This window comes from Panicum hallii, chromosome 5 (genome assembly GCF_002211085.1).
Source record: "Panicum hallii strain FIL2 chromosome 5, PHallii_v3.1, whole genome shotgun sequence".
In the NCBI taxonomy this organism is placed as follows: domain Eukaryota; kingdom Viridiplantae; phylum Streptophyta; class Magnoliopsida; order Poales; family Poaceae; genus Panicum; species Panicum hallii.
In genome coordinates this window covers 40,040,105-40,109,872 of record NC_038046.1, presented here as the reverse complement: position 1 = coordinate 40,109,872, position 69,768 = coordinate 40,040,105, and the positions used below count along the sequence as shown (strand labels likewise).

The following is a 69,768-nucleotide window of genomic DNA, read 5'->3' as shown; positions in this document are numbered from 1 at the left end:
CGTCGCCCATTGTGATACTTGTCAAAGAATCAAGGCCGAACATCAGAAGCCAGCAGGATTGCTACAACCCTTACCCATCCCGGTTTGGAAATGGGATGAGATAGGAATGGATTTTGTAGTGGGTTTACCCAAGACACAGAAAGGACATGACTCCATATGGGTGATAGTGGACCGGCTCACAAAAGTCGCTCACTTCCTACCTGTACGGACCAATTATGGTGGAGAAAACCTAGCCCGGCTCTATGTGGACAACATAGTGAAGCTGCATGGTGTGCCTAGCAGAATTGTTTCGGATAGAGGAACCCAATTCACCTCTAGGTTTTGGAAAAGTTTGCATAAGGCCATGGGCACCAAGATGGATTTCAGTTCAGCTTATCACCCGCAGACCGATGGTCAAACAGAAAGGGTGAACCAGATTATGGAAGATATGCTAAGAGCATGTGTCCTTACTTATGGCAAGGATTGGGAACAAAGTTTACCGTATACCGAGATTAGAGAAAAACTGAAGGCCGCCCAATCTCGACAGAAGAGTTACTCAGACAAGAAGAGACGAGAAGTAAGCTTCAATCCAGAAGATTTCGTCTATCTCAAGGTTTCACCTATTCGAGGGACTCGAAGATTTCAGGTACATGGGAAACTAGCCACTCGGTACATTGGACCGTACCAAGTACTGAAGAAAATTGAAGCTGTGGCATACCGTCTAGAGCTACCAGAAGGAATGGCTGACATACACCCAATATTCCATGTATCCCAACTGAGAAGATGTCTGAGGGTACCCGAGAGAGAGCGTGTGCCGGAAGAAGAAATAGCGTTACAGACAGATCTTCGGTACCAGGAAGTACCTGTCAAGATTTTGGACACTATCACAAAAAGGACAAGAAACTCTGAAGTACAGATTTGCAGAGTTCAGTGGAGCAGACATGGAGTGGAAGAAGCTACATGGGAACGTGAAGATGCCCTGAAGAAAGAGTTTCCCCATCAATTTAGGAGCCAGCTGAATCTCGAGGACGAGATTCATTTTAAGTTGGGTAGGTTTGTAACGCCCGCGTTTTTATCTTATTTAAATTATATTACCAATCGCTCGTTTAAAAATCTTTTAAACCTTTTCCGCCGCTTGAGCTCCTGAAGCCCACCTCCCAATTTTCTGCCGTTCCGACATCGCGCAGTCTCTTCCTCTTTTTCCGCGGAGCCGCCCGCCCCTTTTCCTTTTGCACCAACCCTGCCGTCCCGTTACATCACCATCGTGTCGCGGTCGGCCGCGTGCGCCTGCCCGGCCGCGACCGTCAGCGCCGCGCGCATGTTCTATCTTTTCTTTTCTCATATTTTGTTTAAATCCATTTTATTTCTCTCTTCTAATTTTTTTCCCAGACTCTTTTTTTTGCGCTGGCTTCCTCTTTCTTTTCTCCCCTGTACTGCCTTCTGCCTGCTCGAGCTGTAGCCCGCTCCTTGCACGCACGCGTGGGCCAGCGCACGACCCGCCGCTGCTGCCCGTGCACGCCAAGCCGGCGTGCGGCCCGCTGCTGCGCCGGCCTGTCCCGTCCCGTCCCCTCACCCTCGCAACTCACGCTTTGACCTCGAGCATCCCGGCCGCCATTAATGGCGAGGCTCCTGTACTGACCGTGACCCCCCCACGCCGGCCATCCCCCCTCTTCCTCTCGGTCTATAAATCAAACCCCAAGCCGCCCCTCACTCCGCCCACACCGTCCCAACACCTCTCCCCCTCTACCTCATGCTGCAGCTCGCCGCCGCTGCTCACCATTGCCGCCCACCACCCATCACCGTGGACAGCCCTCCGTAGACCGTCTCCGCACGAGGTGAGGGCCGGAATCGGACCCCCTCGGCCTCCTCTCTACTTTTTCCCCCTCCCCGGGTGTTGCCATGCTCCAGGGGGTCGGCGCCCATGGCCTGGCCGCCCCCCCTTCTACTATTCCCCTCCCCCTCCTGTTCTATCTCGAGAAAGAAGGAAGGCAGACTTGTGCATAACCCCCTCCACTTTTCCTCCTTATGCAGTCCGCAGCCCCCATTTCATGCGACATTATGTTCTAAATCGATTCCAAACTCCACCACGCATCAAATATTCTCTCCAAGTCCCAAGATCCACATCCAACAAATATAATAGCCTCCTCTATTTTTAATAGAAGCTCTCTATTTCCATTTTTAGCTAGTTGGCGAACTTTGTTTTATTGTGTGATTGTTTGTGTGTTGTAGCCGACGGTGTGACCGAGGAGGAGCAGGACCCGAGCCGGAGCCCAAAGACCCATACCTCGAGGAGGAGCTTCCGGAAGGCTTTGAGGACGGCAAGTCCAATCCTATCCTTTGATGCATATTTATCCCAGTTTTATAAATGCAACCTATTGGACTGTTTTATAAAATGCATTGTTTTATTGCAAGACATGGTTGGATAGCCACCCCTTGATTGCTATGACTATTCCTTGATGACCTAGGTTAATATCTATATAGGATTTGCCCTATTGGACGTTAGCTACTGTTAGAGATGCTTATTACTTTTTATTCTCTTTATTATATTTTAGTCATGACCACAAAGCGCTTTACCGAAAATAAGGGTGTGAGTGTTTTAAAAGATAAAATGGGATTTTGGGAAAATCAAAGAAAGATATAATCCGATGAGATGGACGGTGTTTTCTGTGTGAAATGCCACTGGTGTGCTTGTACCTTTGTGGTTGAGCATGGTTGGGAGATGTCCGTCTCGTCAATGTAAGGATGAACTGAGGTGTCATCTTGCCTAACCCACTTATCGTACAACCACTCGACCGTTGTGTGGGCAACGGCTTAGCATAAACCCCACTAGTTGTCCTGCTAGCCAAAAGGAGAGCGGGTGAGCAACGGGAGATCATGGAGAAGGGATACGATCTGTGTGAGTTATGTCCCGGTTATGACTTTGTTGATAGGTCATTAACCCCATGGTTGCTTCCGTGTTGGCTAGTTAGATTCAACTAAGGTGGGTAATGCTTTGTTAGGATCTGCCGTGATATTAAGGTGTTCGTAGTGCGGTACCCTACTTGTGGGTAAAGTGTACAACCTCTGCAAAGTGTAAAATCTATTCGAATAGCCGTGTCCACGGTATTGGACGAGTTATGGCATGGTCACTTCAATAGACATTTTGGGATGATTGGTTTTGTGGCGTGAGTTGTTTTGAAAGTGCCCGGCAGCTGTGCAGTGAGCTACTGTGGATGAGGAGTCCGGTAGTATTAAAACTTGGATCCTTTGTGTAGGATCAACCCCACTTATTATTCGATTACTATAGAAATATCTTAAGAAAATTCTTTTATTAAATGAACCCTTGCATGTGTAAAACCTCGCTTTATCGCAAATGAACCCTAGCCTCCTCCTTGATATATCCATGCATGATCTTTATTATTCCCCTCCGCGGGTGTGGTTGGACTTGTTGAGTACGTATGTGCTCACTCTTGCCTAATTTTTACAGAGGAGGAACCGAACTTCATCCCTGAAGACGTCGAGTAGGTCGCCGTCCTGCACCCAACCTTGCCTGTGGTTCAGGGTCTCCACAAGAAGCTTACCATGGCGCAAGACTCTGATGTTATCTTAGATTTCGTTGGCACTTTGGTTTGGTTTGTAGTCCTTATATTGTCCCTCTTGATAGTGGCGCTTCAGTGCCCGCTACCTCGACGGTTTGTACGGTAATGAACCATCTGATGTAATAAATGTGTTATCAGCCTCCTGGGACTGATATTTGTATCACATTTAGTCACCTCTGTTGAGGGGACGCTTCACTTAGAGGGGAAGCTACGTCTCCGCCAAAGATGACGTTGATGACATTCTTCGGGTCTTGGAAATCTTGAGCCCCCGACTTATCGCCCTTGTCATCGTCCTCCTGGTCCTTTCGCTTTCCATCTTGAGGAAGGGGTGGAGCATTGAGTGACTTGCAGAGGGAGACGCACTTGAAGAGCGTATGCTGGGACCTCAGGTGCATCGGGCATCGTTTGTGCAGGACTTTTTCAAATTGAGCTTGATTGCTCCTTGGCTTCTTGCAACATGGATTGCGCTCAACAGCTGCGACTTCTTGGTCTGCCTTGCGCTTTCAAGAATTCTTCAAATTGTTCCGCTGTCCCTTATCGAAGTGGTTGTTGCCGTTGCCCTGCTTGTTGTTGTTGCGCTTGGGAAGCGATCGTTCTCCTCATCCTCCTGGTCAGCCCGTCGTGCCATCATGTTGTGCAGTTCCATGGTAGTAGTCGGGCGGTTGCGTCCAAAGTCATGGTACGTGTGCTTCGAGAAGAGGCTGTTCCGGAAGTAGCTGATGACATCCTTGTCGGTGATATTGGCGATGGTGGCTCGTATCTCGAAGAAGCGCCGGGTGTAGGATCTCTAGGTCTCGTTCATCTCCTACTTGATCTAGGACAGATCATGACGAGTACCTGCTCGGATCATGGATCCCTGGAAGTTGTAAATGAAGGCCCGCTTGAGATCCTTCCAGGACTCGATGGAGTTTGGTTTGAGGCTTTCAAGCCAAGTGAGTGGCGCGGATTCCAAGGCCACCAGGAAGTAGAGTGCCTTGGTGGAGTTGGATCCCCCTAAGACCTCGATGGCAACGAAGTAGCATCGAATCCATTGGTGCGAGTCTTGCTTGCCGTCATACTTGGGGATCTCGACTGGTTTAAATTCCTTTGGGTAGCATTTCTCAGTCATTATCGTCGTCGTCGTGGTACCTATCGGGACGGTCCCTTCACCTTGCCTTGATTATGCGTCGCGCGTCGTGGCCAACATTGATCTTCTACCTAAGATCAATCGTGGGAGCATCCTGGAGGCTGGCCTCGAGTGGAGCTTCGCCTTGAGGCCTTGCATCGTGCCGGCTGTGAGTTGGGCGGGTGGATTGCTGCCCCTCTTGTTCGACGTTGCCATGCGCGGACTGCTAGCCCTGGGGATTGCCATGGCCGACTGGATTGTCCTGGTTGCCCTGGCGATTGTCGTACCATCGGTATCCGGGGCCTCCTCCAGGGGTACGACTAATTTGCGCAGTGTCACCATGGCGCTCAGATCTAGAGGGCATGTTCCGAGTAAAGGACATTGGGTGTTGCCCATCGAGTTGCACGAGCACACGCTGGGTTAGATACTGCAGCCTTTGTATTTAGGGGTTGGGTGGTAATTGTTGAGCTAGGAGCGCTGCTTCTGCAATGGCGCCAAATTGGTGTGCGATACTCCCGATCTGTGGCTGCTGCGAAAGTGCTGTTAAGGTTCCTTTGGTGCATCGGGTTGCATGCGCAGTTTGCCGCGTTTTGCCTGCGCTGGGCGTGCTTGGCATTCTTCAACCGCCGGATCCTTTTGTGCTCCTTGTTCTCGTCCTTGGGGGCGTCCATCGTGCGCTCATCGGTAGACATGTCCACGAGTCGTTCAGTGTCGTACTCGGGACCCGGCTCGTCATCATCCGCATTGCGAAGGGAAGCCATGTAGACTTGATGATCTGGTGAGTTGTCAACCGTATGGCCGTACTCGAGTAGCTCTATGCTGCACTTTCCCTCTTCAAAGATGGGAGAAAGGGGTTTGCCCTTCTGAAAGGGCAGTTCCTGCATGAAGGCCACGAGGCGGGAGTCATACTCGAGTAGTTCAGAGAGCTCTAAGCCCTTCCAGTACACGAAACGGCCTTGAGGCGTGATATTGTGGTCAAACCCAGGTGACTACCCGAAAAGGATTCGGGGTGGTCATAAGGTTGCGAGTGGTTGTCGAGAGCGGAGGCCTCCCGACAAGCGGTGGCTCCCTCATCCTCGAGTCCTCCTCGGCTATGGCTTGAAGGTGTAGTACTAGTCGATGAGTACTCTTCGTTGGAGTCCAAGTAGTTGTCGAAGACGGGACCTCCCGACAGGCGGTGGCTCCCATGTCCTCGAGTTTGGGCAAACAATCTAAGTCCTCCTCCAAGTCGGAGAGGGACTCGGATTGTGTAGTCTCCTCAGATCGGTTTGAGTCTGATCTGACATGAGTTAAAGTTGCGTCAAAAACGGACATCCTCTCGATCTGCTGGGCTAGATCAGGGAGCAACAACTCATCGAGGTTGTCAATGAACTCGTCGAGATCACTGTGTCGAGTTGATGTAGAGGCCTCCATATTCCTGGAGTCGGCTAGGTGGTTGTTGAAGCCACCCGAGCTGTTGGCAATGCAGATCCAGGAGCCGAAGATGAAAGTTGTGCCCTCATCGAGCATGGTGCTGGTGAAGCGGAAAGATGCCATCGAGTTCTTCGGTGGATGCTCGATGAACACCCCTACCTGGCGCACCAGCTATCGGTGTTTTACCACCACGCCCACAGAGGGATACCCCCGAGGTGGTGAGTTTGTAGATAGGGTGTCGCCGAGATCAGGAACTCAAAGATGTAAGGAACATAAAATTTAGATAGGTTCGGACCATCGAGAGCGTAATACCCTACATTCTATGTGGTTTATGCTTAGGTGCTGATCGGGTGATCTGATGTTTCGAGGGGGTCCTTGCCCGCCTTTATATAGTTTGGGGGGACAGAGTTACATGAAAGTTCTAATTGGATACGAGCCTAAGAGTCCTACCCGAGTACTTTTCGGGTAGTTTCCTTCTGTTCCAACTAGTTTTACTACTGTATGAGTAGTTCAACTACGCTACGAGTAGTTACAACTGGTGTAGGGCGTGGGCCATCTCCTATAAGATGTAGGCTATGTGCCCAGTCCCTCCAACCCCATGTCGCTCCTCCCCGCCGGCCCTCCATCCCGCGGTGGCCTCCTTCGCGGTGCTCGTCCCTCGCGGATCCGGCGGCCGCGGCCCTCCCTGTCGGCGCCTCCCTCCTCGCCAGCCTCCTCGTGCCGCGCCCCCTCCTCCTCCTCCTCATCCTCCTCTCAGCGGATCTACGGCCGCTGGCCTCAGTGCCTCCTCCACGCATAGCCTCCTCCTCCGGCACCTCCTCCTCCGGGGAAGCCTCCTCCTCCTCCCACGTGGTGCCTCCCATCCTAGACCACCCGCACGGACAGCGCTTCGTCCTCCTCCCCGCCGCCGCGTGCCTCCCCACCGCCGCCCGGCCCGTGCCGCTTCCGGACAATGCCACCCCTCCCCGCGCACCCGTGCTCTCCCCACACCGCCCTACCCGTGCCTCCTACTCCCTGTCGGCCCGAACCAAGGTTCTTGATTTTTTTTATTTTTTTCCATTGTAATTATTGAATAGTTATTGAAATGTTTGGGTTTTAGGTTTAGTTATATCCATTTTCAGTTTATTTGATAAGTCAGTAGTTAGTGAAAAAAATAAATGTGACATTTGAATAGTTAGTGAATTATTGAATAGTTATTGAAAAAAGTGAAATGCTAGTGAATTAGTGAATTCATTTGAATGATGGTTAGTTCTTTTCTTTTGAATGTGAATTCATTTGAATGCTCTTAAAAGAATTAGGGTTTGGGAATAGTGAATGTGAATTCATTTGAATATAAGGGATTATAGTTCTTTTTTTATTTATTTAATTCATTTGACACTCTAATAATGTATATAAGGATATGTTTCTGAAACAAATTGCGTGGCCTCCCCCGAACCCTTTTGAGAAAGAAGAGAGGCACCAAATCTTATAACTGATTTGGTGTTCTCCCTTCTTTCTGAGCGAGGGTCCAAGAAAATTCAATTTGTTTTGGAATCAGTCAATTTGTTGAGATGCATATTGAAAATAAACAGAAGAGTATCAAACTCATTCTGTCGACTTGTGCATTCAATTATGTTTCTATTTATAGATGTGCATTCAATTTAGGGAACATTATTTAGAAAAAATGCAGATATTAAAATGAGTATATACAATGGGAGTATGAAAACATATAGATATGAAAATGAGTATAAAGAAAAATAGATATTAGTTGAATATAGTAGAAATTTTTTATTTTTAGAATGGGAGTATATATATATCACTTTGAGTATATTCATATACTAATTCTAAGATACTTCAAAGGGATATGTATGATTTCAAAAGCATCCCTATTTTTTAAATATATCATGATTATACATTAATACATTAATACTAGTATATAAAAATAAGTATATCCATATAGTCCATGTATGGTCACATACTTAAAATATATACCATCACAGATGGTCTAGTATGATCACATACACCTCGTACGTACCTTTCGTTGGGTCATATATGCCCTACATCACGAGATACACATGTAGGAGTAGCTACAAGCGCGTGTACAATGGATACACACACACGTATGGAGGGATGTATGGAGGAATTATTAACGGTTAATGAGTAATCAATTAATATTTATTATTCTTGATATTAGTTGATGTCGTTAGTCATTGATTTAGTTTATTATTATTTTATACACGTGATAATTTTTCTAGGTGCAGGTAGCTATTAATTTAGTTTATAATTGTTGTAGTGTATTGAATTTTATGTTGTAATTACGTATTTTGAAATGAATTATTTTGACACAACTAATGTTTAATCTATATAAAAAGCTTTGCAACATGATGCATTAGAGCGCCGTGCGTCTGCTCGGATGTCGGCACCAATCATTTGAAGCGCACCGGATATTCTCTTGAGTTCTGTGGGAAGAGCGTCTTCAAGACTTGTTCGGGGTTGTATTCATCGTTGGATTAAGAAAGCATTTAATTGCCTCGCGCTACGTAGTACAAGATGCAAATTTGAGCGTGAATTCGATGTCGAGTTGCATGATATGGATGATGATATAGAGTTGATGGTTCGACACAATGCGAGGCGCGAAGCGTTAGGGATGGCAGAAATTGACCGTTCGGTGTCCAGATTTTGTGAGGTGGTTCACGAGGCATCGGTCAACAGGTCTCATGAGTAGTTTGTACTAGCATGTAGATTATTTGGTATTTTAGATATTTTAATTAATCATGTCATGTAATGGATAATTTAGACCTTTTAATTAATCATGGTGTGTGATGGATATTCGGACCTTTTAATTCTGAAGACTGTTGAATAATGTTGTATTTTGGACCTCTTAATTTATTATTCATATTGTGTGATGGATTTTTTTAAATACCATATCATGCAATGCAGATGGACCGGCAGTGGATGACATTCGATCGCGCACTAGCTTGACATGTTAAAATTGGTGGGAAATATTTAAAATGTATCATGAAACAGGTTTGGAAAATTTAAATTCTAATTAGTGAAATTTTAGGTGGGAATGATGTTTCCAGGGGTGCCCCTGAAAATACTATTTTCAGAGGCGGACCATGGGCTCACCCGTCCATTGATTTCCAGGAGCGGATTAGGCCGTGGCCCGCCCCTACAAATGCAGTTTTATACGCCTCTAAAAATATTTTCGGTAATAGTGAAAATTTATGCCTACTGAACCTGAACCTTATGTTTAGTATAAACAGATTTTCTATAGATCAAACGGAACTTCCAGAGCAACCCCCCTCTTGTAATACGTTTTCTACTACTTCTTGGATTCATAGCTCTGCCCCTACATACTAGGCCGGTGAGCACCACATCCACAAGCATGATGATTGATTGCATAATTGAAGATCCCAAGTGTACTTTGTGTGGCATGTCCACCAAACGGATTGCTGAGAAAAAAGAGAATTACCTTTCAAAAAAAAAGAATCTGTAACCTCCGGTAATTTTGTCTTACCTTGTTCCACGTTATATATAGGTCCTTTGAAACCACTTTTCAACAACAAAAAAGGATTTACCCTTTCTTTTGTGTTTGAGTTAAGAGGCCGTTGAACGACTTATATTAATAATTGCTCCATTCTTTTTCTTTGACCGTTTTGGTCTTTAATACTCTTAGATGCAACTCTGACTATTTCTTTTATTACTTTATTACATCACTCAAAATTATTGGAACATTATAAAGTATCTTAATTACAAATCTAGATTGATCTCCCCTTTTTTTCTCATAGCCTTGTTTGGCTGCTCACCCCTCCGAGTCAATCCAAAAATACCAAAATTTGGGCGGTGCTGAAATCAAGGCAGCCAAAAATACATTTGTTTTGTCGCCAAGCAAACTTTTTGGCCACCCAAATTTGGGGCAGACATTTTGGTCGACCAAGTTATGCTAGAACTTTTCCAAAGGCATTATGGTTTTTTTTGTCTCGAACCAAATAAAGCCTTTGTGGGCGGGGCCAAAAAATTTGCTTGCCTCACCAGATCATGAATAGGGATGCTAGTAGTGGCTTCACCAATAGCTGCTCATGAATTTTTATCCCTCTTTTATTGCAGGGCTAATAATTTTTCATGGCTCACAAGGTCATGCATAGGGATACAATTGATGACGCCAAACATGTGGGTCATCAACTAGCTTTATTTTCATATGTCGTCTTCCTTTGTTTTAAAATTCGGATTAACATAACTAGACGAGTTTTAGGTGAATCCAACACTATTAGTACCGGGTCAAAAGGTCCATTAGTAGCTGTTCTATAACTGGTACTAAGCAACCGAGACTACCAAACGTAAAACATCAAAAATAAATATTTGAAATCTGGAAGGAGGTCCACACACGCACACGTCAAGAACCAAATAACTCCGTATGTATAATTTTAAACGTAATGATATGCGACATTTGAAACCCTTGCCCTTGAGGACTCTAAAGTATACCCTTGATGCTTTCAATTTAAGTGTCATTCAAGTTCACATAGGTCACATGCAGTTCAAATTCCTAGGTATGTCTTCAATTTGCCATGTGATTTTGCTGCTGGGTTCTATTTTATAGTATGTAGTTGCAAGTGTTTAAGTCAAAATGGGCATCGCCTACAGGGCGGTGAACACACACACACACACACACAAAAAAAAGGCTTACGTGCGTGGCCTTGCAGAGAGCATCTCCTGGACTTATTCTTATTTAGCAGGACACAGAGATGCAAATGTATCTCCTAAGGCCATATGCAGCGTAACAAAATCTTGATACTAATTCAACCTATTCAAAAGTACATGAGCTTTTTCTTTAATATCAGAATGTGATGATTTCACATGAATCATGAATGCTTCGAAATTTGTCAGGGCACCTTTGAAATGCTCGCGTTCCAAACGGAGGATTGTATACTTGTACGAAAGAGAGAGGAAAATACATCTTAGTACTTGGCTGCTTTTTTTGCGAAACATTTTACAAACAGACGCTCACATGCTACTAAAAGAACAGCATTGGTTATATTAAATTCTAGAATAATAAATAAAGGAACATGTGAGCAAATGTGTCGAGTCGAATGGCTGAACTTGAATTGGTAACTTCCACCAGCTGTGTTACCTTCGTTCACGCATGTAATTGGCTAATTTATTGATGCCCGGTAAATGTCTGCGGAACCAGGGGTGAGAATTCAATTCAATCGCTAATATCAGACTTTAGTTCGAGTGATGCATGATAAATAAATTTGATCTCAAATTGCTAATGAAAAAAGAAAGAAGGAAAAATAAGGTTCCTTCAGATATTTTAGAACATCAACGTGGTACGAGCGAGGGTGTTTCTTATCACCATTACAGTGTCGGTACTGGTGGAGGAAGGAGGACCGGAGGAGCTTCCGTACGTAACGCCGCCCCGCGCGCGATTGGCGATCGAGTTGACTAATTACCACACTAGTAATTATTTTACCAATCCAGGTCCCGCTCGGGGGTCTCCCCAATCTCCATGTATGCGTGCGACACGCGCGCATGTGCGGATGATGCGGACCAGGATCAATGGATCACCATGGTGCGAGGATAAGCACACCCGGCATGCATCGCGATTTACGCCCACGAGAATGGAGATTAGGTTAAGTGCTTTTGACGTAATAAGAACTGCAACTGAAGTGAGTCCAGGAGATGGAATCGTCGTCGGAGATCAAAGTCGATTCCCTGCATAGTGGGAATTATAAATGTCACTTTCATCTCGATCGTGGATATAAATATAGGCCTCGATCGCACCGACGGCATCATCAGGAAGGATTTTCTTGTATTTCGAGCCTTTTTTACAGCACTTGAGATGTATCAAGAGACACCGTCCAGTTATAATTATTGATTTACCAAATTTTAGCATCGGTAATAAATTTTGGTATCTCATTATTAATAAATTTTGGTATCTCATTATTATAATTTTGATGACTTTCAACGACTGTAAAATCAGGTTCATCTACTGAAGTTCGTCTCTTCTTGTATTTGCGTGGTGCAACTTAAAACTGAAAAACTTAACACTACTCATGCTTCCCTATTTGATATTTGGTTGAAATTTTATTTCCTATTTGACACTTCTGCCGGTTAACTTGCGTGAACAATAGCCCATGAACTCTCCGCTCTATTTGTCTTGACTAAAATGACCATCAAATCATCTTCAAAATTCACGAAACTTTAAGTAGTTGTAAAACAGATGGAGATGATCCCATTTTGCATAAAAACACGTGTAGCATTTAAATCTTAAAATTAAAATTAACCAAAATAGCTACTTTTGAAGATTATCTAACTTTTTAGACCACGACTTTCCTTACCCAAAATTATGAAAAAGTACCTAATATTCATATCATGGCATGAAATAATTTGTAAAATTATCTTTGATCATACATTACTTAGAGAATATTAAAGTTACCTCAAAAAAATTGCGAAAGAACTTCAACTTTTGTTTTTGTTAAAGAACTAAATTTTTCTTTGTTACTTATAATGTAAAGTAAATTTTTTTCATCCCACCAGATAAATATTACTTATTTTTTCATAATTTTTGAAAAGTATTTTTGTGCCCTAAAAATTTAGATAATTTTTAAAAGTAGCCATAAATTTAATTTTAGTAATTTAAATTCTATAGATGTGTTTTTATGCAAAATAGGTTGGTCTCCATCTATTATATCACTACAAAAGGTTTTATGAATTTTGGAGGTAGTTTTATAGTTGTTTTAACCAAGAAAAGATAGGGAAGAGTCCATGGGTCACGGACAGAATAGATGGAAGTGTTAAAATAGGGAATGAAAATTCAACCTAGTGTGAAATAGATAACTTAAAAAAATTTAGTATCAAATATGGAATTTTTAACTTTACTAATATCAAATAAGGAAATTTTTCATAGTAACATACATACAAGCTACAGTATGAAGGATTGCGACCCACTCTAGCCCATGGTATATGAAAACTATATATTTGTCATTATCAAGAGGACATATAACATCCAAGATATAGTGCACAAATAAAAAAAATCAACACACCCCACAAATCCACTTCCTATGTTGACACCTGCAACCATCTCGGTATCCCTTGATTCCTAGAAAAAAGAACAATTAGGTGTTTCTACCTCTAACATGTATTATACTAAGTTTAGCTATACCAAGTTTTCCAATATTTCCACAAGTCAATCTTGAGTTGAGGGGCTTCACCTCTGGCACTGTACTAGATTCCACGTCGGTTTCAAACTCGATAGAATTTATTTGTTTAACGTTTGTAATTTGTCCACACATATCTCTATACCTCCAAAATAAAATAGTATGAGCATATTTGTAGGCTGTAGCTCCAGCTCGATCACATCCACAGTATGAGAAGGACGCAAATAAAGCAGCAATTATCCTCTAGTAGCCTAGGGTTCCCATGCATTGGACATGTGGTTCATCATCACCAGCCTACTATTACTCTAGAAACTTCAAACCTTCTTTGGGACCAGCTAGATAATAAACTACTGTAGTGGCCTAGTTACAATCCTACAGCCTACAGGTTGTTGTGTCACAAACACGCAACTACAGGCACATGGATGCAGCTTTCAGATGTTACAGTGATTTGAGGAAGAAAAGTGCCAACAAGAAATTGTCGGTTCCGAAAATTGTGGGCATCTAAATCTACTTTATGTATCGCGCGTCATGACGTATGTGATCTAGTACACAATGACTCAAGATTTATACTGGTTCAGATAATCGAGCTCTACGTCCAGTTAGGGTCAGTCGGATGTATTACCTGAGCCCAGGTGCTCGTGAGAGTTGGGAGTTATAAGATTTCAAGCGAAAGCTATGAGATTCGAGAGTCCGGATGACCCTCCCTTTTATGTAGTCCAATGGGGGCTCATTTACAGGGGAAGTAAGAGTGTAAGGATAGAAAGAGAGGACTTCCGATCCCGCTGGTCGGGTCGTCAGCTTCGTCAGTCGGGTCTTCCCATCCTGTCAGTCGAAGTCTTCTGGTGACCACCGTTCAAGTCCTGTATCGTGGGGCAAACGTCTTGTCTTGTCAATACGCATCATGCTCTATCGGTCGTTGGTCGTGAGGACGTTGATAGGTACGGTACGGCTATCACGCCCCATCACTGGCACCTTGCCTGGCCACTCCATCGTGACGGGGGGTGTTCTGGTTGTATCATGATAATGCTTTGCCCCATCTTTTCACGAGGAGGAGTAGGTAGAATAATGGCGCCCTGCTACCATAGCAGAGGGGACTGTAACCCCCGTGGAGGGAGTGATTGGCCGTGTACAACGGATTGACCCCGAGGCTCATCTTTATCCTTAGTACCTACTTTTAGGGCCCACAAGCTGAGCCCTACCGGTCGGGGAGGCGGGAATGTGTAAGGCGGAGCCTAGTCGGAGTCCCCAGTTGGAGTCTTGGTATGGACCCGACCTTTGACCATTCCCACAGTCAGGGATACGAGCCTTGGTCATCCCAACCAAGTTGTCAGTCGGGCGGGTGCGTGTTCCAGTCGCGGTCTTAGACTGGTCAACGAGAAGTGAGCCCGCTGAGGACCCGGTCCCTGAACCCGTCAGAAACACAAAATAGCTGTGTTTCTGTATGAATATTGAGTTATTCACACATTGGAAATTGGATAACGGTTTTTCCTTTATTTCTTTTCATTTTCTTGTTTACGAAAAACATAATTTCTAGAGTTCCTAGCTAGGGACCAAGGAACAATGTGAAACTTGGCAAATATATGGCGATCGATTTAAGTGAACTGAACGTAGCTTAGTTGATTAGATTTTTTTTGGACTATTCCACCTAGGTTCGAGTCTCTTATTCATCATAGGTGCTTGCATTCACGATTAATTATTCTTGTACGATAGACGACGTGCACATCGATTTTACGCCTGTGGTGACTCACAGAACTCTAGATATGCGATCTAGTCTCATAAAAACATTCATAAGGTTCGGATGTGCATGCGTGCTTTATTAGGATGGGCATCTGCGTTTACATTTGTTTAATTTTTTTGGCAGTTTAAGTACATGAAAAATCACCGCAACTTGACTATACTAAAAGTCGTTGTAACGGAATCATTGACCATACTTTTCTTAATCCGCGGCGTAAGTTAGGGCTTGTGTTATTAATTGGAACGTTGGGTGAATAAACAAACCGTTAGTTTATATGTCCCTAATGTGGGACACGAGCATACCGTTGAACAAAGTTTAAAAGATTTCTGCATATTTGAATTCCCACAAAAGAATCCAGGTATTGATTGGGCTTTAGATATTTTAAGAATACCGACAACTCAAGGGTTGCGTGTGATTCAGTTTGAAACATCACAAGTGCACAATTTTCTGTGCTGGTCCTTCTTTTCCCAGCACATGGTCTAACCATTAATTTTGTAGTGCTTCTCATTTATTTTGGGCATAGAAAGATGGAAGATTTTCATTGCACTTCCTGGTGGTATTTCTGGGTCCCAAATAGTTAATCATCTGACCTTTTGATGAGTTATAAAACTGTGTTATTCGGAGCCTATGAAATCACACCATGAAATTGTACACAGAAGAGAGAGTTTCAATCACCATTTCATTTCCTGCCTGTTGCTAATGTGGCTACCTTCGAAAAGTCAATATAAAACCCCATTAGGATTGGCCTAACATGAACAATTGTTACTAAGGGCGTGTTTGGTTTTAGAGAGCTAAACTTCAGACCTATCGCATAAAAGATAATCTTATCATTTAAAAGTATTAAATAAAGTCTAATTATAAAATTAATTGCAGAATCCCTGGGCTAATTCACGAGATGAATCTAATGAGGTATATTAATTCATGATTAGCTTATGGTTATTATAGCATTGTTGTAGCAAATCATAGATTAATTAGTAGACTCATTAAATTCATCTCACGAATTAATACTCATCTGTAAAAAAAATTTATAAACAGATTTTATTTAATACTCTAAATAGAAAGATTCTCTTTGATTTAACAGGAACCAAATGGAGCCTAAGAACTGGTACGTGTCAACATGACATCATAAAAGAGTCGGAACAATCAAGCCGTGTCGGGAACGCATGAATCGAAAGCAGAGAAACATGAAAGAATGCATGAAGGGGAAAACATTAGTGGCAAAATAATGTCATTTTTTCACATCATGCATTCTTATCTCTATATATCTAGGACAAGTGTTCATATTTTCAGATGTGATATGGCCTTCAACAACGAGGGATGTGCTGGGTCTAGTTTCTTGGAGGCTTCATGGCGGGTCTGCGTGTATGAGTGTGTTTCGTAAAAAAATAATGTAGACCAAGTCCAAAAAACCACCTTGATACTTCCGAATACCATAACTCAACAAATTAACCCCCATGTTCAATAATGGCTACAGCCCTGCCCAACACGCACCCAAAATTTGGACCATTGATGTATACAATCCAACGGTCATGATCCATCTTCATCTCACCATGAAAGCTTTCTTCTCCTTCGATGAGCCTCATCTTTTCACCGGTGCGCCCTGCTTGCCCATGGGGTGTTCCGGGGCACCAGCGATGAAAGTGAGTATTTTGTTTCATCTAAAACTGTTAGACAACTAAAGGATGCATTTAAAATATCTTACTCTTATCAGAGAATCCTATTTATACTGCGCTGAAAGAGATTGGAGTTTCACCTTGTTAACGCATCCATACTTTAATGTGAATGCTTGTCAGCCCTAACATCACCCTGTGTGTTAAATAGCCTTTACAATTCTGAACTCTTTCTCTAATTTACTGTGGCGCATTCGCGTAGGAATATTTAGCTTTTTCTTGTGAGGTGATTTCAACTGAATTAGCAGAACCTCCCTGAATCCCAAGGTCCAAAGCCAATAGCTTTTTTTTTTGAAATAAAAAAAGCCAAACAGCCGCAGCGCCAACCCACCACCTAGACACCTTAGAAAAAAAAACTACCACTCGCAATGCCACCAAAAGCACATGCGTTTTGCAGGTAACACTGCTAAGGTGCCAAGCTGTCCAGCCTTACATATACTGTACAAATACAGCTCGCCACAAACTGACAGAAACAGCAACGCCACCCTGCTTGCTCCTACAGTCCTCCCGCACGCACCACGCCACCGCTCGCTCCTCCTTTGTTGTTTTCTCAAGACTACTTAATTGTTCATCGCATTGAGGGGAGGGGGTGGTTCTGCTTTCTAGTACCCGACCATCTGCACACTGCACTTGCATCTGCCTCCCTGAAAGCCTCCCGGCTGCTGCGAACCCACCTGCATTTGCTGAAGCCCGGTGGCCTGTGTACCTGTGACTCGCCGTACGCCGCGTGCTGTGTGGTAATACCTTGTCCTCTTGCCCATATAGACCCTGAAATTACTCTCGTTTTTTCCTTTTGGGTTCTACCTGCAATCCCACTGTGTGCTGAAGACTGAAGTCTTGGGATTTTCTCTGTTCTCCAGTGGGGTATTCAAGAAAGGCTCGGAGTTCCATTCCCCGGCTGAAATTTCTGGAAGGGTTTAAGGTAGAGTTCTTCTCCATGATCCCAGTTTCCCAAATTTCTCACTTTTTATCTTCTTCTGTTCTTGATTTTCTTCTCCACTTGGTTTCAGTTTTTCCCCCGCTCTTCTTAGCTGCTAAGCCCTCCTAAACGTTTCTCTATTTCTTTTCCATTTAAAATTTGCCGTTTCTAGGAGCAACAAATGAATACGCGGTTCAGCGGAAGGTTGGCGCTTTACGTTTTCGAATTAATTGAGAGTTGCAGCTGCTAGATCTGAGCGGAAGGAGGCATTTTGGTGTGGGTGGTGTGAACCTATTTCAAACCCGGGGGCAGTTTCTTTCGGTCTGGGAGTGTTCCCTGATTCTTTCTGAAAAAGTTTTGAATTTGTCCCTTTTGTTCCTTACCTTGCTGGCGTTGTCGAGGTTGCAAATCGTTGGGGTTGCTATCCCTATCATCTTGGTAGTGAAGTAACATCTTCGTCTTTTTTTTTTCTATGCAAATTTCTATTTTTTGATGCGAGCTCTGGATCTGATTGAACCATAGACGACCAGTCTTACTTCCCTTTGACTTCCCTGTCTGCTTGCCAGTACTTTTAGAAATTTTTCTGTACCTAGAGTCCTAGACCGCAAATGGTTTCAATCTTATTGAACAATTTTTTTCCATCAAAAATGAACTTTTCGTTGACATTTTACTCTAGCAGGATGTATAATTGACTGATTATGGCTAGAACAAGAAAAGGACATTCTGTAGCTTCCATAAATAATATTTAAGTGTTGCAAGTTTGCACTTACTAAAGTTCTTCCCCCATTTTCCTGCTAGTTACTAACTTATCCATTGACCAGAGCATAAGCAGAATTCTGGCCTGAGAGATAGAGAAGATGGCAGGCACTGAAGCTGCCACGGACCTGGGCAGTTCACGGAGATCACAAGATGACACAGCAACATTAATCCCACACAGTGGCAACTTGGAAGAATCAAGCAGGAGGGGCGTGAAGACAACCAGGTTCAAAGATGATGATGAGGTTGTGGAGATAACTCTTGATGTACAGCGTGATTCAGTGGCAATAGAAGATGTCAGAGCAGTTGATGATGGTGGCTCTGGGCATAGTGGTGGGTTTGACGGCCTGTCACTAGTGTCACCTTCCTCATCAAGGAGCGGCAAACTCGCATCAAAGCTAAGGCAGGTAACAAATGGGCTAAAGCTGAAGAACTCAAGCAATAAGGCACAACAGACACAGTTGGGAAAGAACATGAGGAAGAGATTGGACAGAAGCAAGAGTGGTGCTGCTGTGGCGTTGAAGGGCCTGCAGTTTGTAACTGCAAAAGTTGGCCATGATGGTTGGGCTGCAGTGGAGAAGCGCTTCAATCAGCTACAGGTCGATGGCGTCCTGCTACGTTCAAGATTTGGGAAATGCATTGGTAATTTCAGCAGCTGTAGTTAATTTGTATTCTCCTTACAGCTATTTGTAGACTACCAATATAAGCATTGCTTTGGATTGTGCAGGGATGGAAGGATCTGATGAGTTTGCAGTGCAAGTGTTCGACTCATTGGCAAGGAAGAGAGGGATAGTGAAACAGGTGCTGACTAAGGATGAGCTGAAAGATTTCTGGGAGCAACTCAGTGATCAGGGTTTTGACAACCGTCTCCGGACATTCTTTGACATGTTAGTAATTTTAATGAAAACCTTTCAGTCTTGGCATGGTTTCCTTATTTATACATATAATACCGAATATGGTAATTTTCCAAATCCAATTCCACATGAAAATACTTTCTCTTCTAAAAATAAAATCAAACAAAGCTATTGTACGTAACTTGTAGCAATTGTTTGTTCAACAGTTCCACAATTAGCATGTGTTGTTTCCTCTGTTCAGGGTTGACAAGAATGCTGATGGAAGGATCACAGCAGAGGAGGTTAAGGAGGTCAGTCAGTCCAAGAGTTATGTGATCCTGTTTGTACATTTGTTAGATTTTAAGAAAGCGCTAATATGCCTTTTGCCCTTCTCAGATTATTACCCTTAGTGCATCAGCAAACAAACTTTCCAAGCTGAAGGAACGAGCCGATGAGTACACAGCACTCATCATGGAAGAACTTGACCCTACTAACCTCGGATACATAGAGGTCTGTCCAATATTACTCATAAACATAACAATTCTGGCACATTTCATGTACTAACGTTAAACAATTAACAGCTTGAGGATCTGGAGGCACTTTTGCTGCAGTCACCATCTCAAGCTGCTGCAAGATCAACAACACATAGCTCAAAGCTTAGCAAAGCTCTTAGCATGAAGCTTGCTACAAACAAGGACACGAGTCAATTTTACCACTACTGGCAAGAGTTCTTGTACTTCCTTGAGGAGAACTGGAAGCGTATTTGGGTTATGACTCTCTGGCTCTCAATCTGCATTGCCCTCTTCATTTGGAAGTTTATCCAATACCGTAATCGAGCTGTATTCGACATTATGGGTTATTGTGTGACAACTGCAAAAGGTGCTGCAGAGACTCTCAAATTCAATATGGCCCTGGTTCTTTTTCCTGTTTGCCGAAACACAATAACTTGGATTCGGTCCAAGACAAAGATCGGAGCTGTTGTTCCCTTCAATGACAACATAAACTTTCATAAGGTAAAACATGTGGACTCAACTAGTTTTGACCACAACGATGAATCTTTCCAGTGGAGCTATCCATTACCTTCCAACATAGCCCTTTTTTATCCTAGAGGACCAACAAAAATGAACTGAAACCTGCCAATCCGATAGATAATTCTGCATTAAACATAAGTAAGATGGAAATTACATGATGCAATATTTGTGCAGGTAATAGCAGCAGGTGTTGCAGTAGGCGTTGCTTTGCATGCAGGTGCTCACCTGACATGTGATTTTCCTCGGCTGCTCCATGCAAGTGATGCTGCTTATGAACCTATGAAGCCTTTCTTTGGGGACAAAAGACCGCCAAATTACTGGTGGTTTGTAAAGGGAACTGAAGGGTGGACAGGTGTGGTCATGGTTGTACTTATGACTGTAGCTTTTGTATTGGCCCAACCATGGTTTAGACGTAACAGGCTCAAGGATTCTAATCCCCTCAAGAAAATGACTGGCTTCAATGCCTTCTGGTTTACCCACCACTTGTTCGTTATTGTATATGCACTGCTCGTTGTCCATGGAATCTGCTTATATCTAAGCAGGAAATGGTACAAGAAAACGGTAAACATCTGTATCCTGTTGGCAATATAACACCTATTTTCTGAAAGTTAATGCTTACAGAGCATTTCTATGATTGACAGACTTGGATGTACCTTGCTGTTCCTGTGCTCTTGTATGTAAGTGAGCGCATTCTTCGGCTATTTAGGAGCCATGATGCAGTTAGGATTCAGAAGGTACCTTAAATTATGACCCTTTAGTTTTGCCTTGTTCGTCTTTTTCAACTTGAATATGACCACAACTAAGCATCGTTCATTCTTCATTTGGTGTGAGGTGTTGTTGTACACCCCTACCATCAGTGTTCACTCCTCAAACAGAATTTGAGTGCCTATTTTGTTCATGCTACAAAAAACTACTTCCTCCATAGTATTTTCATTTTCTTTATTATGAGAACTCATTTACTAAGTGTTGTTTTTTTTTCCTTTGTATCTTTTAACTTTGCTCCATTCAATAGGTTGCTGTATATCCAGGGAATGTCTTGGCTCTCTATATGTCCAAACCACCTGGTTTCAGATATCGGAGTGGGCAGTATATCTTCATAAACTGCCGTGCCGTGTCTCCATATGAATGGTAGACACATTACACCCTTTCTTTATGAAAAAGTTCCTTGACTATACGATCAGCAGAAGAGAGAAGATTAAAAGTGCATAATCTGTTTCTCTTGCAGGCACCCATTTTCTATCACTTCAGCACCAGGTGACGATTATCTTAGTGTTCACATTCGCACAAGGGGCGATTGGACTTCACGCCTTAGGACTGTCTTCTCTGAGGTAAATTGGCTCCTTAATTTTTGTATGGACTCAATAAGCTACTGCTGCAACAAGATTTAATCTCCTAGATATTTGTAAAAAAAAAAAATCTACTGGCTCAATGAGCTACTGGAACAAGGCAAACTCCTAAATATGGGAAAAGCTGTGACTTGTGAAGTCTGTTCTTGTTATACCAATGCAATTCTTTTATATCATGGAACTGATAATTACCGTAAATTTCAACCAGGCATGCCGACCTCCAACTGACGGAGAAAGTGGACTCCTTCGAGCTGACCTTTCCAAGGGAATTTCTGAAAGCAATGCCAGGTGGAATTTCTTTGAATTGTTTCCAAAATGTTGTACAGTACAATATATGTTTCTTACATTCATCTGATCATGAATTTTGACATGCTTTAGATTCCCAAAACTTCTTATTGATGGACCATATGGCGCTCCGGCACAAGATTACCGGGAATATGATGTGCTACTGCTCATTGGACTAGGCATTGGAGCCACTCCGCTGATTAGCATTGTGAAGGATGTGCTTAACCACATTCAGCAGGGGGGATCTGTTGCAGGCACAGAGCCTGAAGGCAGTGGCAGGACAAAGAAGAGACCATTCATGACAAAGAGGGCCTACTTCTACTGGGTGACGAGAGAAGAGGGATCCTTTGAATGGTTCCGAGGGGTCATGAACGAGGTGGCTGAGAAGGACAAGGATGGAGTGATTGAGCTCCACAACCACTGCTCGAGTGTCTACGAGGAAGGGGATGCACGTTCTGCACTCATTGTCATGCTGCAAGAGCTCCAACATGCAAAGAAGGGAGTGGATATCTTGTCTGGAACTAGCGTCAAGACGCATTTTGCACGGCCTAACTGGCGAAGTGTCTTCAAACATGTCGCAGTGAACCATGAGAACCAACATGTCGGTATGTCATCTTCCCATCTTGTCAAAGCAGGTGTACAAAATGTCAATTGACTTCATCGCCTAGACGCCTACTAACATTAAGACTTTATGTTCAGGAGTTTTCTACTGTGGGGAGCCTGTGCTGGTGCCGCAGCTACGGCAGCTGTCAGCAGATTTCACCCACAAGACAAATACAAAGTTTGAGTTTCACAAGGAGAACTTCTAGTGGTGTGATCCCAGAAGCATGTGGGTATGGTCTCCTAGTTCTTCGCTCTTCAGGATGTGAATTATAAGGGTTGTAATGTGTATACAGGTAGATAAATAAAATGACAGGAGTTATCCTGTAGATGTCAAAAGTGGAGGATGTACCTTTCTTTTGTTTTTTGTTTTTTTTGGCAGGAATGCTGTGTTCATCCATGTTTACTTCCACTGGAAGAAGCCATGGAGTGAATATTAATGTTGTAGCATAAATAGATAAAGTACCTTTATATTTAAAAGTTGTGAGCATGTATGCCAGCATGTAACATTAAACTTAAGATACACAATGACATGATAGCGCATTCTGTTTTGCATCTATTGCTTCTGTATTTCGATGCATTTGCCTTGATGGCTCTTTGTGCATTTGTGTTGCGTGCATTTCTTATGCTATGTAAAAATGGAAGATGTGGTAGCACAGATTGTTCCCTCTCTTGGCACTCTCAGATCCTGTGATATATGAATTTTCTGTACTAGTTATAAATAACAAATCTGAAAAGGTTGATCCTTGTATTGACATTAAGCAGGAGCAAATCTGCCGGTTAGGTCGTCAGGAAAACAGAAAGCTGGAAGGTCGGGAAGGGCCTTTCATCAGTGTACCTGGACACCTGGTGCTTTGGGTTTGTTGTAGAGGTCCTTTTTCGTGGCTCAACGAGAGGGTTGCTCGCAAACTGACAGCGACGCAGTGCCAAATGAAGCTGTCCCTTTTGAAAAACAAACTGAAGCTGTTCCTGATGTTGCAGAGTCTGAATCGCCAATAGAGGAGACCGCGTTAGCAGATAAGCAGGTCAACTGGTCAAGCAACGTCGTCACTCCTTACTCAGGCGTAGCAATCGGGGCCGAACAAAAAGTATTCTTGGGCCGGATTGGGCCGACTAGAGAGAGAGAGAGAGAGAGAGAGTGTGTGTGTGTGTGTGTGTGTGTAGTCTGTACAGGCCGAGCCTGCTGTATCTTCCTCGTAGTTATCTTTTTCCATCGCGGGCGAGCCCGAATTTCATTACTTATAGCAACCAAATTACAAAAGGTGTTCAGCAAGGTCCAAAGCCTAGGTTTGAGAGAGAAAACAGGACACAGACAACTACTCCGGATGAAATTTCTGCACATAGGGCATCAGATCCATCTAGGAAGCAGTTTAAGACGCTGAAAAGACAGTCATGCCCCACAAGCATGGAGTACTACGCCTACTACAAGGCTAACACAGGTGTTGCCTGGCAGTGACCAACTGGTAGAACACCAGAAAACGCCATGGGTAGGAGAAACGCAGGAGGTAGCCGCGTCAGTCTTCAGTGCAGCAGAACTATGCCATTGTCTGGTGTAGTAGCGTCGCCAGGATGGAAAAACAGCGCCGCGTTCTTCAGAGCTTCTGCTCCTGCTTCCAGCGCCTCCTTGTCCCCATCCTTCTGCAGTCCTGCCCAGAAAGAAAGAAAGGAAACAGCCATGCAAACTATTTCAGTGGGCGATTTTATCATTTTCTTCTCAAAACACACGTTTCTAGTTTTCCAAAGCGCCCAGCATACAGCCGCCAGCCCGACCATATATGGAACTGTTTGCCATGGGGCAAATACAGTTTAGCCCAGATCATAAATTGCTCGAAGGAGCTTGGTCTGCAGGGTGCTCCCACCACCAAAGCAATAAGACCCCATACATATTTTGCAATGGAGCATTCAAAGAACAGGTGGGCAACCGCTTCCTCAGTATCGCAGAAGGCACATTTTCATCACCTTGCCACTTCCTCTTAATGAGGTTATCTTTTGTAAGAATAGCATTCTCATGGCTTAGCCATAGAAAGATTTTAATCTTTAGGGGAATTTTTACTTTCCATATGTGTTTGTATGGTTTTTCTACATTTCCAGCCCCAAACTGGGCATACATTGATTTGACAGAGAAAGAGCCAGCTTTCTCCAAAAATCCATTTTGGAAAGTCTTTTCCATCAGATAGGGCGAATGAGGAGATTATGTCTCTCATCCTTCTTAGTCTGTCTTGCAAAGGTTCATCAAGCCATCTCCTAAAAGTCATCCTCCAATTCCTCTGAGCCATCATGGCTACAGTCACTTTTTGGTCATTGCATATTTCATATAAATCAGGGTATTTTTCTTTCAGTGGTAAACTCCCACACCAAGCATCATGACAGAAATCAGTTGTATCTCCTCTACCTACCATCATCACCCTCCCATTCATGTATAGATCCTTGACCTTCAAAAGGTCATTCCATACAGGGGAGTTGGAGGGATTTCTCCTAAGCTGGGCAATGGTTGAGTTTTTCACATATTTTTGTTTCGCAATGGTTTGCCAAATCCCATCATCTTTCTCAAGTTTCCACCACCATCTACATAGTAGACTCAGATTCATGTGCCTGAGGTCTTTTACTCCCAAACCACCTTTCTTTTTGGTCCTGCAGATCTTAATCCATCTTACCAAATAGTATTTTTTTCTTTGTCCCATTCCCCTGCCAAAAGAACCTTTTTCTGGTTCTGTCCAATCTTTTTATTATTTTTTTGGCAACAAATACATCGACATACAGTAAACAAAGATGCTACTCAGACAAGCATTCAGCAGGGTCAGCCGTAATATTGAACAATAAGGGGGTTAGTGGATCCTCTTGCCTCACTCCCTTCCCACTTTTGGAATAGGGACCTATCATATCATTGGCTTTGACACTCAAAGTTCCACTTGTCACAACTTATTTAATCCACTTACACCAGTCGTCGCAAAAACCTCTTTGCACTAGGCAGTCAAATAAAACTCCCAATTAATTTTTTATACGCCTTTTCAAAATCCAGCTTCAAAACCACCCCTTCTTTATGCTTACTCCTTGTATCATGCAAAATCTCATGGAGTGTCATAACACCATCCATAATGTTTCGGCCCTTGAGGAAAGCTGTTTGGCTTCTATTTATTATTCTCTCCATCACATTCTCCAATCTCAGCATCAGCACTTTGGTAAATATCTTGAAAATCACATTTAAGAGATAGATCGACCTATATTGTTGAATTTTGTTAGCCTCCTTGATTTTGGGAATTAATGTAATAACCCCATAGTTCAACCTTTCCACATCCAACTTATGTTCCTTAATTTTCTGAAACATCTCTATTATCTCCTTTTTTATTATCTCCCAGCATTCTTGGTAAAATTCCACCGGCATGTGGTCGGGCCCTAGGTCCGTATTCTGCTCCATTGAAAAGATGGCATTTTTTATTTCCAATTTAGAAAAATCTGCAGATAGTTTCTCATTGTCCTCCTGTGATAACTTTTCATCCTCACCCCAGCTCTGGGGGTCCATTTTTCATCTTTGGGTTGTCAGAGGGCCCAAACAAATCTTTGTAATAGTTGGTTGCATGAACCAAAATCTCTTTCTCCCCTTCTATTGTAATTTCACCATGCTGCAGGCTAAAGATAGCATTCTTCCTCTTCTTGCCATTGGCTATTCTATGGAAATAGTCAGTATTGTTGTCGCCCTTCAAGAGCCAAGTGGAGTTAGAACGTTTGTGCCAATATAATTCCTCCTCCACAGCTGATCTAAGAATCTCAGCTTGGATGAAGGTTTTTCTTTCAAGTAGCTGAGCAGGGAGGGCACCCTTCTCTTCCAGCTCCTCCAGAGTCATTAGCTCCTCCTGGAGAATCCTTCTATATCTTTTATTATGACCTCTTAAACTAAGCCCCCAACCCTTTAAAAAAAATTTCACTCTATTTGTTTTGATGTACCAAACGTCCACAGCACTTATCCCTCTGACTTGTCTATCCCAAATCTCTCTAATCTTAGGGAAGAAATCTGGATGCTTGAGCCTGAAAGTTTCAAAGCTGAAGGCTTTGGTTGTCTTCAATTTTTCATTGTCAGTGGATAAGAGTAGGGATTATGGTCAGACATTTGCATAGGAATTTTCCTCAGGCTGGTAAGGGGAAACTCTTTCTCCCAACTGCTACTTATTAGAATTCTGTCCAACCTTTCTAAAGATGGATCAGCATGATTATTACTCCATGTAAAAGTCCCACCATTAAGAGTCACGTCTCTCATTTCATTTGTGTTAATGATCCAATTGAATAGATCAGTGAATTTGTTCCCCACAAAATTTTTATTTTTCTCAGAACTATACCTGAGAATGTTGAAATCACTTCCTACAATCATAGGGTCTTTATTTTTAGCACAGATTTGGGAGAGTTCAACGAGGAACCGCTCCTTTTTGTCATCATGAGCAGGCCCATAAACTATAATCAGGGTGAGATTTTTTTGAGCTTCTTATCAAAAACATGGTCTGTGATGGAGCTGCTCCCTTCTTCTACTTTAACCACATCCAGCTTCTCAGATCTAAGCCCACAAAGGATCCCCCCGCCCCCGATCTGCTCGTACAGGGCAACCAGTGCCAAGAAAAGTCTTTTCTAGGATCAATCAAGTTAAAAAATCTATCAGAATATTTTTTCCTCATGGTTGAAAGTGCATCTAGACCTTATGATCTATTTTGGTGATTAATAACAACCTAAATGAGTATCTAATGTTTCAATTGAGTATAATGAGCAGCGGTCAAAGAAACCAAAAAGGAGAAAAGAAAAGGAGTGAATCTTGACGACTATTCAAAGTTGGACAATGGTACCGGATCAAGAAAAGAGTTGCAAGCAGAGAAATTTATTTGTTTTATGTTTTCTTGAGTCTAGCTATACCGTACTATCAAGGGGGATGTGGAAAGTGTGTGGAAGATCACCAATAAATCAAATCCGGAGAGTAAGCCTTGTAGCAATTTATGCAAATCCGAGAGCTCCTGACGGACTGTCCACCAGGTCACTTAAACTGCCCAAACCCGAGTGCTCCTGGCGGACAGTCCGCCAGGTCACTGGAAATCAGCCTAACGGCTAGTTTCCAGTGAGGTGATATTTATACCCCACGACCCCCAAACGAAAAAACACTCTTGCCTAACCTGTGAAACTGAGTCTCAAGCACATTCTAATCACTCCAAAGCTCACCAAAGTGAAACCCTAGCTTCCCCACTCCAAATCTTTGGTCTAGTGTTGAGTTTGAGCAAGATCCAAGCAAGATTTAAGTTCTTTCCAAGAGATTCACCTCTCTTGGGCATCTCTTGGCACTCTCCGTCGCTTTCCACATCTATTACTCTTGGAGCTTGGCTCCTAGACGGTTAGAGGTGCTCAAGAACCACCAACTCGTGGTGTGGTTGGATTGAGAAGTTTGTATTACCCTTGTTGCTAGTGAAAAGCTCAAGTTTGACCTTTGTGGTTGCTTGAGAGAGGAAAGGGTTGAGAGGAACCCGGTCCTTTGTGGACTCCTCAATGGGGACGTAGAATCCGTGAGTGGATTCGAACCTCGGGTGAAAATCTTGTGTCTCTTGTACTTGATTATCTTACTTTATTCTAGTATTTTTGTTATTCCTACCTTCGTCTAGTATTCTTGCCCGATCTACTTGTGTACTTACTTTGAGCTAGATTGCTTCCGCATTTAGTGTTCCTCACTTATATTAGAGTCTTTCTATTCAAGTGGATTTTGGTATACAAGTTTTATTCTTCGAAAGATTGCATTCCATTCCCGAGACTTCCCAACGGACGTTGGAAGTGCCCAGCGGACACTCCCAGCGGACAGTCCGCCAGGCAGCCTCGGGCTGAGATTTTTGTGTGCAGATTTTAAGCGACGATCGCCTATTCACCCCCCCTCTAGGCGTACTTTCAAGTGGTATCAGAGCCAGGTTCCTCAAATTTGAGTCTAACAACTTGAGGAGATCATGGCCGGAGAAGATTCACACAAAAGTCTTGAGAAGAACAAGAGCAAAGAAGGTGAGATGCACAAGGAAGATGACAACGCCAAGTTCGATGTATCCGATTGCTCCAAGAAGAGTGGAGATCACAAGAAAAAGAGTAAGAGTAAGAGCAAAAGTAAGAGAATAGTGATTGAGTCATCCTCATCCTCAACATCAAGTAGTGATGAAGGGTCCATCTACATCAAGAAAAGAAAGAAGAAGAAATCGGTTACTTTTAACTACTCTCGCACTCCTTTTAAATATGATAACATGAGTTCCAACAACAATTTTCTTTCCGTTTTTCTTGGAAAACCTCCACACTTTGATGGAACTAACTACTCTCAATGGAGGACTAACATGAGATGACACTTGTTTTCTCTTCACCCTAGTCTTTGGGAGATTGTTTGTGTAGGTATTGAGCAGCCGGATAGTGACGATGAAAGCTTTGGACCAACTATGCAACAATTGTTCCATCGCAATGCTCAAGCCGCAACCATCCTCCTTTCATCCTTGAGTAGAGAGGAATTTGATAAAGTGGATGGATTGCAAAGTGCAAAGGAGATATGGGATACTCTCAAAGTGGCACATGAAGGCACCAAGACCATTCGAAAAGCAAAAATTGAGATGATTGAAGGAGAACTTGGGAGGTTTGCCATGTTGGATGATGAAACACCCCAAGAGATGTACACAAGGCTCAAAAAAATAATCAATCAAGTGAGGAGTCTTGGAAGCAAGAAGTGGACCAACCATGAAGTGGTCAAGAGGATGATTAGGGCGTTTTCGGTAAGGAACATAACCTTATGTACCTTGATAAGGGAGAGTCCCAACTACAAGAAGATGACACCGGAAGAAGTACTTGGCAAGATTATCAACCATGAGATGATGGAAAGTGAAGCCAAGTATGTGAAGAGCTTGTCCAAGGGAATCTCAACCTCAAGAGAGCAAGACATTGCTCTCAAGGCAAATAAGAAGGAGAAGAGCAAGAAAGTAGTGCAAGAATCCTCATCAAGTGATAATGATAGCGATAGTTCAAGTCTTGATGATGATGACATGGCTCTTCTTATGAAGAACTTCAGCAAATTGATAAGAAACCGCAACTACAAGGGCAACAAGAGGCATGAGAGCTCCAAAAGGAGGACAAAAAGAAATTGCTATAATTGTGGCAAGCGTGGGCACTTCATTGCAAATTGCCCATATGAGAAGAAAGAGGACAAGGAAGAGAAGAGGAAGGACAACAAGGAGAAGAAGTACTTCACCAAGGACAAGAAGTTCTTCAAGAAGAAACAAAGTGGTGAAGCACATCTTGCGCGAGGAGTGGGACTCCGATGATGAGAGCTCTAACTCGGATGAAGAAGAAGTGGTCACACTTGCCTTTAACAAGACTTCTCTCTTCCCCAACCTCAAGGATGGGAAAAACATCACTCACACTTGTCTTATGGCAAGGGGAGGTAAAAGAAAGGTAAAAACCATCCCATGTTCTTCTCCTAAGTACACCACTAGTGATGATGAAAGTTCATCTAGTAGCTCCAGTGGAAATGATAATGATATTGATATGATTGCCATGCTCAAGAATCTAGATAAAAATGCCATTGCTAAGTTTAACGAACTCATGGAAGAGTTAAATGAGAAGAATGACCTCCTTGAGAAATAAGAGGACTTGCTCATTCTTGAAAAGAAGAGAAAGCTTGAACTCAAGGAGCTCATAACTAAGCAAGAAGAAAAATGTAAGGCCTTGAACAAGAAACTTGTGGAAAGTAAGGAGACTAACACTAGTCTCAAAAGTGCAAATGTTGCACTTCAAGATAAACTTATTTGCTTAAACAAAAGTCTTGAATTGCAATTTGACACTCTCTTGTCCAATGCCTCAACATCTCAACATGACCCGTCAATTAGTCTCTCCATAGCACAATCATGCATTAGATGCAAGGATATTGATGTTGATTCTTGTGCTACTAATGTAAAGTTGATTGAAAGCTTGAAAGTTAAGATCACATCCTTAGAAGGTGAGGCACAATAAAAGAAGAAGGATCTTGAGGAGGAAAAACTCAAATATGCAAGAGGTGCATACTTGAACTCAAGACGTCCCAACATCAAGGATGGTATTGGTTTTCAACATTTTGAAAAGCATAATGCAAGAGTCAAGATCAATGGGCATGAGTTCCCTAAGTTTGTGAGGGAAGCAACAAGTAGAAAAATTGCTTCCGGTACTGGGCACCCGAGAGTGCCTGGCGGACAGTCCGCCAGGAACCCTCGGGTGGCAGATTTCCGGCCTCCCATCCCACTTTCTCCACTGCATCAAAACTTCCTATTATGCATTTTCATGAGTTTAATGCATCATATGTGATTATGAGGAACAAGTTTGGTAGAGTCTTTGCTAAATATGTTGGGACACACCGCAAGAGTCCAAAGACTTGTGTGTGGGTGCCCAAATCACTTGTGACTAATGTGAGAGGACCCAAGCAAATTTGGGTACCTAAAAACAAAGCCTAAATTTGTTTTGCAGGGCTATGCCTCCGGTGGATTGAAGTGGATCATTGATAGTGGATGCACTAACCACATAACCAGAGAGAGAAACATGTTCTCAACTTATGAAGAGAACGATGATCCAACCGACTTAATCTCCTTTGGCGACAATAGCCAAGGAAGAGTATTGGGTGTCGGTAACATTGCTATATCTTCCGAACACTTCATTTCAAAAGTTTTTCTTGTTGAAACCTTGGGCTACAACTTATTATCCGTATCACAACTTTGTAACATGGGCTATAATTGTATTTTTACTGATGAGGGTGTGATCGTCTCTAGGAGAAGTGATGGTTCATTTGCGTTTAAGGGTGTATTAAAAGGAAAGCTTTATGTAGTGAACTTCACTAAAGATAAAGCTCAACTTGATACATGCTTAATCACAAAGTCCAACATGGGTTGGTTGTGGCACCGCCGCCTAGCCCATGTTGGTATGAAAAATCTTCACAAGCTCCTAAAAGGTGATCATGTCATTGGACTAACCAACATTGTGTTTGAGAAAGATAGGCCTTGTGGAGCATGTCAAGCGGGAAAGCAAGTTGGGTCAAGCCATCCCTCCAAGAACATCATGACAACAAGTAGACTATTGGAACTACTTCATATGGACTTGTTTGGTCCTATTGCCTACATAAGCATCGGCGGTAACAAATATGGTTTAGTCATTGTTGATGATTATACACGTTTCACTTGGGTATTCTTTTTGCATGATAAAAGTGAAACTCAAGGGATTCTCAAGAAGTTCTTAAGGAGAGCTCAAAATGAGTTCAACTTAAGAATCAAGAAGATTAGAAGCGACAACGGGAGCGAGTTCAAGAACACTCAAGTAGATGACTACTTGGATGAAGAAGGGATCAAGCATGAGTTCTTCGCTCCCTATGCACCTCAACAAAATGGGGTGGCGGAGAGGAAGAACCGCACGCTCATTGAGATGGCAAGGACAATGCTTGATGAGTACAAGACTTCCGACCGGTTTTGGGCGGAAGCGGTCAACACCGCTTGTCACGCCATCAACCGGCTATATCTTCATCGTCTACTAAAGAAAACTCCCTATAAGCTTCTCACCGGTAACAAACCTAATGTTTCATACTTTAGAGTTTTTGGAAGCAAATGTTATATTTTTAACAAGAAAGCTAAGAGTTCTATGTTTTCCCCTAAATCTATGGAAGATTTTTTACTTGGTTATGATTCAAACTCACGTGCATATCGAGTATTCAACAAAATCTCCGGATGTATTGAAATCTCATGTGATGTGGTGTTTGATGAGACTAATGGCTCTCAAGGAGAGCAAGTTGATCTTGATGAATTAGATGATGAAGAAGCTCCAAGTGCAGCCTTAAGGAACATGTCAATTGGAGATGTACGTCCTCAAGAATCAAGCAATGATCAAGGCCAACAATCTTCAAACAAGGCATCTCCTCCAACTCAAGATAACGATCATCAAGAAGATGGCAATGATCAAGGGGGAGGTGTCGAACAAGATGAAGAAGAAAAGGATGACGAACAAGAGGAGTCAAGAAATCAAGTGCCACATCCTAGGGTGCACCAAAGTGTTCAACGGGATCACCCTGTGGACAACATCCTTGATGACATTGCAAAGGGAGTAACTACTCGTTCTCGTGTTGCTACTTTTTGTAAACATTACTCCTTTGTTTCTTTTCTTGAACCTCTTAAGGTGGAAGATGCTCTAAAAGATGCGGATTGGGTAATGGCCATGCAAGAGGAACTCAACAACTTCAAAAGAAATGAAGTCTGGTCATTGGTGGAGCGACCCAAGCAAAATATTGTTGGAACCAAGTGGGTGTTCCGCAACAAACAAGATGAACATGGTGTGGTGACAAGAAACAAAGCACGGCTTGTGGCAAAAGGTTATTCACAAGTTGAAGGTTTGGATTTTGATCAAACTTTTACACCCGTAGCTAGGCTTGAGTCAATTCGCATTCTTGTTGCTCATGCTACTCACCATAACTTTAAGCTCTATCAAATGGATGTCAAAAGTGCATTTTTGAATGGCCCAATCAAGGAAGAGGTATATGTAGAGCAACCACCGGGGTTTGAGGAAGAAGCATATCCTAACCATGTTTACAAACTCCATAAGGCGCTCTATGGGCTTAAGCAAGCTCCTAGAGCATGGTACGAATGCTTTAGTAATTTTCTCATTGAAAATGGTTTTAAATTGGAAAAGCCGACTCCACTTTATTCACTAGAAGAGCCGGTGATGATTTATTTGTTTGCCAAATATATGTCGATAATATTATATTTGGTTCTACTAACAAAGATTGTTGTGATGAGTTTAGTCAAACAATGATCAAGCGATTTGAGATGTCTATGATGGGAGAGTTGAACCTTTTCCTAGGATTTCAAGTCAAGCAACTCAAGGAAGGGATATTCCTATGCCAAATCAAGTACACACATGACATACTCAAGAAGTTTAACATGGAGTATGCAAAGCCAATCAAGACCCCCATGGGCACAAATGGACACCTTGATCTTGACATTGGAGGTAAATCCGTGGATCAAAAGGTATATCGATCCATGATTGGCTCACTGCTTTACCTTTGTGCATCTAGACCCGATATTATGCTTAGCGTTTGTTTATGTGCAAGATTTCAATCAAACCCTAAGGAATGCCATTTAAGAGCTATTAAAAGAATCATGAGATATTTAGTTCATACATCTCACCTAGGTCTTTGGTATCCAAAAGGTTCAAATTTCAAACTAGTTGGCTATTCCGATGCGGATTATGCCAGATGCAAAATTGATAGGAAAAGCACATTCGGGACTTGCCAATTTTTGGGTAAGTCCCTTGTATCATGGGCATCCAAGAAATAAAATTCCGTAGCTCTTTCCACGGCCGAAGCGGAGTATGTTGCAGCCGCACATTGTTGTGCTCAACTCTTGTGGATGCGACAAACTCTAAAGGATTACGGTTATACTTTTAACCGTGTTCCTCTCCTATGTGACAATGAGAGTGCCATTAAAATAGCCGAAAATCCATGTGAGCATTCTAGAACCAAACACATAGATATCCGGCATCATTTCTTGAGAGATCATAATCTTAAATGTGACATAGAGATCTCTCATGTGAGAACAAACGACCAAGTTGCCGATATCTTCACCAAACCCTTAGATGAGAAAAGATTTTGTGCATTAAGGAATGAGCTAAACATCATTGATTCTAGAAATTTGGAATGAAGTGTTGCACACCTGCTTGTCTAAAGGTAAGCCTTTTAACAACAAAATGATTTTCAAAATATTGTATGCCTTGTTTGTGAAAATCTTGGATTCTCTTGAGCGTTTGGATTGAATTGGTTAACATGGTCATTTTTATATGATGTTCTCTTGAAAAACCATGTATTATATCCCAAATATCCTACATCATATACATCCAATACACTCTCTAAGTTATTTAAATAATTGGATGGGTTACGTGAGGGAGGAGAGTGCTGCTGGCTGAGAGCTCCTGGCGGATAGTCCGCCATGCCTGGCGGACAGTCCGCCAGGAGGTCTCGGGGTCAGCCAGCAGAACAGGCCCATTTCTTATCTCTAACACGTCTTCTTGTGGCCCCACTGCCTCATGTCCGTGGGTGTGTGTCCTAGAGGCCCTCCTCCTTCTTTGTGGCTGCTCCTTCTCTCCCCATTCTCACTCAAACACACAACACAACATCAACTTCTCTCACTCACTCTCCCTTCCTCCCCACGGACACCACCTCCATTGTCCGTGAAATCAAGGCCTCCACCCATCCACGGCAAGGGAAGCTTCTCTTCGTGCTGCAAGGACCTTCCCCCCTTGGATTTCCATCCATTGGAATCTCTCTCTCGTCCAACCTAGGGCAAGAACAAGGTATATGCAATCTTCCATCGATCTCTCTACTCGATGCATATCTTGAGGAATGCTTTTAGCTATGGACTCCTGCTAGGTAGAGCATGCTATTCCTTGAAAATCTTGAAGAATGGATGGCTAGGTTTAAAGTTCACTTGTTCATGCACATTTCATGCCTAAAACTTTGATTTCACCCGATCTCCAAATCTATCCATCCCAAGTTGTTCAAAATTTGTTTCTAGCCTTCCATTATCATCTAGAACATCCCTACAAATTTTGAGCCTCAACAAACTATTGCTTAACATCGCGTGATTTCATGGGAAGGTTCAAAACCGAACCCTCCTGGCGGACAGTCCGCCAGGAAGGGTCTGTTCTATTTTTTTCCCGCCTACTCCCATGGTTGTTAACATTCATTCTTTCATTTCTTCTAATCAAGCACTATACTTCCTATACATGTCCAGATGGTGCATGAGAGGCGGACCAAATTCATGCATGATCCCGCTTCCGACTCAAATTCGGATGAAATTGAAGAAGTGGAAGTCGTTCCTCCACCCAAGCGCCCCAAGAAGCCAACTCGCAAAATTCCGCTTAGTCGTGCTAGCCAAATGGGTGGTTCTATCCATGAGGCATCGAGCCGTAGAGGTCAAAGGGATGCTCCTCCACATGAAGCTGGACCTCAAGAATCGGTTCCTCTTTTTGATGACTATCCCCCACTTCAACCCTACCAAAAGTACATTATGCACAGACCGGAGTATACTAGGATCAACTTTGGTGAGGTTGGAGTGAAGAGAATTGATTACACCACAAAGCACGCAGGTGCAGTCTTCAAAGAAAGAAGGGAAAATCCTTATGATTATGAGAAGTACATCACGGATAGGAGATTTTGGAGCAAATTCCAAGCTGATTGGTACATATCCGTCTTTATTAAGAAGAAGAATGCTATCACCGTATCCAAGTACATCAATTGGGTTGAAATGGGTGAGAAAAATAATCCAACTTTTGACTTGGTCATAAGAGAATGTGAGAAGAAACGCCTCTATGAATTCTTGGCCCTCAATCAAAATTGGAACAATGAGCTAGTTGCTCAATTTTGCTCCACTGCTTGGTTTGAAGGTGAGGGCAAGAATTCCTTTATTCACTTCAATCTTCAAGGGCGTGCTTTCTGGGTTTCATACAAGCAATTTTTCACTATCCTCAAACTTGATGACACTCTAGATGAAATGGAGATTCACGATGAAATCAATCCAACGGATGAAGCTCTTATAACTCTCTATCGGGATGAGGATCCGGATTTAGCGATGACTCATGGACTACGTCCATATATGGAGATCATGAACAGGATATTCCGGGAGACCTTGACTCCCAAAAGGGGTGATCGCACCAAGATTCATGTAATCCCGTTATCTATGCTCCATATATCCAAAGAATGATAAATGCCGTGACGGGAATGGAGTTTGGATACGACACTGTTCATGCACCATATTGTCCACAGCCTCCCAAGGAGCAAGAGTTTCCACCAGAAGGCGAGTCTCCTCCATCAGCTCATTCTCCACCCCAGCCCACTATGGATATGCCCTCCACTTCGGCGATACCTTCCTCTTCCAGGACTCATCCTCGAAAGAAAGGCAATGCCTTTATTTCTGGCTTGAAAGCTCTCTTCAAGGTATGCCGCAACATCAATGATGTAGTTCGCTCTCACGCTCGGGCCAATCAGCAGAGCATCAACAGGATTGAGCGCCACCTTGGCATTGAGGAGACGGATTGGCCCGCATTTCCACCTTCTCCTCCTAGGGACTTTCCAGCTGAATGGGAGCATTATGATGTAGGTGATGATGATGATGATGATGATGATGATGATGAGTGATTGCTGCTCCTAACTTCCATTTGTCTTTTCTCTTTTTGGTGCTTGATGCCAAAGGGGGAGAAAAGATTGTATCGCATGTGTTCTTAGAGTCGGTGTGAGCTTGAGTGTCGTCAAAGAGCTTGAGTGTCGTCAAAAACTTATTTGGATATTTGGATGTATGTGAGACTATATGTTTATTGCTTATCTCGTATTTGAACTAAGTTGGTTTGTAATAATTTATTTATGGATGATGCTATGCTATGATTGTGAACTTATTGCTTATCCTTGTTTATCTAATCTTGGTTATATCTCATCATGGTGCTATAACTTTATTTGGTATGCTCATTATGAAATGGAGTTCATGAATATCTTGTGGATGCATGGATTTAGGGGGAGCTCATCAACTATATATTTCCTCAAGCTCTATTGAATTCATTGTTTTTATTGGTTCATTTGGGTTGTCATCAATCACCAAAAAGGGGAAGATTGAAAGTGCATCTAGGCCTAATGACCTATTTTGGTGATTAATAACAACCTAAATGAGTATCTAATGTTTCAATTGAGTATAATGAGCAGCGGTCAAAGAAACCAAAAAGGAGAAAAGAAAAGGAGTGAATCTTGACGACTATTCAAAGTTGGAGAACGGTACCGGATCAAGAAAAGAGTTGCAAGCAGAGAAATTTATTTGTTTTATGTTTTCTTGAGTCTAGCTATACCGTACTATCAAGGGGGATGTGGAAAGTGTGTGGAAGATCACCAATAAATCAAATCCGGAGAGTAAGCCTTGTAGCAATTTATGCAAATCCGAGAGCTCCTGGCGGACAGTCCGCCAGGTCACTTAAACTGCCCAAACCCGAGTGCTCCTGGCGGACAGTCCGCCAGGTCACTGGAAATCAGCCTAACGGCTAGTTTCCAGTGAGGTGATATTTATACCCCACGACCCCCAAACGAAAAAACACTCTTGCCTAACCTGTGAAACTGAGTCTCAAGCACATTCTAAGCACTCCAAATCTCACCAAAGTGAAACCCTAGCTTCCCCACTCCAAATCTTTGGTCTAGGGTTGAGTTTGAGCAAGATCCAAGCAAGATCCAAGTTCTTCCCAAAAGATTCACCTCTCTTGGGCATCTCTTGGCACTCTCCGTCGCTTTCCACATCTATTACTCTTGGAGCTTGGCTCCTAGACGGTTAGAGGTGCTCAAGAACAACCAACTCGTGGTGTGGTTGGATTGAGAAGTTTGTATTACCCTTGTTGCTAGTGAAAAGCTCAAGTTTAACCTTTGTGGTTGCTTGAGAGAGGAAAGGGTTGAGAGGAACCCTGTCCTTTGTGGACTCCTCAACGGGGACGTAGAATCCGTGAGTGGATTCGAACCTCGGGTGAAAATCTTATGTCTCTTGTACTTGATTATCTTACTTTATTCTAGTGTTTTTGTTATTCCTACCTTCGTCTAGCATTCTTGCCCGATCTACTTGTGTACTTACTTTGAGCTAGATTGCTTCCGCATTTAGTGTTCCTCACTTATATTAGAGTCTTTCTATTCAAGTGGATTTTGGTATACAAGTTTTATTCTTCGAAAGATTGCATTCCATTCCCGAGACTTCCCAGCGGACGTTGGAAGTGCCCAGCGGACACTCCCAGCGGACAGTCCGCCAGGCAGCCTCGGGCTGAGATTTTTGTGTGCAGATTTTAAGTGACGATCGCCTATTCACCCCCCTCTAGGCGTACTTTCAATGATCTCCTATAGCCCAACAAAGTCTGCATGATGATCATTCAATATGTCTTTCACAATAGTTCCCATCCCTTTCTTGGACACACCTCTACAATTCCAAATGATTCCTATCATTAATTATTTTTTCCTTTTCCCCTCTCCCAGTTTCCTGAGATTATACCTAGAGCTAATCATAGGTACATCTCCTTCAGGTGGTGCCCTATCATCAGAAGGATGAAAGGGTTTTACCCCTGAGCTTTTGACCCAAAATAATGGAATTTCTTTTTTTTCTTTCTCTCTTTTTCTTTGTTGGAAACCAACTTGAATCCTTCATCATCCGAAGAATCAGATTAAACTTCATGTCCTCCAAGGGGATAGAAGAATTATCAGTATCACCCACCAACACATTATTATTTTTCTCCAGTAAATTAGATTTGGCTTTTTCCAGATCCTTAAGAATATAAAAAGATTCCAACTCAATGCCACTTACCTCAACTCCCATCAAATGAGATCTAATCATTAACTCATTATTACTAAGTACAGCAAAAGAATTCTTAGAGCTGGGAATATGACCTTCCAGATTTTTCTTCATGGTAAGAGCTTCAACTTTATCTGTGGTTTTGACATGATTCAAGCCTTGCTGTTTCAACCTCTCACTTTGCCTCTGATGGCCTCCTCTAGGTTTCTCTGCAGGATTCTCTATTTTTGGCTGCACTCCCTGACTTTCCCCCTCCTCTTCCACCAGAACAGTAGTCTCTTTGAATATCTCCACCTCTGGACTTTTCTGAGAGATGTTATCATTTTTTTCCTCATCCACATCACTTGGGTAGGTATCAAAGCTCTTGCCCTAATCCTTCTCAACATCCCCCTTCTCCATTTTAGGCTCACAAGGCTCGATTCTCATACCACCTTTATTTGTGAGGATATCTTCTTGACTCGACTAGTCCATCATGGGGGTTCCTGTGTCCCTTTTTTCTGGGCTCATAGAGACAGCTCTGTTTGTTTCGCCATCTTCCACATTTAGCATCACCTTATCCAGCTCTTTCAGACTTTCCTCCTTAAAGTCAGATTCTTCAGTAATTGTGTCCAGGTTTACTCCTTGCTTCTTGCCACTGCAAATAGCACTTTTGGCTTCAATTGCAGCTAAAGGATCAAACTTTGACTTAAACATGTTGGTCCCATATTCATTAATAACAGCAGCCATGTTATCATTCAACTGAAAGCTCCATATACTCCTTGTTTCTCCCACTTGGAAGGATCCAAACTGGAGAGATTCACATCCTGGTGAAATGAGATGTCCAAAAGTCAACCCCCTGTCTTCACTTGTTCTCTTGAGTTGTGACAGATAAGCTATTCTCAGGTTTTTGAAGCTATGCATTTTTCTTTGATGGGCCCATAGCAACACTTCTAGGGTAAATACTTGAGTTACTAGATCCACTAGCACCATAACCTCCCTGGATGGATGCTCACCAAATCTTGGTTTTTTCGGTGATGGATGCTCATCCCCAGGTTTATCAACTCTAACCCACTTGTTGCCAGCAGGATTAGTAATTCCTTCTTGAGGCACTTCTCTTTGGAATTCAAAGTCATAAAAGAAGAAATCAAGCATCCCTTCCACCACAGCAAGTACCTTGGTGATATGCTTGTTGCCAATCTTAACTCTCACATAATCAAACTTCTTGAGACAGCTTTTGTCCACTTCCGGGGGTAACCCCACCAGGGAGGCTATATGAATATGAAAAACATTTTGCTCCGATCTTTTTTCAAATGGGATACCGCTGATTCTGAACCAGGCAGTGCTCATTGCAACTTTAGCTCCTGAGTTGGAGTTCCACTTTTCCACTTTGATAAAGACATCTGGCATTATTCTCAATTGCATACCAGTGAAGAAGGATAATTCCTCTACTTTTCTTGCTGTAGGAAACCTTAGTTGAAATGTTGTCAGCAATTCTTTTTGCAAACCATCTCCACGTGGAATGTGTCCAACTGTTTAGCAGAAACTTCACCTCTGACTATAGTAATCAAGGCACAATTAGCCATGTCCTTAATCCCTTCATCAGAACCAGCACTCTGGATGAAGTAAAACCGGTGTCCTGGGGGCTACAAACCCACAAAAAGGAGCTAGGTGATCCCAAGGCATAGGTTCAGAGCAGGCTCTAGGCACATGCCCTTCCTTCCCACATCTAGAGCAGGTAATTGGCTTGAAACACTCTTCTGATTTGTGACCAAAACGTCCACATCTTGCACATCCTCTTGAGCTATTAGGCTTTTCCTCATTCTTCTTGCTGGCTTCAGTTTTTTCAATTGGGGAGCTCTTGTTGGAAGTTTCAGCCGCATCTACCTCATTACTTTCCTTCATGTTATCAGATTGCAGTGTCCTCAGGAATCGACTCTGTCCCAGCTTCTTCCTGTGTTTTCTTATCAGCATGCCCCTAATTCAAGTTGTTCCTGAGGTTGAATTGTTCTCCATTATTCTAATTGTACCGGTTCTCCCTTTCCCTGTAGTTCCATTTGTGTCTCTGGAAGCAACCTCCACAAAAACTACCTCTACGCCCAATGCAAGTTTGGCAAAACCTTCCACCCTGTCTGCCCCCCAAATCCTGCCTCCCATGGAACCCTCCATTGTGCTCCATCTCGGTCCGTGGCTGTGAGCGGAGAACCTGCGCAAAGGATCTTGTGTCTCCCCCGTGAGTCGACCACTTCTTCACCGTCGCACAATCAGAGGGTGCGGAAATGTCAGCACGAGGATCCACATGAATTCTCGGCACTTGAATCACCCCACACTGCCCAACCAATCTGCTCCTCCCCCAGATGTGCTCAAGTCTCTCCCCAAGCTTCGGATCTAGCACCTCTCCTCATAGTCATCTGCCGCCTCCTTCTCTGTTCCTCTCCACTGCGATCCCGATTGCTTGCTATATCGAGATCTCCCTTTCCCTGAAGATGGTTAACAATCATGGAATGCCATTATGCCAATGCAAAATTCCCAGATGAACGGCGTCGCGCGTCGCACTTCTACTTCCCAACCATATGGCGACATCACTCCACGGATGCAAATTTTTGTGCTCCGATGGGGTTTCCCCTGCAGTGCGATCTGATGATATCCTTCTGAATTGGAGTTAAATTTAGAGTTTCTAAGGACTTAAAAAAAGTTAGAAAACTTGTTAAAGAGAGGGTATCAAAACACTCTCCAAATCTTAACTCTCTATATTCAAATAAGTCCACGTCGGTATCCCGGTGATTGTTCTTTTTTCGCTTGTTCCGTCCGGAGCTGCCACGCCATCGCTTGGACGCCACCGCGAGGTTGACCTGGTGCCTGCAGCCTATCCTACGCCGCGACGTAACGCCTGGAGGGTCAACGCTCGGACACGCGCGACGGTAACAGAGCTCCAGCAACTCACTATCGCCGGCCAAATCCGCTCGATTCCCTCCATGGATTTCAAATCCCTCACACCCCAGGTTCACTCACCTCCCTAGCTTCCTCTCCAACCCCTCCAACACCAGCCCCGACCCCCACCTCACCGGGAATCGAAGGTTTCCCAGCCGCCGGCCTCCAGTACCGCCCGACCTCCACCTCACCGTCGAACTCCTAGCTCCGGCCACCGTTTTCTTCATCCAGCGGCTCAAATCGAACCTAGGTGATGCACGGATGCTCCTGCTCTCATCGTTCTTGCATGTTCTGCGAGTTTCCACGCTCGTTTTGGACGCTGCCACCGCCGCCACGCTGCCGCCCGCCGCAAGCTGCCCCACGCTGCGCCGCCATGCGCCGCCGCCTCCTTGGGGCGTGTTGGCCGCAGTGATGGCACCGGCGCGAGGGCTAGTGGGAGCGGTAGGGGTAGGGTAAGCGAGGACGCGAGGACTCGCGAACAGGAGGGAATGTAGGGTCGCGACGGTGCGCGAGACCGGAAAATGGCGTGGAAATGGGCGCGTGCGGAAGGACAGGTATGGCGAGGAGAGGGCGTTCGGGAAAAAAGGCGAGTGGAGGGGGGAAGATGTCGAGCGGGATAGTGAGGAGAGGAAGAAGCAGAGGCTGTTGGATGAGATTTTTTCTAGAGTTTTTCCAAATTTTATCCAGCCAAATAGATTTACCTAAACTGTTGGAGTTGCTTAAGAGGACCGCCCCCGAGGTGCTCTGTGGAATGGCAACATGCACAGTTGACCAAGAGGCATGAGCAGCTCGAGGATCAGTCATAACATGCAGGGAGAATAAAATGAATTGATTTATGATGGAGTCGTCGCCTCTTCGATACGCTGAACCAAAACAGGTAACTTTGCTCCTACCGTTGTTTCACTTTCCTCTATTCAGTGGCTGTTAGTTCGTAATCAGCAATTTATTTCTAAAGGACCCTGCATTGTGTTTATTTCCCAAACTTAATGAAATAGGCAGAGTTCCATTCACTCTTTAAATCAAAAAGGAAGATAAGTTTCCTTCCCTTCTCTTGGTTCTTCCCTTCGCTTCCAAACTAGCCCTTAGAAGTTACCTGAAGCCTACTACTTCTCTGTAGGATTATAACAGCCACAAATAAAAATGGAGCATGTTGCTTTCTCCACAATGAACAATTGACTGTCAGATATGTCTTTATCATCCAGTCTTAAAAAGAGATAACCATCTACGAGTTTCTCTACACAATATTTCCAAAGTCATAGATCTTGTTAGATTTATTGTAGCATTAACAGGAGTAGGCGTTTAAAATCCAATTGGGATGATCCAACTGAATGTCTAAATATATAAGCATTTATGGTCTCATCACTACAGCCAGCTATGAAACCCAGTCATCAGGCTTGTAACCTAATCACTCATGTGCTTATCCATAGGGATACAGACCCTATACATTTGAAGTTACACGGATAAGATTGCTGTGGCCCCGGAAATCTTTTATTGGCTCTGAAGTAACCTTCGAAGGGTATCTGACGGATGATTATATGAATCATGAATATTCTGTTTGACTTGAGATCAACACAAACACCTCAATATAGGCACTTTTTTAAAATACTCAGCTGGGACCTTTTGTTTATGAATGCATGTCTTCTAACACAAATGATAATTTGATAGGGAAAAGTGTTCCGCTAAGTAGGGCCTTCTGGCAAAAGTTTTTAACTGCAAGTTTCTTTATATTAATTAAAAGATGAGCAATTCACTTGCTTTCCCCTAATACAGCCTGAATAGTCTGTCTATTTTCACACTGCAGGCATTAGGGAAGGGACCACAACGAGAAGTTATATGCGGCGCTAGGGTTTTCGTTTAATTGTTTTATGATTATGTCCCTGGTTGCGCTGAAGCCAAGGTTGAGGTTTTGGGCTGGCACGTAAGGTTACTTCGTAGACATGGGCATTGCCTAGCAAGTTCTTGCGTGGCTGAAGCCCAAACTAACCATTTTTCTACTTGATCTTTTGTAGGATTTGAAGTGAAGTTTGCTAAGAATGAGAAATTTTAGATGTATTTAGAATTTTTTTAAACACAGTACAAATATAGACCATGTTCATTGTACACACGTATATTGCACCCATGTAAATCCACCCATAACCTATGAATATCAACTTCTCTGAGAGACTGGACCAAACACATCTTGAGATTGACAGAGTCAGTCACCATATGTGTGTCAAGTAGACAAACAATTTATCTACTGGAAAAATTAGTCAAAGATGTAAATACCCGCACTAAATAGTTTCCTTCTGCTGAGTGTTCAGTTTGTTTGCTTAGAATTGTAAAGTTTGCACTTTGAACACCATGATCCCAACCAATGCAAATGATTTCAGATGCAACTTAAAAGTTTTAAAAATATGCAATAATAAGGATTTAGTTGACGGTCACAAGGAATGGAGCCGCTCACTCGGCCCCGCATCGCCCCCAAGGGATGACTCAGGTGAAAACGTGTCGCCGCGGCCTCCAGCCTCCCCGACCCCTTCCCTGCCCCTCGCTGCCGCTAGAGCACCACGCCAGAAGTCTGTGCGGGTGCCAACGATGACAGGGTCTCTCCTCCACACCATCTTCCTCATCGACTCCCATCCTCGAAATCTCACCGATCTCCGCCCGGAGCTGCTTCCGTCCATGGAGCTTGGCAGCGCCCAGATCCGGCCTCTTCTGGGCCGCATCTCATGCCGCCCGGGCTGCTCCCTCCTAGATCTGCCGAGGGGAGGTCATCTGCGTCTTGGCTTTCCAGTGCCCTCGCGCTGACGGATCTTGCGCGGTGGGCTGCGGCGGCGCTTGGTGGTATGCACCAGGCCCTGGTTTGGCCATGGTGGCTCGCCCTGGCCTCCCCGCAGTCAGAGCGGGCGTCTCCGCGGTGGGGGCGATGGGAGGGGCGCCGCCACTGCCGTGCAGAGCCCTCCTGACGCCCTGCTCCGATCACCACCGACGTGCGGCGACCCTCCCTTTCGTGCGGTCCTCTATGGTCAGTTCCGGCCTCCGAGGGTCCTGATCTACCACTTGCAGGGACGGCGGCGGCAGCCAGCCTTTCCATTTCTCCTTCATGGTGGTGCTGGGTGGTGTGTGCTTTGGCCGTTGCGGTTCGTGGTGGTGCAGGGTCTCGTCTTTGCTCCGCCGGAACCCTTGCAGCGGATGACTTGGTGGCAGCTTGGGCGTGTCCCTAGTGGCAGCGGGGAACGCCACTTCGTCTCTGCTCTTCTCGGCTTGAGCTAGGCATGTTGAGCTTTGGCCGAGTAGCGAAAGTGTCACGCTCGGTGCGCGGGGAGGAGTTTCACATCCACTCGGCGCTAGTGCCATTGTTGGCTGATGTGCAGCGAAAGCATCGCGCTAGGTGCACGAGGAGGTGTTTCACCTTCACACAAGTTATGGCTCTTGCTGAGTTCACCCAATGGTGCTTTTCTCTGGAGCCTCTTGCCTTCTTCTGTGCTTGTACACTTTTATAGACCTGCTTGCTATTGGTCGGTGGCTATTATCGTGGTTGGGCGAGTGTTCTTCTCCGGCGCCTCTACTCCGTCGGCTCTCTCCTTGTTGGTGGCATCATTAAATTAAATGCCGGGTGCTGTTTCTATCCACCTCTTCTGTTATTCCCTTCGAGGTTTCCCCCCTTTGGATAATAGTAAGTGGAGCTTGGATGTACTACAAATGGTGCTGCCCCCAGCTTCAAGGGAGATGGTCGTGTCCGGTGGGCTACAACCCTTAGTCCCCACTTTATTGGTTGGTCCTTCAGACGGAGGGTGACAGTGGAGCGGCTTAGCTACAAGGGGTGATGCGGATATGTAATATATGTAATGGTCATGGTTTGCTTGGCGAGCATGTTGTTCGGTGGCTACTCTTTTCAGCGATGGATGGTCGTCCTTTAGCCCATAACATGTATTGTCTTTTGAATTGTACAAATTGTGTTTTCATGTTGCTGTTTTTTATGTTAAGTTGTACCTCTCTGCTTTATAATCTATGGTTTGTCATATTTGTTAATGACAAATTCAGGTTGGCTTCTTGCCCGCCGTAATCTTAAAAAAAGATTTAGTTCTTTCTAAGATATATAATATATATAATAATAATAATAGATAACGTTCGTGTTCTATTACACAAATTGTATGTTTGTTATTCCATTTAGTTGTTTAATGGCTCGATACCAAATACTTCTTCCTTTTATATTAATTAGCATTAATGGATAAACAGAAATGGCCCGCAGGATTGCCATGTGGCCAGTAAAGATTGCCAATGGAAAGGGCTGGCAGCATGGAAACAAAGAGTGATTAGCATGGTGTTCAATGGTAGGAGGGGATCCGATGGTGAAAATTCCGCAGCTACCTACTGAAGGTAAAGGTAGACACATGGATTTTTTCTATTCAGGAGTTTAAAACTATGTAATAATAGTAATAAAAATAACAGGATTAACAACAAAAACTATGACATAAAATGCTGACACCGACATCAGCATTATACAAACACCACCATCCTTACAGCGCATCTGCACATAACTGCAGAAGTTTAACGCTATGTAATACTCTCTCCGTCCTAAATTATTGGTCATTTTACGTTTCTGGATACATAGATTTTGCTATACGCCTGTACATAGATATAAATTAGGTACATAGCAAATATTATGCATCTAGAAAAACTAAAATAATTAATAATTTAGGACGGAGGGAGTAATAGAGATAGTAAATACTAAAGCTAAAACAACTAATTTAGGACGGATGGAGTAATAGAGAATGAGAAACAAATAATATGAAAAAAAAAGAATCCGTCCTAATAACAAAAACTGTGACTTAAAATACTGACAACGACACCAACACTACACAAAACACCACCATCCTAACAGTGCATCTGCATATACCTAATTGTTGTTGTGCTGTGACAACTTAACTGCTGAGTATGGGAAGGGGGGCTCTTCAGCACAGGCTCTCCAAGAGGGAGCGATATCCGCAGTCCGTAGATGCCATCGTCAATCCAGTGCAAGTTTTTCCAAGTGAAGAAAACTGAACGGACGATGCAGGGTTCATGGCAAAGGCTCCAGTAATGAACGTGGTACTGGTAGCATCACTATTATCGGTATCAAGGCGATGTAAAGCAGATCGAAACACCAAATGGCACCAATGAGAGGCAGGCGGATGGGTAGGAGAGACGCGGCACAATAGAAAACATGAATTTCGAACACTGAGCAGAACAGATCCTCTTCAGGTCGAAGATAAACTTTAAGCCATTGGATTAGAATCCAGTGGCTCGGAGCGACGCACTGAACTTTCCTTTTTTTTCCCCATTGACGAACAAATTACCCATTAGACAGATACGGAGAAAAAAAAGGAGAGAGGGAAAAAAAAAGGCTTCCTTCAGAAACGAAAAAAGGCTTTCCTTCAGGATAACAGGAAAAACGACCACCTCACCTCAGCTTCTCTCTCCCCGCAATGGCAGCCGCGGCCGCAGCTCTCAGGCCCCATACCACCCTCCTCTCCGGCGGCAGCGGCCCAATCCCCAGCACAACCCTTCAAGTCCTGCCCTTCCTTTCCACCCTTACCTTTCGCCGCCGTGGCCGCAGCGTACTCGTCTCCAACGCCTCGTCGTCCCCGTCTTCGCCACCGACGCCGGAGAAGGAGGCGGTGGCCGAGGCGGTTCCGGTGCCTACCGCGGAATCCTGCGTCAACCTCGGCCTCGAGCTTTTCTCCAAGGGCAGGGTAACCCCGAGGCGCCTTGTTGCTGTTTTCGAGTGACACGCGACTCTAAACATTGGATTGAAACATTCTAATTATGTCAAGCTTAATTGAGTTTGGGACTGATTTTAGCTGGGTTTATCAATTCTGAGTGCTTAAATAGGAGTGCCTGCTTTATCTCATCGAACAATTGTTTTACCACGTATCTTGAAGGAAATAGCGGAAGTAATGGAGGTGTTTTTAAGCAAGAAAGTTAGTGATCATTGGTTGTTTGATCAATTGCCTTAGGATAAAATGTTTGGCCAGATTATGGTAGTCTCCAACTTGAAAGCTATCAGTAATCAGTGCCTTGGTGTTAGGCTGGCATGAAACTGGAATTAGTACTCTGCTAAAAAAAGAATCAGCAATCTGGTAAAGATAAATGCCAGTAATGTTGCTGTTATACTGCCTAGGTTTGTTTACAATTCCATAGTACATTTCTGAGATGGGCTCACTCAAGAGACTGCATGTTTGAGCAAACTCTTCTGTAGATTCACTTTTTATCATTTTGTTGGAGAGACGTTGTAATCATATGATTCATACCTGCATTCTGTTGTCATTTTATTTGCACCTGTATAGGTGAGGGATGCTCTTGAGCAATTTGAGAATGCCTTGGAGCTGAATCCAACACCTATTGAAGCCCAGGCAGCCTTGTATAACAAGGCATGCTGCCATGCATATAGGTGAGGATACTTTCCTGGGTCCACTGGACGTTTGCACTCTTGCACCATGCTTGTTTAGGCTACTCATCAGAATTTTCATCTATGAATCAGTGATATCATGTGTAGTAATGCTTCGCATTAATGTATGTACGTGGCAAAAAATAGTAAAATACTAGAACCCATTGTTAAACAAAACTACAATAGCAAGAAATCAAGGTCTTCAGGAATTTTTGGTAGAATAAATGCATGCCTCATTTGGATTCTCATAGTGCCACCATAAACATATTCATAATTTTTTTATTGGTCATTTTAATTTCTGGATCTGTTTGGACCAGAGAAGAAAGCAAAAAGGCCGCAGAATGTTTAAGGACAGCTTTGCGGGACTACAATCTCAAATTTGGCACCATACTTAATGATCCAGACTTGGCGCCATTCAGAGCATCACCAGAATTTAAGGAACTTCAAGAAGAGGTTTGTAACTTCCATCTTTACTGCATTACTACATGGCAATAAAGAAAGTAATCTTTGGATTGTAGTTGAAGACTTAAAGTCTGATTCATTGACCAGTTTAATATCAGTAATATGATCTTCTAATTTTATTTCAGGCTTTGCGTGGTGGAGAAGATATTGGTTCTGGGTTCCGAAGAGACCTGAAACTCATTAGTGAAGTACAAGCACCATTCCGTGGTGTCCGAAGATTCTTCTATGTAGCTTTAACAGCAGCAGCTGGAATTTCAACATTCTTTACCATTCCCCGACTTATACTAGCAGTTCAAGGAGGTGATGGTGCTCCTGATCTTCTGGAAACTTCTGGGAATGCTGCCATCAATATTGGAGGTAAATTGGTGTGCACTAAAAGATATATCTTGCATATAGTTAACAGTGTTCTGAGGTTGAAGAGTCTTGAGCGTTTGTCCTTTTGTTAATCTATTTACTATTTCAAATTTCTTTTTCAAAAATACGAATAACAACTTTTTTATATCTCTTTTACTATTAATTACACTAAAATGATCAAAATTTTAAATCAGTATACTGCAGGTATTGTTGTGCTTGTGGCTTTGTACTTCTGGGAAAACAAGAAAGAAGAGAAGCAAATCACACAAATTTCTCGTAATGAAACCCTTTCAAGATTACCTGTACGCCTGTCAACCAATCGCATTATTGAGCTTGTTCAACTCCGGGACATTACTAGGCCAGTTAGTATAATTTTATTTTTCATCTTTCATGTCCACCAAACATTTTCTGTAATAACTTTTTTCATTATTTCCAAATTTTTCACTCAGTGACTTGTTGTTTGAGGTGTGTTACAGGTTATATTGGCAGGTTCGAAAGCATCTGTTACTCGGGCCCTACAAAGAGCTGAGAGGTACCGGACTGAACTGCTCAAACGAGGTGTTCTTCTAATTCCAGTGATATTTGGTGCTTCTCAGAAAGACCAAACCAAACCAAGGGGTTTTGGTACAAGAAGAGCTGCTGCATCAGCTCCTTCAGTTGGGGTTAGACCAGCCTTGGATATTGGCTAAATACTAAAAACTTCACTTCACTTGCCTCTTTAGTTTGTGTATATTGTACGAAAAGCTTTTCCCCTTTCTTTGATAGGTTATTGCAAATTTTCTTTTGACAGGGTGACTTTGAAAAGCGTACTGAATCTATTGCGGCAAAGTCACGTTTGAAAGCTGAGGTTCGGTTTAAGGCAGATGTTGTCTCTCCTGAACAATGGGAAAGGTGCATTTAGTTTCTCCTTTTACATGTATGCATTTCATCCTAGACTGTTCATTGAACTGCAAAAAGTAATTAGACTGTGTTTCATGATTTTTTTTTTTGTTTCTAAATTCTAACATAGCACCACAACATAAATAGGTATATATACGGCATAGCAGGAAAAAATAAAAACTATTAGACAAATATATAAACTAAAGATCCACCCTACAAGTAGAAGATTCTGATCTTCCTGTAAATCACATGCCATAAGCATTGAAACTTGAAACTCATGTTGAGTTTTTCACTGTAAAAGGTACCTTAGCTTTTCTAAATTTCATGATAACTTGCTAGTTTAACTAAATTTAGTAGTTTCTATCTCTATATCACTTCTATTTCTAAAGACAGCTACGGCAATACTTAAAGTTCTGTCCTGTTCCTTTTCTGTTATTGTTAGTATATTTGGTTGCATCAATTTGTTGTGTTAGAGGTTTCCCCCAGTTTGACCTCTACTTGCTTATGGTTCAGTTGGATACGTGACCAGGAAGAGTCTGAAGGCGTCACTCCTGGTGAAGATGTCTACATAATCCTTCGTCTGGATGGCCGTGTCAGAAGATCTGGAATAGTAATTTTTTCCATTTTTTTCACTTTGTTACAAACAAATCTGTTATTTGACTTGATTATGTAATACATCTAGAGGCATAGAATTCCATAATCTAACTACACCAATAGGGATTAAACAACATTGAATCTAATCTACCCTAATAAGAGAAAATAATAATAACTGACCATGCGCATGTGATTTGTTGTTATAGGGTATGCCAAACTGGAACGACATACTGCAAGAACTGCCACGACTTGAAGATCTTATGAGCAAACTTGAACGGTGAAAAAGGTGTGTGTACAGCTGAAATTTGACCATTTATTCTTTTCTCCATTTCATTCTTCATGCCCTTATCTGTGAAAACTGGACCAGTGTAATTCTTCTTTGTTGTGAAAATTGGACCTGTCAAAGCTCTTGCTTCATTCGTGGACACCAAATAGAGGAATGATCTCTTTAAGAAGTGTCTTTATGTGTATAGATGAAATAATAACCGAAATATTAACAATAGAAGAAATCAACAACACAAGAATTCTTTTACTTGAGGTTTCATGGAATGTGAAGCTATGTCTGTTAGAAGTGAGTAGCCTAAAAGATGCTATAAACAAGTAAAATTCACAGTGGAAAGCACTGTGGTTGGCATGGTAATTTCAACCCCAGGTTTTGATTACAAGACCATCAAAACAGTACGAAGGTGATGCGAAGTAATTTAATATATAGATGACTCAAGCCATGTTTAGAAACTACCGCCATGGCCCATTAAACTACTGTTTTCATGACTTGAGGACCACTGATGCTTTCTATAAACTTCCTCAACTCTGAAATGTACTCCTAATGTAACATCCAGAGTATGCTATATGACTTCTCAAACTACATCTGTCAAACTAAACTCAATTGGAATATTAACCCATCAAATTTTAAATACTCGATATGTGCTTTGGTTAAGCAGTGGAAGTTTGGCAATCATGTCAGCTTTCAAGCAAAGGAATTGTTCCTAAAAAAAGAAACATTTATAGACAATTGAGTGGACATCATTCTAGCAACCTAGAACAGAATGCAGGTAATATACTAGTAAATCCAAGTAAATTGTTGGAATAGTTAGAGAAGTCAAGCTTTTATGTGTGTTTTTCTTTGTTATATTATTCTGAAGATTTTGCAATAATAACATGTTCCGCAAATTAACAGGTATTTGATTTCGCCTTTCAGGTTTTAACCTCCGTTGTCAGTAACAAACAGTTTATTGGTAGAGAAACAGGAATATGGTTTATGGTAAACCGATCGGAGGTGCGGTCGCCAATGGGTTGAATATATTCTGTTCCTGGAACTTCAGTGCTGATGGTCGCTTCTCACAAACCAACTAATCTAAGTAGAGAGGAACCAATCCAATCTATCCAAATTATAAAATTCACGGATTGCTCATGATGCCCAATTTGTGTGCCTCTGCGTCCGTTATGCGAGGTCCATGTGCCGGTGCGCGTGCAGCACATTTGCATGGGTGCTCAAGAATTCGTGTGATCCGATTCCTTTGCACAAAGCAGGCCGTTTAATATGATCATTTTTTGTAAAATGACCAGTTATTAGGAAAAAACAGAATATAAAACTCATTCGGAACAACTTGCACACAAGATTTGATTTAAAGACAAATTTAACCGTCCTGAGCACACCACTTTTGTGGCTTCTGCTGTTGTCTCGAAACAAATACTTCTAGATTGCAGGGAGCCATGCGTGAAAGGAAACATTTAACACCCTCTTTCACTCACTCTCTGCGTGTGTTAACGGCCTTTGCCCCCAAAATCTCTGAGAAGGTTCATTTTCACCGTGTCCAAACTCCAATGTTCCTTGGCGAGAACTTAACGCTGCGCGAACACGACTTTAGGAATCGGTGTGAAAATTTGGCTCCGCATTGGCTTCCGAAACACTTGTATAGGTGGTCCCTGTAATTACACTCTCTCTTCTCGTCTGGAACTGAATTATCCTAGTGCAAGACGACCGGATTATCTTAGTGCGGTTGGTTATTGGAGATTTGGTTCTGAATGTGATAAGTGCTTATACCCCTCAGATAGGTCTTAGTGAGAGCTCTAAGAGTCAGTTTTAGGAAGACCTTGATAGAATGGTTGGTACCGTGCCTATCAGTGAGAAGCTCTTCATAGGAGGAGACCTCAATGGCCATGTGGGTGCGACTAATGTAGGATATGAGTGAGTACACGGGGGTTTCGGGTATGATAGTAGGAACGAGAGGGAGGATGTTTTGAATTTTGCGTTGGCCTACGACCTGCTGTTAGCGAATACCCTCTTTAGAAAGAGAGAGTCCCATCTAGTGACCTTCCATAGTGGACAATACTCGAGCCAAATCGACTTTATCCTTGCTAGGAGAGTGGATAGACGTGCCTGCTTAGATTGTAAGGTGATACCTGGGGAGTGTGTTGTCCCCCAACACAAGCTTGTGGTGGCGGATTTTCGTTTTCGGGTACATGCTCACCGGGACAAACGTGCCAAGATTGCGAGAACGAAGTGGTGGAAGCTTAGAGGGGAAGAGGCACAAACATTTAAGGAGAGGATGCTAGGCGAGGGGCCTTAGAAAGAAGGAGCAGATGTAGATGATATGTGGCTAAAGATGGGGATATGTGTTCGGAAGGTGGCCTCAGAAGTGTTTGGTGTGAGTAGGGGAGGCAAGCAGGAAGTGAAAAGAGACTTGGTGGTGGAATAACGAGGTGTAAAGGGCTCTTAAGGAGAAGAAGGAGTGTTTTAAACGTCTTCACCTTGACAAGAGCGCAACCAACATCGAGGGCTATAGATTAGCGAAGAGGTCTGCAAAGCGAGCTGTAAGTGTAGCGAAAGGTCAGACTTTTGATGACCTTTATCAACGGATAGGTACGAAGGAAGGAGAGAAGGACATTTATAGGATTGGTAGGACCCGCGAGAGGAAGACAAGGGACATAAACCAAATCAAATGCATCAAGGATGGGACAGATCGATTTCTGGTGAAGGATGAGGAGATCAAGGACAGATGGCGAGAATACTTCGATAAGTTGTTTAATGGGGAAAATGAGAGTCCTACCTTTGAGTTGGATGACTCATTTGATGATACCAACAGACGCTTTGTGAGGAGGATTCAGGAGGTAGAGATCGGGGAGGCTTTGAAGAGGATGAAGGGAGGTAAAGCGATGGGTCCTGATGGCATCCCCATTGAGGTGTGGAGATGCCTGGGCGAGAGGGCGGTAGTATGGTTAACTAAGCTTTTTAACCTAATTTTTCGGTCAAACAAGATGCCGGAGGAATGGAGGAGAAGTATATTAGTACCGATCTTCAAGAACAAGGGAGATGTTCAAAGTTGTACTAACTACCGGGGGACCGGGGGATTAAGCTGATGAGCCATACGATGAAGCTTTGGGAGAGGGTTATCGAGCATCGCCTAAGAAGATTGACAAGGGTGACCCAAAACCAGTTTGGGTTCATGCCTGGGAGGTCGACCATGGAGGCGATTTTCTTAGTACGACAGTTGATGGGGAGATATAGAGAGGAGAAGAAGGACTTACACATGGTCTTTATTGACCTAGAGACGGCTTATGACAAAGTACCGAGAGACGTCATGTGGTGGGCCTTGGAAAAATATAAAGTCCCAACTAAGTATATTACCCTCATCAAGGATATGTATAAGGATGCGATGACTTGTGTTCGAATATGTGATAGCGATACTAGTGACTTTCCAATTAAAATAGGACTACATCAGGGGGTCAGCATTGAGCTCTTATCTATTTGCTTTGGTGATGGATGAGGTCACAAGGGACATACAGGGTGATATCCCTTGGTGTATGCTCTTTGCTGATGATGTGGTGCTAGTTGACAAGAGTAGGGCAGGGGTTAATATGAAGTTAGAGCTGCAGAGACACACGTTAGAGTCGAGAGGGTTCAGACTGAGTAGGATCAAGACCGAGTATATGATGTGCGACTTTAACCCGACTAGGCATGAGGATGGGGACGTTAGCCTCGAAGGTCAAGTGGTGGCCAAGAAGGATACTTTTCGGTATCTACGATCAATGCTTCAGAAAAATGGAGACATTGATAAAGATGTTAGGCATAGAATTTCAGCCGATTGGTTGAAGTGGCGGCAGGTTTCTGGCGTCCTCTGTGACAAGAGGGTGCCACAAAGGTTAAAAAGTAAGTTCTATAGGACGGCGATTCGTCCGGCGATGCTATATGGTGCTGAATGTTGGCCTATAAAAAGGCGACATGTCCAGCAACTGAGTGTAGCAGAGATGCGTATGCTGCGTTGGTTTTGCGGGCATACAAGAAGGGATAGAGTCCGGAACGAAGAGATTCGAGATAGGGTCGAGGTGGCACCTATCGAGGAGAAGTTGATTCAACATCGGTTGAGATGGTTTGGACATGTACAACGGAGGCCTCCCGAGGCGCCGGTGCGTAGTGGAGTTTTAAAGCGGGGCGATAATGTAAAGAGAGGTAGAGGTAGACCTAGACTAACTTGGGACGAGACGGTTAAGAGAGACCTTAAAGAGTGGAATATCGCTAAGGAATTAGCTATGGATAGGAGCGCTTGGAGATTAGCAATTAATGTATCTGAACTATGACCTTTGTTACTTTTTATTTAACCCCTAACTCTTTCTTTGTCTTGTGTTCTTTTTATGTTTCTTATTCTTATTTTCTTTGGTTTTTATTTTTAGCCTACCCTAACTTGGTTTGAACAAAAGACTAAGTTGCTGCTGCTGCTGCTGCTCTCGCCTGGAACCGGCATCTCCCCGCGAAAAAGAAAAAACAAAGACGCTGGACCCAATTATCTCGTCAGCAATAAGCAAGAGGACGAAACGGCACTGTAAGCCTCCTCCGTCCAGGCCCATCACTCGATAAAGAAAATGCCGGAGGTCAGAAACTGGGCTGCAGGTCGCTGACAACAGTCCGATGGCAGAGTGTTGTAGTCTGCATTCACGAGGACTCTGCATTCACGAGGGCATCTACGGCCGTTCAGACGGCTGATATCTGCAAGTATTGCAAGTATGTCCACACAGACAGTAAAAATGATAATTTGTACAAAGGTTGTCTATTTAACTGTTTGTTACATTTTTAATGCGTGTATGTATCCATGATCAAACATACGATCTATGTATATCGTTGTGTTGATTCTTTGATACAAATGAGATCAAGCATAAACAAGATGAACATAAAAATAAAAAATTTCTTTTAATATGCACGTCTCACATTAAAATGGCGTTGCATGGTAACTCATCTTTTAATCACGCCCATGTAATACATTATTCTAGCCTTCTAGGTAGTCCATTTAAGTAGAAAGAAAAAGAAAGAGAGTTGTATCCTCATTTTAACTCTCCACCAGCAGTTATCTTGAAACGAAACTGAAGCAGAGCAGCTCCAAATGGATGCCTGAATAAACAAGTAGCTGGTTCCGGCCTCGCTCATGGGCTCACACGTAGTGGATCTGCTCCAGCAGCTGTCAGGGGTAATTTTTTCTCGGAGCACGAGGTGCAGCGGCTCGTCATAACTGCTGTACACGTGGGATCAATTTGCCTATGTGGCGCTATACGGACGGTGCATTGTAGATGTATATGCTTTGTGTTCGCTTTCGGTGGACTTGTGGATCTGTATCCGATCTTTCTCTAGCCTGAAATGCATGGTGGCATCCGAAAAAGAAGCGAAAATTTTCGCTGGACTAAATTTGCTGCGTCAGCAGTGAGCAAGCAGACGAAATGGCACTGTATGGAAGCCTCCGTCCAGGCCCATCACTCAATTTTACTTGGGAAAGAAAATGCAGAGGCAATAAGATGGGCTGCAGGTCGCTGACAGGAGTCCGATGGCAGAGTGCGGCAGAGTCTGGTAGCAGCAGAGCTCAGAAATTGATTGATTCGATGATGTAATTGGCGCCGCAGCCGATACGGATTCGTCTGGGGCATTGGATGGGCCAAGGGATCGATGCAGCTTCCGGAAATGGAGCGTGTTCGATTGTACCTGGCTTGATCGGATCATCATCGGAGGCCAGAGCACGGTGGAGGAGGAATCGGGGAAAGGAACGCGTGCCAAAGTGGCCGCAGGAAAGAGGCCGGCCGTGAACCGGATTCGCTGGGCGCGGATGAAACCAATCGAGCTTTTTTTGATGGGGACACTCTGTGTTTTACTCTACTGTTTCACAGGGCAATAAGAGCTCGTTGCCAGGCTCAAAGAAAAAAGAGTTCGTTGCCAGAGCACGTGGTCCATAATAAGAGATAGAAATGGCAGTAGCTGATGATAGAGGATGCGTGTGTGTGGCACTGGAAAAAAAAGGAGCTCATGAACACGCATTGCTCGGGGACATATATACATGGACTCTCGATCCGGGCCGTCTACGAGTTGAAGAAAGGGATATGCCCAGTTGTCCGGTCCAGGCGGCGGCGGCTGCTGATGCCAGTTCTGATGCTGATGGTGCAGGGCGTGGAGGTCAGCTGGAACCAATCGAGCCACTAGCAGGTAGCAGCATAATTAAAAGAATTGCGGCCTAACGAATATAATTAACAACGCGCTGCAGGTTGCGATGCTCTGCATCGACCGAGCGATGGATGATCAGCGGCAGGTTTTTCCTCTCCTTCCTTTGTCTCCACCTCTCATGGCAGAATTAATATTAATATACATGTGTGTGTAATCGTAGTCCGGAGCAGTTGCGTGGAGGCTGAACGAATGCTGAAGAGGACGTACGTTTGCATGGTGGAACACAGCTAATAAGGTTGGGGCACCGAACGAACCGATCAACCGAAGCCGACGACGGAGGCAGGGCCAGGCCAAGTCGAAAAGGACGTTAGGTTTTGACTAGTGCTGGTGATGGGGGTTCCGGCTCGGACGACGCGCAAAGAGACGCAGCTCCCAGCAGCAGCTTCCCAGCGGCTGGCGGCTGTGGCCACACGGATCGGATAGGCATAGCTGACCTCCGTCGTCGTCCTGACTCCTGCGTCGTTGGCCGGCCGCCGCCTCTCCATATATCGTCGCACCAACCTTTTCATGCTGCCAGTTATCACCATCAGTACCGACTGGCGACTGCAAACAAGACTCCGTCCGAGACTGCACAAGCAACTGATCGACGCGCATGCACGTACTGTTAATTACAAGCATGAGAAAGAGGAGGGTCTCCCCAGCTCCGAGCCGCGTGGAGGTACTGCATTCGCCGTGTGCATCCCATCCGACGAGCTAGCTAGACCCAGCGCTGCTTCCCGGCCGGACTGTATATATTTGCACTAAGCTGGAGACGTATATGAGCGCATGATCAAAGTTTGGCGCAACTTATTGACTACGTAATTAAGTAGACTCGTCATTGGTCAATGACCCACAGATTGAAGGGGCAAAAAGAAGTATTAGGCCCTGTTTGGTTCTCCAGACTAAACTACAGTTCCATCATATTGGTTGTTTGACACCAACTAGAAGTATTAAATATAGTATAATTATAAAATCATAGAGACTAATTGGTGAGATAAATCTATTAAATTAATTACTCCATAATTTGATCCTGTTGTGCTACAGTAAACATGTGCTAACGATAGATTAATTAGGCTAAATAGATTCATCTTGTGAATTAACACCGGTTTATGCAATTAGTTTTATAGTTAGCTCATATTTAATCCCTCTATTTGGTATCTATTGACGCCAAAATTTCACAAGTACAAATTTGGTAAGCGAGACTAGAACCGATGGAGGATTTCAGAAAGTCCGATGGCCCATTCTATTGAAGGTGCAGGTGAACTAGAAAAAAATCATCAGAAGCTGCGGTCAAAGGTGACGTGGTATTGGTCAAGAAGCGGTTAGAGGACGTTCGAATTGGACTGGTAGATGATGTCAGCAAAGGATCTTATGGAGGTCCGGTTTTCTTCTGAAATATCTTGTAAATATGGTAGTTTATATTATTTTTTTGGCTCAAGTTTGTCCAGTCTTATTAAGTTAGGAGTTTTAGTATTAGGATATAAATAATAGCAGTTAGAGTTTTGTAAAAAACAATCACCATTCAATATAACTTTTCTCGGCACTTCGCCAAAACCCTAGGAGTAGGATCGATCTCCAGCTTGTTGGTAAGTTCCCATTTATCAGATTCTAGGCTTTAGCTACCGGCGCATCGCTGTAGTTTCGTCTAGTTTAATCTACAAGTTATCAATTTCTATCAAGTTCTTGTAAGGCTGCATCGTTTGATCTCTTGCTAGTTCTTAATAAATTTCACAATTTATGTAGTGGTAATATTGAATTATCGGCTTTACTTGCAGAGATTTAATAGCCGATCTATCCTTCAATCATCGCTACTATCAACAAGTTGTCCACGATCTTGGATTTCGTTGCGATGATCATATCGGCTGAATCGTTCGATCTATCATCATTATCTTAAGCTGTCTCGATTAAGTCCGATCGAGAGCAATGATGCTAGGTCAAGCCCTACCGGACAGATCTGTTTGTCAGTCAATGATCACATGATCGAGATAGCTTCGTGGTTTCAATTGGCCTCATAGCCGATCAAGAGCTTAACGCTAAGAATAAATCCCAGTATAATTCAATGCATCAGGCAGTTTGTCACCTAGCTGTTAGCGCTATCTCGGTTAAGTCCGATCCGACTAATGGTAACGATAGATTTAGTCTAATTAAATGTGTGTATTTAATTATGAGGTTTTTATTTCTTAATCTTGCTTCATCATAGAATCGGCTTTAATGCCGATGCGTGGCTATATGTATCGGACGTACTAGCCGATGCGTGGCTATATGTATCGGACGTACTAGCCGATGCGTGGCTATATATATCGGACGTACTAGCCGATACGCTCCTTGGAACTATTCGGAACTCCAGCTGATGCTTTCCCTGTTGTTTTACCGATTAAATTTCCTTTTCCCTTGTCAATTGTAGATAAAATTGACTGGCACATTCTGAACCCGATTTGCAGGACCTGCACTGGAGATAAGTAGAGCTCCCAGGCCTTAGCGTGTCGTGCTTCACAAGATTCACCGTCCAATTTTTACGGCAACATGATTTTTGGCATGCCCAGTGGGACACGACTACAACTTCTTCACCATGCCAGAAGACCACGACCCAGAAGACATCATCGGGGTTACCTTGGAGGATCTTGATGAGGAGCAAAGGAAGCTGATCGAGGCCAACATAGATGCATTCACCAAGCTCTGCTTGGATTCATTCAGTAAGACTAGGGGCAAGGTGATCCAGAAGAATCAATTGCCGACTCCGTCCGTCACAGTGCTTCAGGCAGAACAGTCGGCTGGAACTTCAAGAGTGGCAAGCTTTCAAGATACGGTTGACACAGCAGTACATCACGCGTTGATCAACCAATCTGGAGTTCTAGTCAACACGCTGGCGAACCTGATCCAGCAAGTGGCCAATGGGCGTCCGGAGCAGCGATCCGGCCTTGCGTACTTCCAAGTGCGCTCTTCGGCTGCCGATAAAGGCAAGAACCCTAAGGAAGAGATGGTGCTCCACGGGATGCCGCCTCCTATTCCTACACCACAGCAGCTGGCGAGTGGGCCACCACACACCACTCCTCATCCGATGAGTGGAAGCCCTCGTCAACCTCCTCCACCACCACTGGAGAATTCGATGTCTCTCATGCGGGGGGGGGTGGGCATCACTAGCAGATGCCGATGCAACACAGACAAGGGTATCAGCAACAACAAACTTCAACTAGTCAGCAGTTTAGGGATGAGACAAAGCCCCATGCCAACATGCAGTTCTATGAATCGTACTTTCGGCCTACGTGTTATCAAGCCGGTGGAGGGCCTCCCCCGGGGTATCACATGGCATCAAACTACAGGGAATATCAGGGTCAGCCACTCGGGACTGCCTAGATGTCGATACTAATCCCAGCATCACCAGTTCTTTAGCCTGCAACACAGAACGAAGAATGGACCAGCAAGATAGCTGATGTGATCCAAAATCACTTCGGCTTGAAGCCCAAAGATCAGGCGTACATGTATCGGCATCCTTACCCTGAGGCAACCGATCGTTTGCCCCTACCAAATCAGTAGAGGTTGCCGGACTTCTCCAAGTTCTCCGGCCAAGACAACATATTCACTATTGAGCATATTAGCCGATTCTTGACACAATGTGGAGAGGCTGCCACAAAAGATGCCTTAAGGGTTTGGTTGTTCCCACTTTCCTTGTCTGGATTGGCCTTTACATGGTTTGCGTCTCTGCCTGCTAACTCTATCCGTAGTTGGGCCAATTTAGAGAAATTGTTTCATAAATACTCCTTTGTCGGCCCTTATGAGATGCGCCTAACAAATTTGATCGCTGTCAGACAAAGAATAATGAATCGGTCCTAGAGTAAATCCAAAGGTTCCGTGATGTAAGGAGCCGATGCTTCAGCTTGAACTTGACTGATGGGCAGTTGGCAGAACTAGCTTTTCAGGGGTTACTGCTGGCTATCAAGGAAAGATAATCTGCCCAAGAATTCGAGAGCCTCGGACACATCATCCAGAGGGTATCGGCTAATGAAAGCCGCTATCAAGATTCCAGGGGCGGCTGATACCAGAAGAAGGTGTCTTGTGTGGGCTCTCTGGAGTCGGATTCTGAGGAGGACAATGAAGTCGGCTTGGATGAATGGGCCAGGACAGGAACAAAAAGCTGGTGTCATGTCCATGGGGAAAGGCCAGTATGGAAAAGTATAGCTTTGACGTTAATAAAGCTGATTAGATATTTGATTTCCTGCTAAGGGAGAAGCAAATTCGGCTTTCCACGAATCATAATATCCCATCGGCTGATGAGTTGAAGAACACGAAGTACTGCAAGTGGCATAATTACATCTCTCACAGTATGAATGATTGCAAAGTCTTTCGCTAGCAGATCCAGTCGGCTATTGAGCAAGGTAGAATCCAGCTGGAGGAAAATAAGAAGCCAATGAAGATCAATCAACATCTCTTCCATGCAGCAAATGTCAACATAGTGGAGCTTGGGGGGAAGACCAAAGTGCTGATGTTAGAAAGGGCAGGAGAATCCGGATCGGTTGACCCCTGGGGTCCAGGTATTGGCTGATGAAGCCGAGGGTGGTGATCATCACACCTATTGGCATGAAGCAAGGTGAATTTCTGGAGCTGCACGCAGTTCGAGAGTTACGCACAGATGTTATTGATCAAGTATAGGTGTCAGCAGGAGAAGGACCAGAGGCGCTGTGAAGCAGAACAACACGATCAGGAGTCGGACTGGCGCTGCCCTTTCATCGCTTATTGCTGGAACGAAGGCTTGAGGCTGCCCTCGGTCCGAGATTCCTAGAATGTAATGGGCGTCAAGGAGATTGTCATGACTATAAAAGGCAACATCACTCTGTTCATGATCGGATTGAATACTAATCTCGGGAGGGAGAAAGGCCGATGCACCACAGGCGGTCAGAAGATTATGATCGTCGTGATCGGCACCCAAAGAGTTTTGGTGCATGAAAGGTTAAGATTCCCACAAGAGCAATCGGCCAAGCAAGGCCGCACCGAAGGATTGGATGAACTTGCAAACCGCCGCGAGTTGATTCCAGAATCTGACTCACAATGGTGTCCGAGAGGTTTGACCAGATCACAAAAGAGAAGGGTACAGCGCCTAAGGCAGAAGGAGTAGCTTGAAATAGAAGCTGAGGCCACCAAAATCTGGTGCCCTAAGAAAAAGGCCGATCAACCCAGAACATCAACCAATATAAATATGGTCTTCTTCTTGCCTGCGGAATATCGGAGCTAGCCAGATGAAGAAGATGAGGAAGACTCTGCACACTTGGTCCTGCACCCTCAGCAAGCACGGTTCGACAAGGCAGAGGGGGAGAAGCATCAGCATCTCAAAGCTTTGTACCTGAAGGGCTTTGTTGATAGAAAGCCGATGACCAAGATGCTGGTAGATGGGGGCGCTGCGGTCCACCTCATGCCGTACACCACATATCGGAAGCTTGGGAAGACTCAAGAGGATTTAATCAAAACAGATATGATGCTCAAGGACTTCAGCAGGAATTCCTCGCAAGCCAGAGGGGTTCTTAACACAGAGCACACCATCAGCAGTAAGACTTTACCCACTACTTTCTTTGTTATTGATGGGAAAGGGTCTTACAGCTTGCTCTTTGGACGTGATTGGATTCATGCGAACTGATGCGTCCCTTCCACCATGCACCAATGTCTCATTCAATAGCAAGACAATGACGTCGAAGTGGTATCGGCCGATACAACTTTCACTGTTGCTACAACCGATGCATCAGCTTGGTAGATCGATGGAATAGAGTGCCTATCAGGAAAAGCATGTGAAGGAGAGTTCTTGCAGATGTCTAATTTAGGACTGAAGCCAATCCAAGCAATCGGCTCGGATAGCCTATTTTGATGAATATTGAATGCAGTGGAGAAGGCCAGAAAGGACACAAAGTAATATCAGTCGATGAATTAGAAGAAGGAAATCGTCAGCCTAGTTTGATATTGCCTAGGGTAAGTCCCAAGTTTGTTGGTTCGATTTGGCCAGATTAAACGGATGAAAGAGTATAGAGTTTGATTTTCGTCAAGAATATGTGAAAGGATAAAAGCTGATGTAAGCAATAAAGCATTGACTAAGAAATAGCCGATACTATAAGTATCACCTTTAGAGCAAAAATATTTACACCCAGTACTTTGTTCCTCTCCACGATGGGCATGTCACACCGAAGTATCGAATCTACCATGCAGGGCACGAAAGTATCAAGTGTTTAAAGCCGATGCATGGTTGAATGTCTCACAACAATCCCAGAGCTTTCTGGATTGCTTCTACCGCTCGCAGACGGATGCCATCGACGTCGGTTATGTGTTTTAGGTCTTCCTCATCTGATCCGGGGATTGACTTAGAAGTATTATGGGGCAGCTTGGCCTAAAGAGTGAAGACGGAGTATTCATTCTTGGCTTGGCTAACAAGAATTGGAACACGTTCTAGCCTAGCTGTTTCAGTGACGATAGCCTCTCGCATTTTCTGAAGCTCCCTTAGTTGTTCTGTGAAAGGATCTCAAGATGCCTAGAGGGGGGGGGTGAATAGGCAAATCTAAATACTCTGGATATATGTCCGTATACTCCGGGTTATGTGTCCTTAGTTTCTGGATATATTGTCCAGAGTCTCCGGGTATGAAACAATGTACACACTAACAAGATATTGATGCTGCAATTTAGATCGAGTAAATTTAGGCAAGCTAGTAGTACCTTAGGAGTGTTTCTAACCAGTTGTCTTGCTCCAGAGACTAATATAATTGTAGATTGACCTCAAACCCTAGAAAGTTAGTCTCACAAGCACTATCTAATAAAACTAGTAAGGAGCACAAAAGAGAGACAAAATTTATTTTCCGAAGTTCACTCCTAAAGGAGCTACGTCTCCGTTGAGGAAGGATTCAAGAGACGGTGCTCAAGAACCCCTATGCTCCTCTTCCAAGGGTGAGACCAACGTTCAAACCTAAAGTTACTTACTATGTGTTTCTCGGAGAGGAATGAAGATTACAAACTTCTTGTGGTGCTCACAACTTGCTTGAACACTCACAAGCAACGCCTAGCCGTCTAGAAGCTTGAAGCTCCAAGAGTAATAGACTTGAATCTACTGGCTAGGCAAGGGTGTTGTGCTCAAGAGATGGAATGGAAACTTACTAACACCAATCTTTACTCTTGCAACAATCTCACTCGAATCCCCAAAAAAATCACTCAAGAATGAAAGAGGGGAAGTGAGAGAGCTCTCCTTTTGCTTGTAGGTGTGTTCGGGTTCAAATGAGCAAGAGAGAGATAAATGAAAGGGTATGGAAATACCCCCTCTCACAGAAAACTAGCCGTTGGGTATAGGGTACTCGGAGACTCCGGGTATATGTCCGGACACTCCGGACACAGGGGTCCGGAGACTCCAGTCTTGGAGAAACTTCAGATGGGTAATACTTACCCGGAGACTCCGGGTGCTTGTCCGGATACTCTGGACACAGGGATCCGGATATTCCGGACTATGAACCGGACAGTCCTGATATAACATGGAATTTCACAGGAATGCTGTTTTTAGTGGTAAATTTGATTGTCATGGCTTTTGTAGGTTCTCTTGAGTACAACTACCACATCAACACCTGTGGATCAAAGTCCCTCAGTCCCTCTTGATTGTACGGTGTTCCTATACTCAATTTCAAAACAAAATATAATTCTTCAAGTAAATTTGCAACACCGCTTTTCATTTCCCTTTTTGAGGGGTCATATTTTTGTAATACGCTTTGCTTCATCATTCTTAGCCCCTGCACACATGCTCGATAACATGATTAGATATATATGTGCTTTGTCATCTACCACCAAAACCCACTAAGGGTCCTAGATATCTTTCATTCTGCTTCTTTTATTTTTAGCTGATCAAGCTCTGCGGAAATCATAGCTGATGAGGCTTCTATATTAGAGATCTTTTGCTTGATCTCTTTGGTGTGAGCCCTGTCCCTTTCTTTCTGGTCTTGATGGGCGGCATGATCAGTTATGCATCTTTTTGCCTCTAAGATCAAGGGTTGAAAGCCTTCGATCTAAGTGTTGACAGCCATTAAATCATACTTTCTCCATCAACTTCTCAGAATAAATAAAGCTTTGCACCATGTTCCATACATATTTTATTTAAACTAATCAAGTTCCACAAGCTTTGGATGAGTTGTGACTCAAGGAGTACGTGGCATGAATTTCAGGCAAAATGGGTGAAAACCCAGGCTGACCGGCCTCATCCAGGCCGGCCGGCCATGCACTTCAACAAATGGCCACATCTGATCCAGGGGGGAGAAAACACACTCCAACTAATCCTGAGCCGTGCACTTGAAGGCGGTTTTATCAAAGGGACCGAAAGGCACTTGCCTTGGATTGAAGGGCCCACACTCAAAGGCCACACATGCAACCTCCAGAAAACCGCCTCTTAGCGAGCAATGCAAGACGTCCACAAGCAATGATGGTTGATCGGGCACCTGAGGATAGGCCGGTCGGCCTCATCCAGACCAGCCCCCTATTAGCGTTTCAGACACACAACCTCCTATGGTAGTTATCACAACTGACATCCAGGAGTAATCTAAGCTGACGATCTACAAGGCGGTGGAATCCCACGACCGGCTGGCTTCCCGTAGGCCGTCCGTCCTGAATATCATGCTACCTGACAAACCGTTTTACCGACATCTTCATCAACCCCTTCACACTATAAATAGACCAGCACCTCAGCTTGTAAAGACATACAAAGGAGTTCTCTTTCTCATTTCACTTTCTAGAGATAGGTTTAGTAGTCTGGGAGTTAGAGTCAAGTCGAGCTTGTCTCGGGATTCTAGAGTCATCATCAGGAGTCGGGTATAAGATTTTGTATCTTTCCCTTTTACATTTATCAATATAAGTTATCTTCTTTATCTTTTCGAGTCAGCTTTACTTTCTGCGTTTATTTATCTTTTCAAGTTATCCAACTTGTGCGCGGAAGTTCTTTCCTCTAGCTTAGGCTTTTTTATTGTCTGTGTTTAACCTCCAAGCCCGCCGAGGGATACCCCGGAGGTGGTAGATTGTAGGTAGGGTGTCGCCGAGATCAGAAACTCGAATTTGCAGGGAACATGAAACATTAGACAGGTTCAGGCCGCAATATGCGTAATACCCCACATCCTGTATGGTGGTTTTTATTGCCTTAGATGATGTGTTGTTTGGAGGGGGTCCGTGCCGTGCCCTCCCTTATATAGTCTGGGGGGGACAGGGTTACATGGAAATCCTAGCCAAATACAAACTTTGGAGTCCTACCCGAGTACTACTCGGGTAGTTTCCTTCTGTTCCGACTAGTCCTACTCCTATACGAGTAGTTACAGCTGGTGTAGGGTATGGGCCATGTCCCACCCCTTATCTTAGAATAAGTACGCCATGTGCGCAGTCCCGTGGCTCTGGGTTCTGACTGCAGGAGTACATGGCATGAATTTCAGGCAAAATGGGTGAAAACCCAGGCCGACCGGGCTCCTCCAGGCCGGCTGACCTGACACCTCAATGAATGGCCACGTCATTGATAAGGGGGGAGAAAACACACTCCAACTAATCCTGAGCCGCGCACTTGAAGGCGGTTTTTATCAAAGGGACTGAAAGGCACTTGCCTTGGATTGAAGGGCCCACAATCAGATGCCACACGTGCAACCTCCACAAAACCGCCTCTTAGCGAGCAATCCAAGACATCCAGAAGCAATGACGGTTGATCGGGCGCCTGAGGACAAAGTCCCAGGCCGGCTGGCCTCCTATGGCAGTTATCACAACCGACATCCAGGAGTAATCTGAGCTGAGGATCTGCAAGGCGGTGGAATCACATGGCTAGCCAGCTTCCCTTAGGCTGGCTGACCTGAAGATCACGCTACCTGAGCAACCGTTTTACCGACATCTTCATCAGCCCCTTCACACTATAAATAGACCAGCACCTCAGCTTGTAAAGACACACAAAGGAGTTCTCTTTCTCATTTCACATTCTAGAGTTAGGTTTAGTAGTCTAGGAGTTAGAGTCTAGTCGAGCTTGACTCAGGATTCTGGAGTCATCATCGGGAGTCTGGTATAAGCTCTGTATCTTTCCCTTTTACATTTATCAATATAAGTTATCTTCTTTATCTTTTCGAGCTAGCTTTACCTTCCGCGTTTATTTATCTTTCCAAGTTATCCAACTTGTGTGCGGAAGTTCTTTCCTCTAGCTTAGGCTTTGTTATCCTTCTTGTTTGTCGGGATCTTACCTTGCAGGTTTTCTTGCCTAGACTAGGGAACTCAAGTCAGTTCTCTAGGTTGAGGGGGGTTTCTCTTGAAGGCCTTAAGAGAAATCCTAACACCGAGTGCAGACATGGTGTCTAGCTTAGTGTTAGTTAGGAAGTGTATTCCACCCCACGGAACAGTGTGGTAGGCGGCAGGTGGTGACAGTCTTGTCCATCCCTTTTAGTCCACCATTCTCGGGTGCTTTCATAGTAGTAATAGCAGGTTGCCATTGGACTCTCCTCTCACCCATTTCTGAAGTCTTTCCTCTTCCAGCCGCCGAAGTAAGCTCTGGATTCACGATAACTAGTTAGAACCAAGGTTTAGTCTAGTGAGGCTAGCTCGTCAGTTTAGAAGTGTTTTAAGAGTCTTTCTCGCTTGTTGTCCTCCCAGCTTCTTACCGCTCTATGGTTTAGAGTCTCCTATGTCAGACAGTCATTGTTTGGATACTATTTTATCTTATCATATCTGGCTTACCCCCACTAAGTTAGCTGGTTGATATCTCTAGTAAGTTTATCATTCAGTTCTTCGATACTCTTTAACCATAGTGCTTCCTCAAGAAAATTTACGATACCCTAGAATACTCCAAGGTGAAGTGCTACAGCCGTAATTCTTTGCACTAGCGGAATATCAATTCTATTGGAGCATAAGAAACACCAATAGTAAGCAACCAGGGCCAGGACCAATGCCAAGTCGGGAGTCAATGAGTTTTTCACCTCAGCCAGGATAGAACGGAGCGGCCCTGCATCTTGCACCAAGACGTCTTGGTCTTGCTCGAGGAGTTGGAGCATGCCTTGGAGTTTTGATTTGATGCTGTCATGGATGTTTTGGTGCTGAACCGAACTAATTACTTTGACACCGGTTACTTCTTCCGTGTCTGATGAGAACAAGCTACTTGAGGGTGTGTCTTGTTCCTGGAAAGAAAGAGTGAATTCTAAATCGTAAGAGAAATTCTGGAAGGACATGGATAAGTTAGAGAAAGTACTTGTTTCCACCGGAGTTACACCTCAGGATTGAAAGTCGGGATGGTAGCTCGAGGGGTATGATGGCCGATGAAGAAGAGATGTTCGAGGAGATTGTTGCACCGGCCAATGGTTCAGGGGTTCGCTCCTTTCTCTACGTTATTAATGGAATATCTCTTGTTGGAGAAATGGTTGGAGATGGGTCGAACACCCTCGTGATCATCTTGGTAGCCAGATGAATAAAACCAAAGGAAAAGTCAGATATAAGACAAGAATGGTCTCAGGAGTATTGAATGACATACCATTTCATCAAAAATTGGATTATCTTCAGGAGTAGCCACGGCATCATCCTCCATTTTCGATGGCACATCTTGATCAGCAAAGGGGATGTTGCCAAGTACTGATGCCGATGTCGAAGCCTGTTCAGTTGGCTTAGCATAGTGGTATTTTGCAAACGTTCGGTTTAATCTTTCTTGGGACTTCTTGAGTTTGGTTGCTATGAATACACCTCTCTCTACGTTGAACGCCGGGGCTGGGGATGGGACACACTCTTCCAAGATTGGTGGAAAGTGCTCCAGCGGGTTGATTGCCGAACTTAGCTGAGGAAGTGCAATGCCCGATTCCTAGGAGAATGAGAAGATGATGTTTCAAATTTGGTACGCAGACCAATTCGAGAGGCCATACTTCTTCAAATTTGATAAAGTATGTGACCCAAAATATGCCAGCAAGAAAATCTTTCAAGTGGTGGTCACTCTATGCCTCCTGCCGACCAACTTCTGCTATGGCGGAGGAAAGGCCAAATTATATTCTTATGAGTTTTATCATCCCTCAGTAGCAGCAAGGCAATTTGGCCTCGGACAATTGCCGATTCATATTTTCTTCACATATCATATTCAATCGGTAGGCCAAATTATATTCTTATGAGTTTTATAATCCCTCGGTAGTAGCACAATATTTTGGCCTCGGACAATTGCCGATTCATCTTTTCTTCACAGATCATGTTCGAGAGGCCATACTTCTTCAAATTGTTTTATATCGGCCTTGCGGCCATATGCAAACCAAACGATGGTATTGTCTGCAAGGCCGATTTCAAAAAATTTGAAACAATCAGCCAATTTATTTGGTGCCAGTCTCTCGACAGACATAGACGATACTGATTTGCCGAAGTTTGTGCATCGGCGATTCTTTGGGGTCCCACTTTCCAAATAGTCGGCAGGGAACTCTTGTTGAGTGATTTCATGGCCAATGACCTTGTGAGTGTACAGGTTTAGCCAAAGTTGGAGAAACCACCAAGAGCCACCAATGTTACTTAGGGGCAAGTTGATGTCCAATCTTGCCAATACTTGATGCAGCATGCGGTAAACCACCCCCAGGAGATGCTTGCCCAAAGGGATCTTGACACCAGAGGCTAATCTCTCGGCCATTGGCTGCATATTAGTTGTGGGTCCACATGTTGAACCATAGAAGATGATTTTTTCTAACCATATATTCAACAAAGTTGTGTGCTCCCTATGGTCAATGGTCCATGTTTTAGCATGTTCTATAATGTATCCCTTCCAGCCTTTCACTTCTTTGGTTGCTAGCTGATGGGAAGACTTGACAACAGTATCAAAGAGTTTGTCGGATTCAGATATGTCAAGACCCGTGAGCATGAGAACATCCAGAAGGGTGGGAATCATTCGGCCATTGTCGAACAAAAAAGCGTTGAGTGCATCGGACCAGAAATAGGAAGCAGCTATGAGTAAATTCTCATGTTTGCCCATGTTGGCGAGGGAGAAGGTTATGCATTGGTCGATT

General features: G+C 43.8%; 3 protein-coding genes across 3 annotated transcripts; 2 read left to right on the top strand and 1 right to left on the bottom strand.

Moving 5' to 3' along the window:
• Positions 1–17,112: 17,112 nt before the first annotated feature.
• LOC112893802 (respiratory burst oxidase homolog protein B) lies at positions 17,113–22,948 on the top strand. The gene is made up of 14 exons (XM_025961301.1): positions 17,113–17,356; positions 17,480–17,541; positions 18,360–18,936; positions 19,022–19,181; positions 19,390–19,438; positions 19,524–19,637; positions 19,709–20,140; positions 20,333–20,719; positions 20,800–20,892; positions 21,171–21,286; positions 21,384–21,486; positions 21,713–21,792; positions 21,883–22,394; positions 22,489–22,948. Exons 3-14 carry the CDS (start codon positions 18,396–18,398, stop codon positions 22,596–22,598), a joined length of 2,697 nt encoding a protein of 898 aa, XP_025817086.1. The 5' UTR covers positions 17,113–17,356; positions 17,480–17,541; positions 18,360–18,395; the 3' UTR covers positions 22,599–22,948.
• A 729-nt stretch (positions 22,949–23,677) lies between these two features.
• Positions 23,678–39,458, bottom strand: LOC112892649. Its single transcript, XM_025959784.1, has 3 exons — positions 39,285–39,458; positions 38,828–39,062; positions 23,678–24,035 (listed from the first exon to the last, which is right to left on the bottom strand). Exons 1-3 carry the CDS (start codon positions 39,456–39,458, stop codon positions 23,911–23,913), a joined length of 534 nt encoding a protein of 177 aa, XP_025815569.1. The 3' UTR covers positions 23,678–23,910.
• A 7,565-nt stretch (positions 39,459–47,023) lies between these two features.
• LOC112894798 (protein LOW PSII ACCUMULATION 1, chloroplastic) lies at positions 47,024–51,758 on the top strand. Its single transcript, XM_025962612.1, has 10 exons — positions 47,024–47,353; positions 47,948–48,051; positions 48,366–48,501; positions 48,636–48,867; positions 49,069–49,226; positions 49,341–49,526; positions 49,655–49,755; positions 50,257–50,353; positions 50,544–50,623; positions 51,536–51,758. The coding sequence occupies exons 1-9, from the start codon at positions 47,087–47,089 to the stop codon at positions 50,616–50,618; spliced, it is 1,356 nt and encodes a 451-aa protein (XP_025818397.1). The 5' UTR covers positions 47,024–47,086; the 3' UTR covers positions 50,619–50,623; positions 51,536–51,758.
• The last annotated feature ends 18,010 nt before the right edge of the window (positions 51,759–69,768 follow it).

What these genes read in the sequence shown, in the direction of transcription:
- LOC112893802 (XM_025961301.1), top strand. Translation starts at nt 18,396, where the DNA reads ATGGCAGGCACTGAAGCTGCCACGGACCTGGGCAGTTCACGGAGATCA. An exon ending in CTAACCTCGGATACATAGAG is followed by an intron (nt 19,638 to 19,708) that starts GTCTGTCCAATA and finishes AACAATTAACAG; the next exon opens with CTTGAGGATCTGGAGGCACT. An exon ending in CCATGAGAACCAACATGTCG is followed by an intron (nt 22,395 to 22,488) that starts GTATGTCATCTT and finishes CTTTATGTTCAG; the next exon opens with GAGTTTTCTACTGTGGGGAG.
- LOC112892649 (XM_025959784.1), bottom strand. Translation starts at nt 39,458, where the DNA reads ATGGCTGCTGTTATTAATGAATATGGGACCAACATGTTTAAGTCAAAG. An exon ending in GTCTGAAAGAGCTGGATAAG is followed by an intron (nt 39,063 to 39,284) that starts GTGATGCTAAAT and finishes GATGTGGATGAG; the next exon opens with GAAAAAAATGATAACATCTC. An exon ending in CATGAAGAAAAATCTGGAAG is followed by an intron (nt 24,036 to 38,827) that starts GTCATATTCCCA and finishes CTTTCTGGGCAG; the next exon opens with GACTGCAGAAGGATGGGGAC.
- LOC112894798 (XM_025962612.1), top strand. Translation starts at nt 47,087, where the DNA reads ATGGCAGCCGCGGCCGCAGCTCTCAGGCCCCATACCACCCTCCTCTCC. An exon ending in TCCGGGACATTACTAGGCCA is followed by an intron (nt 49,227 to 49,340) that starts GTTAGTATAATT and finishes GGTGTGTTACAG; the next exon opens with GTTATATTGGCAGGTTCGAA. An exon ending in TCTCCTGAACAATGGGAAAG is followed by an intron (nt 49,756 to 50,256) that starts GTGCATTTAGTT and finishes CTTATGGTTCAG; the next exon opens with TTGGATACGTGACCAGGAAG.